We start from the raw sequence: 70,353 nt of genomic DNA on the forward strand, positions 1-70,353 counted from the left end.
TCCCTCAGAAATCCCAGACCCTGGAGGTTAATGAGAGAGTCTGGACAATAGGAGATTTCTCTTTAGTCAGGGAAGAGGTGGTCTGTGATTGCCTAGGAAACATTAATGTCCATAAATACATGGGATGGGTGCATGGGGTGCATCCACGGGTGCTGAGAGAACTGGTGGAGGTCATTGCTGAGCCCCTCTCTGTAATCTTTCAGAGGTCTTGGAGAACTGGGGAGGTGCCTGAAGACTGAAGGATGGCCAATGTCACTGCAGTCTTCAAAAAGGGCAAGAAGGAAGAGCCTGGTAATTATAGGCCAGTCAGCCTCACCTCTGTCCCAGGGAAGGTGATGGAACAGCTTGTGCTGGATGCCATCTCCAGAGAACTGGGTGATAAGGAGGTTATCAGGAGTACTCAGCATGGGTTCACCAAGGGGAGGTCGTGCTTGACCAACCTGGTGGCCTTTTATGAAGATGTCACTGGCTGGGTGGACGGGGCTAGAGTGGTAGATGTAGTCTACCTTGATTTCAGAAAGGTTTTTGATACTGTCCCCCATGACATCCTTATAACAAAGCTGAGGAAGTATGGGATAGATGAGTGGACAGTGAAGTGGGTCGTGAACTGTCTGACTGGCAGAGTGCAGAGGGTTGTCATTGGCGGTGCTGAGAGGGGATTTGATCCAGGTTTATAAATACCTGAGGTGTGGGGGCCATAGTGGCACGGCTGGTCTCTTTTCAGTAGTGCGTGGGGACAGGACTAGGGGTAATGGGCTGAAACTTGTGCATAGGAAGTTCCACATGAATGTGCACTATAACTTCTTTATGGTGAGGGTGACGGAGCACTGGAACAGGCTGCCCAGGGAGGTGGTGGAGTCTCCTTCTCTGGAGATATTCAAGACCCGCCTGAACACCTACCTGTGCAACGTGGTGTAGGGAGCCTGCATTGGCAGGGGGGTTGGACTCGATGATCTCTAGAGGTCCCTTCCAACCCCTACAATTCTGTGATTCTGTTGGAATGTGGGAATGCAAGAAAGAATATTCTGAGCAAAAGCTGTGGAGTGAGATAAATGGCATGAGAAAGCAAAGCTGATAACCAAGGAGGGCTGATAACCAATGAAGTCCAGTAGGGCATATTTAGAGACAGGTGAAGAACCCTTGAGCGCACTGAGGAGTACTAGGGTGCTCTGGAATGTCTCTTGGGCTCCCTACAGCACACATACTTGCTCTGGGGCATGTCTGGATGTCTGTAGAGCTAATTGCGGGCCCTGAGAAACCTCTGGGGCACATTAGGGGGAACTGGCTTCCATGTGAGTGTTCTCAGGTTCCCAGAAGTCAACAGGGAAGCCTTTGGAGACCCCTTGGGAAGACTCAGTGGGGCCCTAGAGTGATGTAGCAGCTTGTGTTGGTTGCATCTGCTTGGCAGGGAAGCGATTTCCCTGGTGGGAGCTGACTGACTGGGAGGTGATTTCCTTGGTTTAATTAATTTAATTACCTGGATTATAATTAAATAACACTGTTCAGCGTTCAATCTAGATTATATTTTTCCAAAGTACTTCAGTCATGCATCTGTAGCAGCTTTGCTAAAATATATCGAGTTTATTCAAAATTCCAGTGATGCTCCTAAAGCACTTGAAGTGCATTTGAGGTGGGGAGTGACAAAACAGCTCTGAGAGAATCATCATCAAATCAGAACATGGGAACGGTAACTAATAGCAGAGATTCTGAAAAGAATATTCAAATTTTCAAATTACCTTTTTCTTAAAGTTGTATTTCACCAAGTTTCATCAATGTGCACACTGAAAAGCTGACTTGCTATGTTTCTTTTTATAAAAAATCATGTGTTACAATTGAGAAAAGAAGGTATAGCATGTAACATCCTCCAAGTAAAGTGCAAAAAACATTTCTTCACAGTTCCAATTAATGTCTTATGTCTGTGAAAGGTAATGAGATGGGAGAGATTCTGGGGTCTGAGTCCTTCAACTGTCTCCTGATAAGACTGTCGTGAGAGCTAACTGATAATATGGTTAAAGTGAATAGCAACCTTCTACTTGAACCTTGAAGCACTGAGAATTTCTCTTAAAAATAAGTAAAAGGAGGAACCATTTTACACAAATGTGAGAACTACCCAAAGCACTGGGGTAGTGTTGGCAATGAGCATCTCACTACAGCTTGTTCCATTACCAGTAAATCAGGAATGATCTGTTGAGGCAACTGTGGGAGCAAATATCCTCTAAGTATAAGCTGAAGGGATGGCCTTCACATCATCTAGCTGTACAACAAATTCCTATCTAGAACATGTGCATCTGAGAGCATCATCTGAGGCTCCCAGTGTGATCAGTGGAGAGAAGGAAGAGGCAGTTTTCAGACATGGTTCATCATCCTCAATGGGGTAGATTTAAGAGAGAATTAATGGTGCCTGGAATTCTATTGTCTGTACTTTACAGATTACTGCTGGCTGTAGGATGGCGTCTGTTGCAAGTGCCTCTCTAACTTATGTCCAGCATGTAGATGCGTGTATTTTGAGAGAGGCATCCTACCCTAAGTGTATGTTACTCAAAAAGCATGTTTTCTTTCAGAAAAACCTACTGAGGTAACAAAACAGCTGGAGGATAAGACAGCAGCAGTAGGGCTGAGCTGTGAGCTGTCGAAACCTGATGTGAGCATCAGGTGGTACAAGGATGGCAAAGCAATCAGAAAAAGCCAGAAGTACGACTTGCAGCAGGAGGGAACTGGGGCCATTCTGATCATCCATGACTCTACCGCCAAGGACAGCGGGGAGTACACCTGTGAGACAGAGGACTCTGAAACAAAAGCCAGGGTCACTGTGCAAGGTGAGTTGAAAAGCACACTGGGGATGGCATGTAGAGAAGTCGAGGTAAATATCTGCAGCCTGTGGGTGATGTTTTTCTCTTCTGTTTCCTTGAGCGGGATCAATTCTTAGTTTTCAGAAAATATGGTGGATTAAAATATTTTAGTTAAAATAATCTCTAAACTGAATGATAAATGGCATGAGAAAGCAAAGCTGAGAACTAAGCTCCAGAAGAGAAAACAAAGTCAAGTATGGCATATTTAGAGACAGGTGAAGAACCCTTGAGCTCACTGAGGAGTACTAGGATACTCTGGAATGTCTCTTGGGCTCCCTACAGCACACATACTTGCTCTGGGGCATGTCTGGATGTCTGTAGAGCTAATTGCGGGGCCCTGAGAAACCTCTGGGGCACATTAGGGGGCACTGGCTTCCATGTGAGTGTTCTCAGGTTCCCAGAAGTCAACAGGGAAGCCTTTGGAGACCCCTTGGGAAGACTCAGTGGGGCCCTAGAGTGATGTAGCAGCTTGTGTTGGTTGCATCTGCTTGGCAGGGAAGCGATTTCCCTGGTGGGAGCTGACTGACTGGGAGGTGATTTCCTTGGTTTAATTAATTTAATTACCTGGATTATAATTAAATAACACTGTTCAGCATTCAATCAAGATTATATTTTTCCAAAGTACTTCAGTCATGCATCTGTAGCAGCTTTGCTAAAATATATCGAGTTCATTCAAAATTCCAGTGATGCTCCTAAAGCACTTGAAGTGCATTTGAGGGGGGGAGTGACAAAACAGCTCTGAGAGAATCATCATCAAATCAGAACATTGGAACGGTAACTAACAGCAGAGATTCTGATAAGAATATTTAAATTTTCAAATTACCTTTTTCTAAAGTTGTATTTCACCAAGTTTCATCAACACTTGGTGAAAACACTGAAAAGCTGACTTGCTATGTTTCTTTTTATAAAAAATCATGTGTTACAATTGAGAAAAGAAGGTATAGCATGTAACATCCTCCAAGTAAAGTGCAAAAAACATTTCTTCACAGTTCCAATTAATGTCTTATGTTTTGTTCAGACTCACTAAATGATGTATTTCAGGGTACATCACATGGGAATATAAGAAGACTATTCAGAACAGGAGCTGCAGAGCAAGATGAACGGCATGAGAAGGTAAGGCTGGGAACCAAGGACACAGCTTTTGTGTCACTCAGCCACCTGTGGCAGAGGTCAGGATTTCAGCAGGGATTTCTGCAGACGTTCCTTGAACACCCCCAGGGTGGGTGACTCCACCACCTCCCTGGGCAGTCCATTCCAGTGCCTGGCCACCCTTTCTGAGAAGTAATATTTCCTAATGTCCAGCCTGAACCTCCCCTGCCGCAGCTTGAAACCATTCCCTCTAGTTCTATCAGTAATGACACGAGAGAAGAGGTCGACCCCCAGCTCACTGCAACCTCCCTTCAGGAAGTTATAGAGAGCAATGAGGTCTCCCCTGAGCCATCTCTTCTCCAGGCTGGACATTCCCATCTCCTGCAGCCTCTCCTCATATGGCCACATTGTGCTCCAGACCCCTCACCAGCTTTGTTGCCCTTCTTTGAACACGTTCCAATGCCTCAGTGTCTTTTTTGCAGTGAGGGGCCACAAACTGGACAGAGAATTCGAGTTGTGGCCTCACCAGTGCTGAGTACAGGGGGACAGTCACCTCTCTGCCCCTGCTGGCGTCACTGTTTCTGATGCAAAATGTATGTAAGTGTCACATGTGTGACATCCTTTTTGATGGAGTTCTGTGACTGGAGTTCAATGGATTTGAGAGCTGTCTTGAAGCCTGTGGGCATCACCCAGGAGTTGGGGTGAGAGGATGAGGCGTAGGAACAGGAACCTCTTTGGTCGTTATTAACTCCCAACTTTTTGGTCAGGATTTGTGTGTTATTTTTATCATTTAAAGAACAGAATCATTGTGCAGCTTGTGAATGAATTGACTCACACCTGCTGATTGGTGCTGTTCTCTACAGGGAGCTGCAATGGAAATGGACACTTGTGGTCCACTGTCCAGCCCCCTCCCGTGTTGGATTTTCTGGGCTTTGAGACACATCTTCCAGATGCACTTTGTGTTATTTCTGATGTGTGACCTGTTGAGCTCCAGCCCCAAAGGAGGATTCAAGTACTACCACAGCAGTCCATTGGGACTGTAGTATTTCTTGCTAATCAGAATTCGTGTGCACCCGTGTCTTTCGTCTGCACAAAGGATCTTGCAATCATCTCTGTCTGTGTTTCTTTTAGACCCAGAGATGGAGCAGAGAGGAACACAGACTTGGGTGGATCTTCATTCATGAGCAGGGACACGTCATGCTCATCTGAGGTGTCTGGCTGACAGCAAGAGCAGAGAGGTAAGTTTCATAGGGTCGCGTGCCCATTTTATTTTATTTTTCATTCATGATGCATAGAGGCGTTCCCCAGACAAAGTGAGCATTTCTCAACTGGACTTTCTAGAAATGAGCTAGGCAGTGAAAATGGGTTTGAAGCATTCCTAAGAGCCCCGCAAGAGAATGCTGAGAGTTAATCTGGCACCCTCCTTTGGAAACGTCCGTTGTCTGTCAGCTCTTCAGCTGTGCCCTAACACCTCCCATTGCGCTGCCACACCAGGATAGAATTCCAAGCCCACACTGAGTCCTGGAATGTTGTGGTGCCGTGTTGGAATCAGATGTGACCACGTGGTCTTGGCTCCCCGCCTTGTGGGGGGTCATGGTGGACCAGGCTGTTGGCCGTTGGTGATGTCATAAGCGTCTGGAATGAGGGGAGGAGTGGTGCGTTCTGTGTTCCTTTGTGGGTGAGCTAGTGGTCGGAGTGGTTGGTTGTCTTCTTGTTCTTGTGCCTTTAGTGCTGTTAGTTAGTGCTTTTAGTTAGTGCCGTTAGTTAGTGTCATTACTTAGAGTCGTTAGTTAGTTAGTGACTTTAGTTAGTTAGTGACTTTAGTTAGTTAGTGACTTTAGTTAGTTAGTGACTTTAGTTAGTGACTTTTGTGCCTTTTTCTTCACAACGTCGTGCGCAGCAGCTTGTAGGTAAGCTGAACCAGTATGGGATGGATGGGTGGGCAGTGAGGTGTTGAGAACTGCTGGCTGTCGGAGCTCACAGCACCGTATTGCTTACTCTTGACCATCAGACGTAATTTTCCCTCAGTACACACGTTCCAAAGGGGGTATCAGTAAAGGTGGCACCTGTCCCGTGCTTCTTCCATTGTCTTCTTTGCTCAATTTTGGAAGCATCGTAAAGTTGCTGGGTGGACAGGCATCACGTAGCCTGAGACTCAGCATGTCTTGCAGCAAGTGGATGGGACGGTTGTGCTGTGTGTGTTATTCCATGGATGTCTTAGCCCTGCTCACTGACCTGCTCTTTCTCTCTCCTCTCCTCACCCTCCGCCCACTGCCTCAGTGCAGCTTTTGCTCTCATTCCATCTGAGCAAAGCGACAAGGAACTGCTGCAGATAGCTTGAAGTGATCTCATTGCCAGGTACGTGCCACGTTTTGTCCCCGCACATGGTTTTGCCGCAGGGTATGCGAGGGTAGTTCTGACGAATTGTACCCATACTGTGGTGTGTGAATACAGAAAACAGAAATGTGTTTCCGTTCTGTTCCAGCACGTCACAGCTGCTGTGATGGGCGTCGCGTGCATGGCCGGGGAGGAGAGAGGGGCTCCCCAGAACAGAAGAACTCCAGCGGAGCCCTACCATGTTACGGAGGTGATGCCTCTGCATGCTGGTGAGTGAGGTTCTAAAGCGGGGTGGGCAGGGCTGGGGCAGCGAGTGCCCCCTGCTCCACACCAGGAACCCTTGTCACGGGCAGACTGTGCCAGGGGAGCGAGCCCAGGGCCGGAGAGGGCAGAGCTCCTTCTGCTCCCGCCTGCCTTTGGCCCCTCTATAGCACTGCTCTCTCTCCTTGCTCAGATGCTGAATTGCTGCCTCTGTCTGATGTGGAACAGGAGGCAGTGGACTTCATCCAAGCCAACACCATCAGCATGGAAATGGTAAGAGCAGCCATCTCCATCGTGGCTATACCTGCATCTCCAGACGGTCCCTCTGGCTCTGCCTTCAGGCTGCAGGAGGGCTGATGGCCGGGCAGAGCTGCTGCTGTCCTGCAGCTGTCCTGTGCTGCTCCACACCCCGCAACGCCTGGTCCCCCTGGCCATGGCTGTCCCCACTCACACTCCTCGGTCTCTGTGTGCTTGCCAGGATCTGGTGCAGAAGCTGCAGTTCCTCAATTCCATTTGTATACTGTGCAGCATGGCTGGACAGACGAGCCTCACACTGAGCCATGATATCTTCTGCTTGCTGAAAAATCAGTGCAAGAAGATTGAGGTGAGGGGACATGGCACCCAGGTAGCTGCACCCTGTGAGAAGGACAGGACAGGGGGAGAGGGAGGCAGGGAAATGATGCACAGACACCCAAGTGCCCCAGATGGGACTCCAGGTGCTGCTGAGAGCTCAGCAGTGGAGGTGGACAGCAGCACCAGTGTGCCAGTGTTTGTCAAGGGCCACTGGGGCGACTCAGGCCCTAGCGGCCGGTGGCAGGTTTGCTGTTGCTGGGTGCTGGCAGCTGCCAGGTGCCATCCTGATTGTGCTTTGCAGGTTCTGTTGCGTGAGGAGCCCATGGAGCAGCTGAGCACCGGCCTGAGATACTGCTGCATGAACACCATTGCTGCCTTGAGGTACCTGCCCAGCCCCTGCTTTTGCCAGCACATCCCCCAGGCACCATCCTGGTGGCCCTGATGCAGCTCCCCACTAAGTCTTGGCCCTCGCCCCAAAGCTGGTGACATCAGGACTGTCCTCTGACCCAGAGCAGCCCCGTAGGGGAGGAGGCACCTCCTGGCAGGGCTCCCCATCCCTCTCAGGGAGCCTTGCCCAGGGGAGGACCTGTTCCAGCCCTGCCTCAGCACCCAGGCACCGCTCCTAGCATCAGTGTCTCTCTAATTGCAGCACAGTTAATGCAGTTACAGAGGAAGAAATACTCCATCTCTTCAAGGTGTGCTGCAGCATCGTCTTCTATCTTCCTCCAGCCAGGGCCTTGAACATTTCCCTCTACAACCAGGTATGTACTGGGCAGTCTACTGTTGACCCCATGCCTCTGGGCTGCCGCTTGCATTACTTGTGTCCAGAGATCTATCAAGATGTTTGTGGGACAAGGTAGCAGCCTTGCTTGCCCTCACCCTTGCCTTGGGCTTGGCAAACACCCTGTGTTGTAGCCTGCTCTGAGTGCAGCAGCCTTGCAGGGTGCCCCTGTGCACAGATCTGTGGGTATCCTTCCTTGGCAGCCAGAGGGGTTCACAGCAGTCTACTGGGTATGAAAGGGAACCCTGAAAGACTTCCACAACCCACTGTTCTCTTTACAGACCCTGGAAGCTATGGACGACATGCTGCAGATTGTGCTAGATGTCTGTCCCATTGCCAGTGTCAAGAGTCGGCTGCAGGGAATCTTGGAGGTCTGTCTATTGTGAAGTTCTGCCCCCACAGCTCCCTTCTAGTAGTTTATCCCACTCCATGGAAACGGCACTGGCAGTAGTTGGAGCCAGCAAGGGACCCTGGCGGCGGTAGCCCCATGATGGGCTTGGCTTAAGCTCAGGGGAAGCCTGGATGGATGCTGTGATTCCAGCTAGGAGCTCAGCAGACCTGCAGTGGGCATCAGCAGCTCCCAGGCTAACCAGCAGCTCCTCTCCTCACAGGTGCTGCTGCCTTTCAGCATCTCCAAGACACAGGCTGTGTGTGAGAGGGCTTTGGGGCGCATCTCGAAGCTTAGTGGCTTCATGACCAGCAGTTTCTGGCAGCAGGTAAGGAGACATGAAAATTGTGTACCTGTGAGAAAAGCTGCGGCTCAGGTGTGAACCCTCAGAATGCTTTTGACATGAAGGGAGGGTCTTTATCCTTCCTTTTGCCTGTGCTCATCCTGCTCCAGATGCTATTCTCTCATTCTGTTTAACATGCCTTCCCTCCTTTTTTCCTTCTTACTGCAGCCCCTTGGAAAAAACCTTGCCCCTTCTCAGAGGACAGACATTGCCCTTGTAACCCTGGAGAAGATCATTGGGGACTATGGTTTTGATGAGAAGAAGTGGGCTGAGACTATGCTGGATGTGCTTCGGAGAAACCCTGGCACCTGGCTGATGGATGTAAGCAGAGTGAGGCAACCCTGCCCGCCACAGCTCTTGGGAACTGAAGCCATTTGAAGGCAGCAATGAGCTGTGGGAAGGGCAGTAATAACACAGCCTGGGAGGCAAATGGCTGCAGTCCAGTGGCAGCAGCAGTCTCCCTGTGTTCTCACAACAGGTGCCAGAGATTCTGGGATTCATCCATGCCAACCTGAAGATCCAGAGCACATCAGTTCAGCAGATCCTGCTCTCAGTGCTGGATATGCTGACCGTCCAGTTTCCCAGGGATGTGCTGAGGAGTGTGTTGACCGACCTCCCACAGAATGACAGGTATCAGCCCAGACAGCCCCACACATTTGTTCCATGTGAAGAGCAGGGCTCAGAAATGGTCTGGCTGCCAGAGCCAAGGAAAGCTGCAGGACATCCCAAGGAGCAGGCCCTCCATCCCACTGTGCTTTCCAGTGCTGGTGGGCAGCTCAGGGCTGCAGCAGCCAATACCAACCATGGCAGCCCAGAGCCCCCCATCAGGCTCCTGCCTGAGCCATGGTGCTGTGGCTAAGGCAGCCCTGCTGACGCAGCATTGCTCTCTGTTTATAGCACTACCCTGGACATACTGAAGAGTGTGCTGACCCTGCTGGAAGCATCCAAGCGGATCTGGGATGAGCTCAGCAGTGTTCTACAGGACCAACAGCTGTGTGAGATATTGAGCATCAGCACAGAGGAGTTGGGCCTCCTTCGCTTGACTGTGAGTTACTGGACAATGCACCGTGCTCTCCTACAGAGCACTGGTAGCTCAGGCTGGGCTGTGTCTCCCTAGTGCCCTGCCTTGAGCTGCCAGAGCAGCCAGGAGCTGCAGGGTGCAGGATGTCCTGCTGCCTCTGCCTGCCTCTCACTGCTGTGTTGGTTTCAGGCGATGCCTCCCACTGAAGAGCTGGTGAAGGAGCTGTGTAAGCCAGCACTGCTCCAGAAGCTTCTGAATGTGGAAAGCCTGCCAGTGCTCTGGCTGGTGCTCAGACGTCTCGTGCTGCTGTCTGATAGACCTGAGACGGTGAGCAGGACCTTGTCAAACGAAGGCCTCATGTTGACAGCCTGGCGCTGGGGCAATGGGCAACACTGTGCCTTGGCATCTGTCCTCCTGATGGAAAGGAAATTGTGTGTTTTGTACAGGCAATTGAAATCCGGGCCCTGCTTCCAGGCGTCATGGAGAACCTGCTGTTTGCCAACACAGCCATTACTGTGAAGGTGCTGAATATCTTCAGGAATGCAATGCACCATCTGGGGAAGAGGCATGCCAGTCCGTTTGCTCTGGAGCTGGCTGAGAAGATCCTGCCTCTTTTTAATCACGTAAGTCTGTTGTGGGAGGCTGAGCTCTGCGGGTGGGTGCTTGACAGGAGCGTCTTCTCCTTTCTTTCCTTCTCTGGGCTCTCAGGAATGACATGTCCTGTGGGCTCTGTAGCACTGCTGGCCGTGTCCCTGCTAGTGCAGCTTGGTTGTTCTTGGTGATGTCAGGCCCCTGTGCTGGGGCTCAGCCTACACTCATGCTCACCATGGGCAGTGAGAGTGTGCTGCTGAGGTCTGAGGTCCTCCTGTTCTCCCTCAGGCATCATCTGAAGTGCGAGAAGGTTCCATCCGCCTCTTCATGGATGTGATGGATGCTGTGCTGTGGTCTCAGAAGGGAAGCATGAAGAAGATCGTGCGCAGGGCCCTGCACCCTCTGCTCTTTCACATGAGTGACGAGACCCTGAGCGTAGCGCAGGTACGAATTTCAGAGCTGAGCAGTGTGCAGGCAGTGGTGTGCTGACAGTTCAGCTGTGATGTGCAATTGAGAGCAAGTTCAGCAAGCATTCAGACACTGGGATGTGTGTCTGTGTGTGTGGTGCCATGTCCCTGCATCTGTTGTTCTGCAGGCATCTGGGGAAGCCCTTGTGTCCTGTGCAAAGTTCCTGAAGTGGAAGGAGCTCAAGCAGCAGACCCAGCAGAAGAACGCAGTGGGGATCATGAAGTGTTTGGTGAGGACAATCTCACAGCCCCCACCTTTTTGCTGGGGGAAAGGGGATGCTGGAGGAGGGGTTGCAGCAGCAGCTGTGGCTGCTCTGCAAGCCCCATGCTCTTGTTCTCTTCTTCAGCTGCAGCAGGACAGAAAGGGAGTGGAAGGGTACCTGCAGCAGAGCCTGCCATACCTGGAGGATTCTCAGGCCTCCTTGCGATGCGAGGCTGTCAGATTCATTGGTGAGCCCAACCCCTGCGTCCCTCTTTGGGCCCTGCCCTGGCAGGAAGGCACAGCCCTGAAGCCCCCAGGTACAGCCTGCCCGTGCCGGTAGCCACAGTGGGTGCCTTGCTCAGGTCCCCCCTCAGGTGCCGTCCCTGCCTGCAGCATGGAAGGGGAAGCAGCTGGGCTGGCGGGGTTGGGGTCTGAGCTTCTGGCAGCATGTTGGGGAGTGGGTGTCTGACAGAGCTCTTTCCCTAGGGCTGATTGGGAAGCACGCCAGGGAGCAGAGTGAGGAGATGCTGAATGAACTCTGCAGTGGTGAGTGAGGGCAGTGCTGTGTGTGTTGGGGCTGGGGGCAGAGCTGGGCAGCATGCAGCTGTGCTTTGCCCTGCTGCAAGGAAATGCTGCAGGGGCAGAGGAGCATTCATGGCAGTCCTGAGCAGTGTCTTCCACTGACCCGTCAGTCTCCCGTGCTCCTCCTGGCCAGGAAAAGCAAGGAGTGGGGCTGGCAAGGCCCAGAGTGGAAGCTGGTGGCTCTCTGTAGACTGGGGGTCCCATCTCTGCTCTGTTTCCTTCTGTTGCAGCCCTTCAGCCTTTGGAAGATGACCCCCATCTGACAGTCTGTTCTATGGCATCTGAGACCATTCAGAAGCTGAGACACCAAAGGCAGAAGGCGGCACCAGCACGGAGAAGGCTCCCAGCACTTTTCCGCTGGTCCTGCATAGCCTTCTGAGGGATAATTCTTGTTCATTAACGTTGCTAGGACACCTGTACAGCAACGTTGCTGGGACATGTGTTCCTGTCACGCAAGACAGACCCCCTGAACAACAGCGGGAGCCTTGGAGCACAGACATCTTGGAAGAAAGAACAGGAACCAAGCTGGTTAGAACTGGGTCTGTAGTTAGCGATTAATTAAATTGAAAAGCACAATTGAAAGCCTTTGGAAGGAAGATCTGGAGAATATGACCACTAGAGAGCAGCACGTATGCACACAGATGCAGAACTGATCATAATTACACTGACTAAATTGTAACTCCTCATATGAGTTCTTGGAACTTAAACAAGCAAGCAGAAAAGTTGTGGTTTATTCTAGCTTTTGCAAAGCCGGAATGCTGGGCAGCAAAGCTCCTGCTTGCTTATAGTGCTGTGTGCCTGGACATAAGTGTCATGTGGAAAAAGACAAAGAAACACATTTTCTTTGCCTATGTCTTGGAGAGCCAGGAATCCAGAATTCAAGATCTTTGCTTTTGAGTTTGCAATTCAAAACCGGATTAGAAAGGATTCTGCAAACTTTCTTTGATGACATTAGACTCTTCATTAACAACAATACTGTTTCTAATACTACTAATAACAGCAACACAACAACAAAATAATGGAAGATGAAGGAAGACATGGGGACAAGAGTCACTGGAGGAAATTTCTCCTTTGAACTGAATTGGTGTTAGTGTCCCCGTGCACAAGAACCAAGGAGAGAGCAAGCATGTTTTGTACTCTTCAGAATGCAGTGTGGTTCATCTTATTGTCATCCAAATGAGACCGGGATTTCACTGCATTGTTGGAAATGGGAAAACAGTGCCAAAGTTGCATGTTTTGAAGCAGAAAAATAGTAATTTTAAAAACCCACAGCAATAGAGTAGAGAAGATCACCAGCAAAGCCTGTATCACTTGACCTCAGAGTAAAAGCAACAGTCAACCAAAGAAGCGGATGCTGATCCATTTCATGCACTTTTGTAAGGATGTGAAAGCGAGCAGACTTACCTGAAGGTGGTGTAACGTTAGTGGTAAACATCACCAAGCTCCCTCCAAAAGTGGACTTGACCTTTTGTCTCTGCGACCATCTACGTACAGAGGGAGCTACTGGAGAGCTGTGCTCGGATCCTTCAGTTTTCATGTCTCTTACCATCTCTCTTCCAGGAGATCTTGCGAAGAAAGGCTTTTCCTGTGAGGATGAAACACAGATAGGAAATGTTACATCTAGTTTTGCTGTGGGAGTTTACCTCTGTGTGTGACACATTCATTCTTCTGACAGCTGCTAACACTCAGTTTATTAATAAAAATCATACCTTTATTACTTTGTGCCTTGCAGATTAATCTGAATGTAAGAAAATCGGGTTGACTTTGTTTGCTTCGCTCAACACTGGCCACATCAAGATAACAAAGGACATTGTTTTCAAGAATAATTGCAGCTATCTTCCAGTTGGCTTGTGCTTCTGTGTTTCTGAGAAACACCATCTAGCAATTTCTTTTTCTTTTTTTGCACGAGTCCTGGATGCTGGTGTGTGTTGTGCTCTGTTGTTTGCTGACCAGCAGGTGAGAGGACTGTGTTTTGTGTTGGGTGTTGAGTTTTGTCTATCTCAGGGGCCATCCAATTGGATCCATCCTCTTTTTGCAGTGTTTAGGGACAGTTAATTTGCTGTTGCCTGGAGCTATGTGTGAAGTGCAGGACTAGAAGCTGTGATCGCTGAATCTCCTTGGATGAGCCCCAGCTCAGGTTCTCTCACACCAACCAAGAACATTTTTGCCAGCCCTGTTGTATTGCTGCAGCTCAGTGACCCCGACAATCTTCCCATGGAGTGCCGAAGACGGAGGTGGGAGCCTCCTTGCTGAGATCTGCTAGCAAAGCCCTGAGCGGCTCTAAGGTCGGAGCCTGTTGGGTCGGTAACACTGTGTCATGGTTTTGTGCTGTTGCTGTCCATATTCCACATCATAACATCACATGCAGTATGAATCATTAATTGAGGGTATAAATAGTGGAATCATGTACAAAGGAAAAAGGGTTAAAGAGAAAGTAACTTTTTGTTTATAACTGAACAATACGGATTGCTAAGGGAACGTTATATGGTATTAAAGGTGTTTGAATGGGACAAACTGTTCTGATGGTATAAGAAAGTGTAACTGAGGGTATGTGGAAGTGTAATAGAGGGTATGTGGAATTGTGATCGAGGGTATGTGGAAGTGTGGAAGGAGGAAGGCTGAGGGACCTGGTCTAGGTCCTGCTATCCTGGAAAGGCAGCCTGGGGATCTGGCAGTGTGTGTGCCAAGTGGCTCTGTGTGCCTATGGGTGTGTACTGAAGGGCACCCAGAACTGCCACTTCCCCTTGGGACATAGGCTTGGAGCATCAGTTGCTATGTTACTCTCTGAGAAGAGGATTCAGGCCCCAAGTCTTGCGTCCAGCTTGGTGATTTGGATTGACTCTGGGGCAGCAGTGGATGATCTGCAGCCCTGCAGCTGAGTGCATGAGGCTGATTGTGATCTCTGCTCTGCCATGTACCTACAGCAAATCCCAAGAGCACACAAAGATTGGGTCTGTACCCTGGCCTTCATCCCTGGCTGCCCCATGTTGTTGAGTGCGTACCAAGGAGGCGTGATCAAAGTCTGGAACATGGATAACTTCGGCCCAGTTGGGGAGATCAAAGGGCAGCCCCATCAACGCCATCTGCACCAACTCCAAGCACATCTTCACTGCCTCCAGGTGAGCCTCGGGCTTGGTGCTCCCCAGATCCTGCAGGAGGTGAGAGTGCCCTGTGTTGACTTGTCATCCCTGGGCCTGGGTGGGTTTGCACTGAGTGGGGCCAGGAGCCTGGAGGGCGAAGAGGGCAGAGGGGATCTTGCAGCTTTCTGGTCCCTCAGTGCCTTCCTCTCACCTTGCTGTCTTAGTCTGTCCCCTGCCCGCTCTCTGGGATATCCCCATGCAGGGTCCCCTCTTCCCTGGCGCTGGGCATCCCCTGCTGTTCTTGGGGAGCATTTTGGCAGCAAGACTCTGAAATCCACTCTCTTTTGTTTGTGCAGCAGCCGGAGCTGCGCATCTGACCTGGCTCACCCTGAGCTTCCCTGCAGAGATCTCTGAATCCCAACTGCAACGTCTGCTGACCCTCTGCTCTTCCCTGGGTACCCACTTTGCTCTGCAGTGGGGTGGGGAAGGGCTGCAGATGGGTGAGGATGGAGATGGTTGTGCCAGGAGCGGAGTGTGGACGGGTTGGACCCTGATCCTGCACGACTCCCCCACGGCTGCACACCTGAAGGACAATCCTACAGAGAACGATGGTGCATGGCTGGAGCCCTTCAGAAGGCTGAAGGCTCAGCCCAGGAGTGTCAATGAGGACGCAGCCTCTCCAGCTGCCCTGCTCATGTTTCTCTGCTCAGGGGGCCGACGAGGCCCTGGTCTCACACTGGAGCTTTCTTCTACCTCTCCTGTGGTCCCTTGGAGCATCCCCTGCTCCATCCTGCCCTGCCCCGCGCTGGGCTCGTGGGGGAATGTGGGAATACAAGAAAAGCTGTTCAGAGCAGCAGCTGTGGAGCCAGATCAACAGCCTGAGAACCAAGGACACCTCTGGAAGGAGAAGAAGGGACTCACGGCTCTGATTGGATATGTTAGAAAAAAAAAAACTTGTGAAGGTTTATAATGGATGTGAGAACTTGTAATAAAGGATTTGGATCATTCACATCTGAGTCCGTGCTTCAAATGCTGCAGGGGAATGGCTGCGTTGAGCCCTGGGAGTGGTATTCTCTCCTTATGCGCTCTCACTTCCCTTTGGTCACTGAAGAAACGACTTTTGAACTCGGACTTAAGGATTTCTCTGCATGATCCCATTGGTGCTGAACTCGGATCTCAGAGGAGCTCCAGGATGTGCCCCATAAAGCACAGACCAATTTCTTTCTGCTTTCTGCAGCCCCGTTTGTTTCGTGTCACCAGTCCTTGTTCAAACCACTGCAGGGTGGGAATTTCTGCACACCTTGAAACAGGAGCATCTCTATTGACTTGATGGAGTCTGTCTTTTATCATTCTGGGGATGGGGGGGGGAAGAAGAAAATGCAGTTTCCATGGCCTGGTGGAGGGCACGATGGCATGCGCAGGGTCACCCTGCCATGGACAGGATGGTGGCTGCTCCTGGGTCACAGCTGAGCCCCGTGCTGTGGGGCTGGGCAGGATGGATCACAGGACCCATGGTTGCCCTGTGACGCACAGCACTTTTACAAAGTAAAAGAATCAATTTCCTTAAACATTGAGCATCCATACGTAAATTGCAGCCTAGTGGAATCTTTTCCTATCCAAACAGAATTCTTTATCTATTTCTGTTACATAAGAAAAGCAAATAATTTTTTATCGGTCGACTTTGAAATTCAGGCAAGTGTTCACTTGAAGTGTTATGAAGTGTCAGCTTTTCTAGAGTATTTACTTTTCATGCTCTTAATTTCTCATTATCTCGCCTTATTCTCTTGCCACCTCAGTGTTTTCATTCGATGGCTTCCATGTGACAAGAGCTCTTGCTGTGTGAGCGATACAAATGTAGCTTTAAAAGTGGTACAACTTGCTATTAAGGCAGCTCCCCTGGGAATTCCTTAAAGCTGCAGTGAGACAAGGGACACAAGAGAAACTTTGCTATGCACAGCAGGCTGAGCCCTCCTGCAGTCCCAGCTATGGAGTGCTCTGCAAAATCTGTCTCTTTTTGCTCCTGATGTGCAGAGGTTTGATCTGCTTTTGCACCAGCAAGAGAGAAGTGGCACCTCACACTTATATTTCTGAATATTCTTGCTGCATTCAGTGGGATGTAAGCAATAAATAAAGAAATAAAATAAAAATATTATTGCTTTGGTTCTCAAAAAAAAAAAAAAGAACTGCCCAGCTTAATTTTGCTCCAGATCCTTCACTGCTTTGTTGCCTTTCACTGGACAAGATTTAGGGCCTCAATATCTTTCTTATAGTGAGGGGTCCAAAACAGAACACTGATAAACAGACCGGTATTGTGATCAATAGAACTTGAGGAAGAAATTCATCTTTCATGAGGAGCTCCTCTTTGAACAGCACCAGGAACTAAGACAGGTGTTTGATTATTTCCTGCTATGAGGCAAAGATGGATCAGCAGATACAGCTGGAATCTATCTCTCTCCTCCCCACTTTATTCCCCACCTTCAATTCTTTTTGGAAAGGAAATGCTGCAAATCTGGACTTATTTGGGAAATCACCGTGCACACAATGAAGTGAGAAAGCACCGTGCACATGAACAAGGCAAGATCCTGGATCAAGCTTTCAGTGGAAGGGAAATGCCTGAAAGGATTGAGCAAAGTCCTGGCGAAAAATACCTGGGGTTCCTGTTGGTGGGAAGCTGAACATGAGCCAGCAGTGTGCTCTCACAGCACAGAAAGTTAACCATATCCTGGGCTGCATCAAAAGAAGCACGGCCAGCAGGGCAAAGGAGGCGATCCTGCCCCTCTACTCTGTGCTGATGAGGCCTCATCTGGAGTACTGCATCCAGATGCAGAGTCCTCAGTACAGGAGAGACATGGACCTGTTGGAGCATGTACAGGTCACTGATACATGCCATAGAACTGATTCAAGGGCTGGAACACCTCTCCTATGAGGACAGGCTGAAAGAGCTGGGGCTGTTCAGCCTGGAGTACAAAAGGCTCCACGGTGACCTGAGAGCAGCCATGAAATCCTTAACAGGGGAAAGTAGAAAGAAATACAAATAAAAGAGATTTCCATTAGGATATTTAGCAACACAGTCAGTAAGGGAAGTCAGTAAGGCACAGATGATTTGCTACATACTACCAGAAGAAGAAATAAATATTACAATTCAATGGTAAATTCAGTTGTATTCACTTTTACTTCTTCATAGACTAAGATCTGAATACATAGAAAACCAAGAGAAAATTTATTACAGGGATTATAGCTCTTTCATTAAAAATGTCTGAAACTTAATAAAGAAAGTCAGCCAGGGATGGATTTATTGACCATATCAAATATGACCCCTGACTTCAATTCTTTGTGTTGCTTTTTACAAGGAAATGTTCTCTTGGCAGTGGGGTCAGCATATTTGGTGTTGAAAGATGCTGTAGAGCAAGGACTGACTCCACTCAGACATCAGGATGCCCAGGACAAGTAGGGTTCCCAAAAGGGGAAACTACAAGCTGCCATCAACATCTCAAAGTAAAATCTCTTGGAGAAGGCAGGTTTGTGCAGAGCCAGAAAGATCATGAGGCTGCAAACACTTTCAAGGCATATTATGGTAAAAGCGAAGTTCTCCAGCACATGTAGATACCAGGAGGAGAGAGAAGGGGGTCCATGCACTGTCACTGTCTTTCCTCTGATATTCTATATAGTTCCATAGCAAATTAAATTCTTTGGCAGGTGAATTGCTGTAATAACAGAAGTAAAATAATAAAAAAAGCCATCGCCTGGGCACAATGAGGCACACTGAGAAACAGTGAAGGGACAAGAAGGAGAGACCTCAGCTTCCTCTGTTGTGGGTCTTCAAAGTGCACCTGCAGCAGTCAGCTATTTTCCCTTATTATCTGGCTCTTTTCAAGATTTTCTTTGTGATACTGTTTTTATTTTTTTATTATTTTTATTTTTCTGTTTCCTAAGAGTCTCTACATGTTGTAGGTACTTCCCTCATCCAAAATTTCCTTTCTTCTTACGATAAAAGAATACAGATTATTCCCTCAATAATGGGAAAGGACAAATAGAAGCTGCTTCACCCCATCTGAGGTCAGGCTGTTTCCACACATAGGAAAATTGCAGGTAAGTGGAGGGGATTTTATCTAAGTGTAGGAACCAGGGGTGAAAATGTTGATTTTCTCCTCTATGAGAAGGGCAGAGCCAGCCATGCACACCCACAGAGCACAGAGCTTTTCATTGCTTCTTCATTTTTAAGTAAAATCATAGGGAAACTGTCAGACAATCAATGTGCAGAAGTGGTACAATCTCTTGAAAAGCCACTTATAGATCTGCAAAACTTGCAAATAACAATTTTCTGTTTATCCAATTGTTTTCCCATCTCCAGATAAGACCCCGTGCTCTGATCCATTTTTTGTGCGTGCATCAACAGATTTACAAAAAGAAACAAGTCAGCAACTGGCAATTTATTCAAGGTGTTGAAAGTATCAGACAGTTGGTAGATTAGAAAGCAAACTGATTCCTCCAGAATTTCTTGGGGGACTCTCAGGAAATGGGATCCAGTAGGAGCTGGTCTGAAGTGGGGACTACTCCATTTCTAAGGAACTGTACATCAATGAGGAACTAGTTCAATGCTTTCTCAATCAAAGAAAAACCTGACTTCAGTACACGTCTGACCAAATGCCCAAGCTGTACAAACCTAAGTCAAGGTGTGAATGCAACTCTCTGAAAGGAAATTTTGTCATTTATTTCATTTATTTCATTAGTAAACATGGAAGTTTGGTGGCCCTTCCAGGCAGGGGGGCTGGAGCTTCATGATCCTTGGGGTCCCTTCCAACCCGGGTCATTCTGTGATTCTGTGATTCATTTCTCTGCATTGACAAGACTATCTTCCTTGTGTAAGCAGAAAGAAGAGCTGCTGGAGAGGAGCTCTGCTGAGAGGGACCTGGGCGTCCTGGTGGACGACAGATTGACCATGAGCCAGCAGTGTGCCCTTGTAGCCAAAAAAGCCAGGGGTGGGTAAAAGATCTAACACACATCTCTATGATGGGGGTGGCCCAATCACAAGCAGTGCTGCGCTCAGTTGTTCTGCTTGCCTGCTCCTCGAGGAGTTAGGAGAAATCTATGCCTGTTGCGTGTTCGAGTGCGTGTGCAATGCCATGTGGAGGGCTTATCGCAATAAAGATTGGCGGATTTGCTGCGTAGACCGGTCAGAACTCAGATCTGCGTTGTGCTTCCTGCGGCACCAAACGCCCAACAGTGGCAGTTCCGTGTATTGGCCAGCAGGTGGCAGCAGAGACCACGGAAAGAACGTCTGCGGGACAGACCCTGGGGATCTGTTCTCTTTTGATTATAGGGGAAATATATTGAAAGCTTCAGATTTCATTAATCTTTGTGGGAATCATATAATGTGCAACTCAGATCTACCTCTTCGTGCAGTGACTGCCTGTAAATTTGCTAGAGCCTGATATAATATGGCCTTGTGCTTTCCGCTAACTCACCTTCATTTCATTTTCATTAAATTTGCTTGGTAGTCAGATTTTGGTGTGTGGATATTTTAAAACAATCAAACTGACATTGGCAAAAAATTAAAAATAATAAAAAAATGCACGACAGCATCAATTGTATCAATTTTTATAGATAAGATAAAGAAGAGCAGTTTCCCTTAGTTTTCTGTGCCTCTTTACTTTCTTACCCTCTCCCCTTGTGTGAGAAACTCTCAAAGTCAAAGATTTCTAGTTAGGCAAAGATGGCAGCGATAGCAGCAGTGCTTATTCATTACTGCAATACTGCGCGCACATCCCCTGTTGGCAAGGGAGAAATTGCACACCAGTCAGTGACATTAATTCTGTTCTATGCCCTAAACCCAATGCAGGTGATGCTCTCATGGCTCTCATTGGTTGAGCATCTCAGGCTCACAGACTCCTCCAGACTGTTGCTAGGATTCATTTCCATATATGGTCAATTACCAACCTCTTGTTTTTAGGTCTGCCTTGTACTTTTCTGCGGAGAGAGAAGGGCAATGTTTCCAACAGTCAGTACATTCATTCTGTGCTGTGCTGGGCTCTACCCACCCTGCGTATTTATCTTGTGCTTGTCTCAATTCTACCCATGTCAGAATGCCCCCAGTCTGAACTTAACTCTGTTCAGCAACTTTCTTGGTGGAAAAACTACTTATACAGCTGTTTTACAAGAGGGTTATACATTCAGTTAGGGCCTACACTATGTACTGAAAATACTGGAAACTTCCACTGCAAAAACACAATCTACCTCTCCCATCTGTGCAGCCTTGCAGACCCAGAGCACGCCAGGTTATTTCTGCTTTCATAGCATTTGCATGCTGTAGGGTGAGCAAAAGGTTCTGCTGCTTGATTCTTCTGCAAGAGCTGCCTACCGGCAAATGGTTGCAGGGATGGAGGATGTGACAGAAAGCATTTGTCTCCACAAGAGCAGAGTTACATTCAGTGCAGAGTGTGAGAGTCAGGTTGGTGTGGAAAAGCACTGACACGCTGGGGATGATGCAGTGCTCACATGTCTAACACTCACAGACATTACTGTCAGAAGGATGGTGCTGTGTTGTGCTTCTACCTTTGGCAGCCCCTGGAGAAATGCTGTGGCACACAGAACATTTTTGTATTGCACTGACTGCTGCCATGCAGCATGGATTTAACACACCAAATCCAGAGGAGCGTGACTGCATCTAACTGCCCTGAGAAAAACTACTGTAGCTGAAGAGATGAGGAGGCAGCTGCTCATCTGCAGAACAAGCAGCACTGCCAGACACTGGGCCAGGTGAGCACCTCCTGCTGCAGCGTGATGATGACAGGGCTGGAGACGATCTGCAAAGCCAGCTTCAAAGTGGGAGACATGAGTCAACATGGCAGGAGGACAGAGGTGTTAGGGAGCAGCCAAGGCATCAAAGAGTATCAAAAGGCTTTGAAAGGTATCACAAAGCGACAGCCAGGAAGACTGGGATTATCATGAGCAGCAACCTGGATGCTAGAGATTATTTGCTGCCATACAAAATGGTAGAGATCTTGCTGCAGACATCCTAAAGCCAGGCAAAATGGGAACCCAGAGCTCTGCCTGCACGAACCCCACAGCCATAGCATTGCAAGCTGAGCTGCCTTGCTGTTTGTTGCATTCATCCCAATCCCTGTGAATGAAGACTCGGAATGCAGCCAAGGCGATGATTGAGCATGAGAGTGACTTTATTCAATAAAAGACAGGAGGGCTTGAGAGGTCAAGGGTGAAGATGGGACTCCTCTTGTCAAGATGAGAGTGGCTCAGAGCTGGTGCTGCTGCCTGGTGCCTGGGACTGGCAGCCTGACTCTAAGTCCCCATCTAAGATGCTCAGCTTCACCTCACTGATGCTGCCCTGCTCCTGCATGGTGGTGCTGCTGTTGGGGCACTCGGGCTGTGCTTGGGATGGGCAGCACTGCAAAGGCGCTGGGTCACAATCCAGGCAGGTGACTGTGGTGTCTGGCAGGCTCAGGTCAGGAGCTTCAGCAGAGCCAGGAGATATGAGAGCATGAACGTGGATGAGCCCCTTGTGTCCATCACTGTTACCATGTGGAAGGCTGTCATCCGAATTGCAGCGATTTGTGCTTAATAAGAACTCTCCATTGATGGAAACACACTGCACATCACTACTTGGTTTGGATCGTTGGGGTTGACAAGGGCTCGAATTATCTAGGAAGGCACAGAAACACAAGGGTTAGTGTCAAACGTTTGCAAGTTGAATCATGCAAGAGGTTGCTGATACTTGGTAATAGAGTGGCGGCAGGACGAAGCAAATAAGCTTGAAGCAACAGAGCCACTGTCTTGAAAGTGATCCTCGTGCAGGTCCATAAGTTTTGACTCTGTCTGGACTTCATATGGGGCAGTATGACATCACAAAGGGGTGATATGATGTCACAAAGGGGCATTATGACGTCACAAATAAGCATTATGACGTCACAAAGGGGCATTATGACTTTAAAAAGGGGCATTATGACGTCACAAGGGGGCATTATGATATCAGAAAAGGACATTATGACGTCACAAAGGGGCATTATGATGTAACAAAGAAGCATTATGACATCACAAAGGGGCATTATAACATCACAAAAGAACATTATGATGTCACAAAGGGGCATTATGACATCACAAAGGAGCTTTATGACATCACAAAGGAGCTTTATGACGTCACAAAGAGCATTATGACGTCACAAAGAGCATTATGACGTCACAAAGGGGCATTATTATATCAGAAAAGGACATTATGATGTCACAAAGGGGCATTATGACGTCACAAAGGGGCATTATTATATCAGAAAAGGACATTATGATGTCACAAAGGGGCTTTACGACGTCACAAAGGAGCTTTATGACGTCACAAAGGAGCACTGCGACGTCACAAAGGGGTATTATGACATCACAAAGGGGCATTATGACATCCGAAACTGACATTATGACGTCACAAAGGGGCATTATGATGTCATAAATGAGCTTCATGATGTCACAAAGGGCATCATGACGTCAAAAGGCGCATTATGACGTCACAGAGGGCATTATGACGTCACAAAGGGACAGTATGACGTCACAGAGAAGCATTATGACATCACAAAGTAGCATTATGACATCACAAAGGAGCTTCATGACATCACAAAAGGACATTATGATGTCACAAAAGGGCATTATGACGTCACAAAGGAGCTTTATGACATCACAAAGGAGCTATATGATGTCACAAAGGGGCATTACGACGTCACAAAGGAGCTTTATGACGTCACAATGGAGCATTATGACATCACAAAGCGGCATTATGACATCACAAAGCGGCATTATGACATCAGAAAAGGACATTATGACGTCACAAAGGGGCATTATGACGTCACAAAGGGACATTATGACGTCACAAAGGGGGCATTATGATGTCACAAAGGGGCATTATGATGTAACAAAGAAGCATTATGACATCACAAAGGGGCATTATGACGTCACAAAGGGGTGTTAACATCACCCTGTGCCCAACTCCTCTCTACCTCCTATTGGCTCCCTCTCCCACCAATCCCCGCTCTCCCCTCCCCTTAGCCCCGCCCCCCACCCCCGTTAGGCCCCGCCCTGCCCCTCACACCCCACTCCCTGCCGCCATCTTGCCCCGCTCCGCTCACCCACCTGCCCGGTGTCGCCCGGCCCGAACCGGGAACAGCTGAAGGGACGGGGAGGGCAGCAGAGATGGGGACGGGGTCTAGGGCGGCCATTCTGAGAGACAGCCCTTCTGAGGGCTGAGCTGCAGGGCAGTGGAGAAACCCACCCGTGACCAGGGTCACATCAAAGCTGCATGAGGCTGTGTTACTAAACACAGTGCCACACGGCCTGCAAAACCATGCGGGGGGGACAAAACATGGCACGTACCTGGCAGTGAGATCACCTCAAGCTATCTGCAGCAGTTCCTTGTCGCTTTGCTCGGATGAAATGAGAGCAAAAGCTGCACCGAGGCAGTGGGTGGAGGGCGAGGAGAGGAGAGAGAAAGAGCAGGTCAGTGAGCAGGGCTAAGACAGTCATGGAATAACACACACAGCACAACCGTCCCATCCACTTGCTGCAAGACATGCTGAGTCTCAGGCTACGTGATGCCTGTCCGCCCAGCAACTTTACGATGCTTCCACAACTGAGCAAAGAAGAGCTGCACCAAGCCCTTGGATGATGGATTCCCTGCTCCTGCTGGCTTCAGCCTTCTGCATTCCAATTCCAATCTAAACCATTCCTGCGGTGGTAGTACTTGAATCCTCATTTGGGGCTGGACCTCAACAGGTCAACACATCAGAAATAACACAACGTGCATCTGGAAGACGTGTCTCAAAGCCCAGAAAATCCAACTCTCTGACCTTGGCACAATTCACCAACCAAGAGCCAGGCCTTGACAACTTGGCTGATCTGGGCATGCGGGAGGGGGGCAGACAGTGGACCACAAGTGTCCATTTCCACTGCAGCTCCCTGTAGAGAACAGCACCAATCAGCAGGCGTGAATCAATTCATTCACAAGCTGCACAATGACTCTGTTCTTTACATGATAAAAAAACACACAGAGATTCCTGACCAAAAAGTTGGGAGTTAATAACGACCAAAGAGGTTCCTGTTTCTACGCCTCATCCTCTCACCCCAACTCCTGGGTGATGCCCACAGGCTTCAAGTCAGCTCTCAAATCCACTGAACTCCCGTCACGGAACTCCATCAAAAAGGATGTCACACATGTGACACTTACATACATGAGAACGTATGTATCAGAAACACTGATGCCAGCAGGAGCAGAGAGGCGATTGTCCCCCTGTACTCAGCACTGGTGATGCCACAACTCGAATTCTGTTTCCAGTTTGTGGCCCCTCACTGCAAAAAAGACACTGAGGCATTGGAACGTGTTCAAAGAAGGGCAACAAAGCTGGTGAGGGGTCTGGAGCACAATGGAGCCATATGAGAAGAGGCTGCGGGAGCTGGGAATGTCCAGCCTGGAGAAGAGGTGGCTCAGGGGAGACCTCATTTCTCTCTAAAACTTCCTGAAGGGAGGTTGCAGTGAGCTGGGGGTCGGCCTCTTCTCTCGTGTCATTACTGATAGAACTAGAGGGAATGGTTTCAAGCTGCGGCAGGAGAGGTTCAGGCTGGACATTAGGAAATATTACTTCTCAGAAAGGGTGGCCAGGCACTGGAATGGACTGCCCAGGGAGGTGGTGGAGCCATCCCACCTGGGGGTGTTCAAGGAATGACTGGATGTTGTGTTGAAGGACGTGGTTTATTGGGAGCTATTGGTAATAAGAGAACGGTTGGACTGTTCTTTTAGGTCTTTCCCAACCCTGGTGATTCTATGATTCTGTGATTCATACACTAAGAAGCAAGGAGAGGCTCTTTTATTAAATCTTTCAATAGAGAGAAGAGTTGATATCTGCTTCTCCCAACAACAGAAACACGGAAACAACTTTCCAAGCCCACCTGCCATACAGTAGGCAGAAAACGCACATTGTAAAGGAGCACGCACATCCCCTCTGGCATAAGTCGAGCCCAAAACCCACCTTCAGATCTCTGTGCATTTCCCTTGTTTTACACCAATGCAGCCTCGCTGCAGCTCCGTGGGTGTCACACAAGGCCTGCATGTCCTCTTTCTCCGCAAACCCCACCCTCAGGCCTTGCTCTGTGAGGATTGACACCTGAGCAAAAACAAGCACTAAGAACGAGAGTAAAGCACACTGGATTCGCCCTGGCCTGGCCCAAGCCACAGTCCTACCAGACAGACCCTGGAATGAAAACTGCTCCACAAACCACAGATGGACACCAGCACACAAGAAGTTGATCGGATACAATCCCATGCAAGCACCAAGCCTCCTAAGGAAGCTCTTTGCCATCAGCTCCTTCATCGCCTTTCCTTCTCACCTCAATCTTAAAGTGGCTTCAACATCTGCCAGCACGTCTTACCACGCACCTGCTCATCACACAGTGCTTCAACAGCAACAAATTTGCTTCCGGGGCCCTCCTTCAACTCACTGTGCTAACACTCATGATTCAAATTACACAGAAATCCTAGCAGAAGTTCTCAGTGAGAACTGCACCTAACATTCCTCCTTCTACAAGCAACAGCCACAACAAGTGGTCATGAAAATGCTTTCATCAAAAAGAAGCAGAGACGGCACGGCAGGACAGATGTACTCTGTGTGCACGTCTGAAGCCTTTTGAGAACCTCGTCGTTCTTCCTGCAGGACCCCTGTCTTCTGTTAAAAGCTGAACGGTCCCCAGAGCACCTGTTTCCATCAGCTGCCACCATCCAAAGCAGCCAGTCTTCTTACAGTCACCTGGCCCAAACATCCCTTTTGCTCTACACTTGATTCACAGAATCACAGAATTGTAGGGCTTGGAAGTGATGGGAGCTCGGCATGCACACCATCCTTCCAACAGCACATCCCAGCAGCAAGGGATCACAGCGCTGGCACAGCTGAAACAAAAAGGGTGTGCGAGTTTCCTGTTAGCACTCAGTGTAAACAAATCTACCACTGAGCAACACCGTGAGCCCCCACTCACCTCAGCACAGGTCAACCTGTAACCCCAGCCTTCCCCTATCCATGTGCACATGCACACCCGTGTGCCACCCTGCCTGCTTTGCACACCTCCATGCACACACCGCATCGTGTGCCCTCCTTTGTATTCACAGACGTGTGCAAACCACCCCTGGGAACACGTACGTGCCTACACCTTCCACAAACACCCCTTTGTGTACACCTGTGTGCAACCCAACTCCTCAGCACACGCACACGTTTGTGCCACCCTGTCCACGCACTCACCACGTGCCCTCCAGCATCACTGCTGCCTCCTCTGGTACCAGACCCGCAGATGCTCCAGAGCTCATTAGCATGGACTTCCTTCCTCCCCTCAGCAGCTGCTCCTGCACTCACCTTCATTCCTACTCAGATACCGGCTGCTTCCAGCACCAGCTGACCTGCAAGACACAGAAAGGAAAGGTGGGAGTCATGCAAATCCCCAAGAAGCCCAAGGCTGCATCACCACCACGTATGGCAGCCTCAGGAAGTCAGCTGCAACTACAGACTTTGTCAGAATGGAAACAGGAATCGTCAGTTAATTGTGACCTCTGAACTCATTGCCACCATCAGAAACAGGCACTGAAATCGCTCACTTCACTGCAGCTGGTTACCTCCTGATTTTGGGAAAATGCAGACACGGAATTGAAGGACACCAGCAAAGTGACATCTACTTCATTGTAGGTGGTTAAGCTTGGAAGCAGGACTTGAGCAAGAAAAGCTTCTCAGCTCCTTGTAAGGCACTAAGTGATGGGATGATTTCCCATCCCTGCAGAAATCCTGACCTCTGCCACAGGTGGCTGAGTGACACAAAAGCTGTGTCCTTGGTTCCCAGCCTTACCTTCTCATGTCGTTCATCTTGCTCTGCAGCTCCTGCTCTGAATAGTCTTCTTATATTCCCACATGATGTACCCTGAAATACATCATTTAGTGAGTCTGAACAAAACATAAGACATTAATTGGAACTATGAAGAAATGTCTTTTGCACTTTACTTGGAGAATGTTCCATCCTATAACTTCTGCTCTCAATTGTAACACATGATTTTTTATAAAAAGAAAGATAACAAGTCAGCTCTTCAGTGTGCACATTGATGAACCTTGGTGAAATACAACTTTAAGAAAAGGTAATTTGAAAACTTCAATATTCTTATCAGAATCTCTGCTATTAGTTACCGTTCCAATGTTCTGATCTGATGATGTGTCTCTCAGAGCTGTTTTGTCACTCCCCCCCTCAAATGCACTTCAAGTGCTTTAGGAGCATCACTGGAATTTTGAATAAACTCGATATATCTTAGCAAAGCTGCTACAGCTGCACAACTGAAGTACTTTGGAAAAAAAAGAAATCTTTAATGAACGCTGAACAGTGTTATTTAATTATAATCCAGGTAATTAAATTAATTAAACCAAGGAAATCACCTTCCAGTCACTCAGCTCTCACCAGGGAAATCGCTTCCCTGCCAAGCAGATGCAACCAACACAAGCTGCTACATCACTCTAGGGCCCCACTGAGTCTTCCCAAGGGGTCTCCAAAGGCTTCCCTGTTGACTTCTGGGAACCTGGGAACACTCACATGGAAGCCAGTGCCCCCTAATGTGCCCCAGACGTTTCTCAGGGCCCCACAATTAGCTCTACAGACATCCAGACATGCCCCAGAGCAAGTATGTGTGCTGTAGGGAGCCCAAGAGACATTCCAGAGCACCCTAGTACTCCTCAGTGCACTCATGGATGCTTCACCTGTCTCTAAATATGCCCTACTGGACTTTGTTTTCTCTTCTGGAGCTTTCCTTAGTTCTCAGCTTTGCTTTCTCATGCCATTTATCTCGCTCCACAGCTTTTGCTCGCAATATTCTCTCTTGCATTCCCACCTTCCAACAGAATCACAGAATTGTAGGGGTTGGAAGGGACCTCTAGTGATCATTGAGCCCAACCCCCCTGCCATGGCAGGTTCCCTACACCACGTTGCACAGGTAGGTGTTCAGGCGGGTCTTGAATATCTCCAGAGAAGGAGACCCAACCACCTCCCTGGGCAGCCTGTTCCAGTGCTCCGTCAGCCTCACCGTAAAGAGGTTCTTGCACACATTTGTGCGGAACTTCCTATGCAGAAGTTTCAGCCCATTACCCCTAGTCCTGTCCCCACGCACTACTGAAAAGAGACCAGCCGTGCCACTATGGCCCCCACACCTCAGGTATTTATAAACATGGATCAAATCCCCTCTCAGCACCGCCAACGACAACCCTCTGCACTCTGCCAGTCAGACAGTTCACGACCCACTTCACTGTCCACTCATCTATCCCATACTTCCTCAGCTTTGTTATAAGGATGTCATGGGGGACAGTATCAAAAACCTTTCTGAAATCAAGGTAGACTACATCTGCCACTCTAGCCCCGTCCACCCAGCTAGTGACATCTTCATAAAAGGCCACCAGGTTGGTCAAGCACGACCTCCCCTTGGTGAACCCATGCTGAGTACTCCTGATAACCTCCTTATCACCCAGTTCTCTGGAGATGGCATCCAGCACAAGCTGTTCCATCACCTTCCCTGGGACAGAGGTGAGGCTGACTGGCCTATAATTACCTGGCTCTTCCTTCTTGCCCTTTTTGAAGACTGCAGTGACATTGGTCATCCTCCAGTCTTCAGGCACCTCCCCAGTTCTCCAAGACCTCTGAAAGATTACAGAGAGCAGCTCAGCAATGACCTCCACCAGTTCTCTCAGCACCCGTGGATGCACCCCATGCACCCATCCCATGTATTTATGGACATTAATGTTTCCTAGGCAATCACAGACCACCTCTTCCCTGACTAAAGAGAAATCTCCTATTGTCCAGACTCTCTCATTAGCCTCCAGGGTCTGGGATTTCTGAGGGAGAGCCTTTTCACTAAAGACAGAAGCAAAGAAGTCATTCAGTGTTTCTGCCTTCTCAGCATCCTCTGTTATCAGAACGCCTTCCTCCCCCCCTTGTTTTTTGTTTATTAGCAAACTATTAATATACTACAAAATAATAGCACTAATTACTAAGTAACATCACCATGCCAGCATCCCGACCACCTGCTTTAGAGATTTCTCCTTCATTTTGTGCAACACTTCAAAAACTGCAAAGGAAAAAAGCAAGTACAGAACCAGGACACCACTTCCCTCAGGATTATACAGTCTCATTCATGTCTGACAGATGGAGGCCCTGACAACAAGAGCTGTGTCTGTCCATAACAAGGACTCACCTCTGCAGGTGCAGGGGCAGCTCTCAGAGAAGCCTTCTTCATTTCTGCTTTCTTCTCTTTTTGTCTTTTGACTGGGAGGTGGTGTTGATCTGCCTGAGGGAAGGGAGGCCCCTTCAGAGGGATCTAGATAAGCTGGATCAACCTCACTGGGCTGAGGTGAATGGGATGTGGTACACCCAGGCCAAGTGCCAGGTCCTGCACTTTGGCCACAATAACCCCATGCAGCGCTATAGGCTTGGGGCTGAGTGGCTGCAGGACTGTGCAGAGGAAATGGACCTGGGGCTGTTGGTCGATGCTCAGCTGAACATGAGCCAACAGTGTGCCCAGGTGGCCAAGAAGGCCCACGGCATCCTGGCCTGTCTAAGAAATAGTGTGGCCAGCAGGAGCAGAGAGGTAATCATCCCCTTGGACTCAACACTGGGGAGGCTGCGCCTCAAGTCTTATGTTCAGTTTGGGGTTCCTCGCTACAAGAAAGTCATTGAGGCACTGGAACTTGTACATGGAAGTCTGTCCCTCGAGCAGCTCCCATTCATCATCAGCTCCCATTCTGAACCCCACTGTGCAAAACAGCAAAACTTCTACTGCAAATGGCTGCAGTCACCAAAGCTCAGCCCACGATCCAGGTATCAGCCTTCTCCCTTCTGTTTTCCATCTTAGCTCATAGTTTTGCTTCCAGAAATGGAACTCCTCTTTAACAGCCAAAACACAAACTAATACATCACTTTCACTGCTCCTTCCCGCACCCCCATAGGAATGGTTACCTGACATCCCCTACAGCACAGCACCTGCTCACAAGTATCATTCAAACTCTATTCTTTCATACTTCTTGAGAGAGGACGGTAAAAACTCCCTTCTGCATGGCGGTAAGGACAGTCTGTCCCCATCACATCACTCTGTGTGCTGAAAGCTGCCATTGGATCTCTTGCAGCCTGCTGGCTGCTGCTCACAAACACTGGGAACTGCACCACACTGATTCTAAAGAGAGAAAGGAAGAAACGCTGGTGGGAATGAGCACCCAAGGTTTGCAGAGATGCTCCAGATTGTGCCAGAGATGGAATATCACAGTGCTGGGACATGATTGATCACTAAGGAAAACACTTGGAAGCACATTCAATCTGCAGAAGCTGTAATTACTGGGCACAGTCAGCTTTCCTATGGCTCATCTGGAGGAGGCGGGTGGTCTCACACATCTGCTCAGGGGCTTCAGCTGAGACACTTGCACAATGCTGGGATCATTCTGATGGAAACTATGTCTTCAGATACCATGGTTAAATCCATCCAAAATGATCAAGCGGAGCCTTAGCTCTTGAGCAGCACTTCTTCCCCACCCTTCACTACTCCAAGCAGCTCCAACAAACTTCTCAGAAGAAATCCAGGCCAGCACAGACCTGGAAGACCAGAACCAAGTGCAGCTGGTGGGACGGCAGTGCCCACTCCTTGCTTCCACCCTGCTCCAGCAGGTTAAGGAGTCTCAGCCTCACTGGCCTTTGACAGCTCAAGACTTTCAGCACCTCATGCCAACATTTCTCACTAAGATACACCTCAGGCATTGAATTCTCTTCTCACTACCTCCTCCCAGTCCTCCCCTAGGAACAGAAACCATTCAGATTCTACAGCAAACTACAGCATCTGCACTGCAAGAGCACACTGAACCACCTGCAACAGTGAAACATGGTTTTGGAGAGTGGGTTTGAAAACACACCTTTAGACAGCTGTCTCCCTGTAGCCAAAAGGAAACCAAGCAGCAAAAGAAGAGTCCAGCCTGAAACATGCCCATCCTACTAGCCCAGGTTTTTCACAGTGAATGCAGAATCCATCCTGTTCTTGAGGTAACAAATGACAAGTGGGTCTCCCCTTGCTCCACCCCTTCTCCTTCAAAGCCAGAAAAAGAAAGAAAAAACAAGCAGAAGAAACCCAGACGTACCTTTCCACACACAGAGCAGAAAGTGGAACAGCAGTTGTCTCCTTCCTGAGACATGGTGGGGAGCATGCCAGAGGAAGCCCAAGTTCTTTGCTTCTCTCCACAGGGACTTCAAGCACTCTTGGCAAGAGCTGCTTTGGTTCTTTCTTCAACTGCTTCCATCACCAGAATCTCCTTTGGAAAAGGAACCCGAAAGAAAGAATCAGCAAATGAAAAAGAATGAGCAATAACCACTTTCCCAGCTTTCTTCTGACATGCAATTTAGACTCTCGACTGGGGCAAGGTCTTAAAATCAGCTGGTTACAAGAACTGTCCCCAAATATATCCAGCTTCTGTACAGCTGCCGTTATTTCTGACAGCGAGTGTAATCACAGAATCATAGAATGGCCCGGGTTGGAAGGGACCTCAAGGATCATGAAGATCAATCACCTCCCTGTCCCTGCTGGCCATCCCCTCTTCTGATGGAGCCCAGGGGACCATTTGCTCTCTGAGCTGCAAGAGCACGCTGATGGCTCACGTTCTGTTTTTCATCCACCAGGACCCCCAGGTCCTTCTCTGGGGGGTCTTCTCTTAAGGACTGCTCCTCCCAGGCTGTAGAAATGCCTGGGATTCCTCCAGCCCAAGTGCAAAACTTGCACTTTGCTGTGTTGAACCTCATTAGATTCACCTAGGCCAACCTCTCGGTTCAGCTCCCTCTAAATGGCATCCCTTCCTTCCACTGCATCAGCTGCACCACTCAGCAAACAGCAGAGGGTGCACTCCATTGCATCATTGGTGTCACTGATAACCATGTAAAAAAGCACTGGTCCCAAGAATTGGTCCTGAACACCTCCAGGGATCCCACCACCTCCCCGGGTAGCCTGTGCCAGTTAATTCTGTGGGTAGAACTGCCAGTATGAAATATTATGCTATCGTGAAAAAGAAAGAGAAGAAAAGCAATATTAAGACTAGCTGACAAGCCTTGGCAGGGTGTTTTGCTCTCCTTAAATTTATACCCATTATTCAATTCTCTTTGGAGATGTCTCCATGCCTCTCTGGAGTTTGTTCTTTGAGAAGAAGCAATTAAGTAAGCTCTCCAATGCCGAAGTGCATACACTACTCTAGGGCTTTCTCGTCTCTCCATGGATCAACAAGGGTGACAAGCCAGCAGAATATGATGAAGAGCCTCATGCATACTCAGTGTAAAAAAAAAAAAGGCAATTGTTGCTGGGAAGAAGGTGCATTTGCATTTGTGTCATCTGCAGAGGGTACTGCAGAAATGGAAAGTCTTCCACTGGAGCAAACAAAGGGTTCTCATTTATTGCAATCAAGGCCCAGCGTGTGGATCTCAGAGATCAGACCTACACCCTGCAGCAAAGCAGAGATCTTTTCTACATCTTTGCTCTTATTGGTAAATCTCACTGCAGCACCTGTCAGGAGCAAAGGCCTCGTTATTTCAATTGATATCAGGCTAATGTGGTCAATGTTTGCTGCAAGATCTCTGAAAAAGTATCACCTTCTGTTCCTGCACTCATCATTGTGTCAGTGCTGAGCAATTCAAGATATTTCATTTGGTCTTCTTGCCGGATTTACTAAGTAAAAAACAACCAAACATCTCCTGCTACTGATTAAGAATGCTCTAAACATGCTTCTGCAGAGGTTTCTACCCAGTGACAAACAGCTCCTCCCATAATGAATGTTTATTTGTTCTATTTGGTCATGCAAAGCTGATTGATAGAGATACTATTGGAATGATTGCTCCCCTACTTCTAAACTATTCCAGTGCAATCAGAAAGGCTGTCTGAACCTGGAGCTGAAAGTTCTGCTCTATGGTGATGCAGTGGTAAACCTGCTGACTGAATGCACTGGCCAATAGCTGTGAACTGCAGACATTCATCAGCTGGCATGAAGCAATCTGGTTCAGATACCAAGCAGCTGGGTAGACTGGCTTACCCTACACTCAGTGCTATCATGTTTAGGTCATTACCAGGACTCACGTCAGTCCATGGGATGCAATTTCAGGTATTTGGTAAAGTCAGTGAATGCCTGCAGCCCCAGTTCTAATCATCAGATCACAGCAACTATGCCTTGACTGGAAGAGGAAAGGAGAAGGATCAAAGCAAATACCTCTCACTCTCATCTTGGTGCTGACATCAACATTTTAGGCAACAAATTTCACTTCTGCTCCATCATCGTTCTTGGTGACGTTCTTTATCATTAGGCTGTGAGTAGTTTGGGTTCTCTTGATGATGCAGGTCTCGCTTTCCTGTAAGACTTTACCACTGAGGTACCAAGTGCCACAACATTTTGTAAGGTCAATAGTAAACATGGCATCCCCTCCAGGTACAGCTTCACCAGTTGTTAGGGGGGATTTCACAGCCAGGACTGGTTCTGAGGAAGAACAACATGGATGTCTTAATGCTCTTTAGATGCAAGTCTGGTATCTCATTTAGAGATGGAAGATTAAATCATAGGCACATTTCTACTTCTCCCTTTGCATGAGTGCTGGAAGAAGCACTTCTATGCTTCAGATCTGTTACAGAAAGTTCTGCTTCTTGCACATGTGAGATATCAAAAGATAAGGATATTCATGTCTCTGTCACAGAAACAGAACTTGTATCACTTTAGTGGTAGGTGGACGTTGATAGGAGATAGGAGAACTAGGAATAAAGGAAAGCCTTTGGTGTGTTAATGCACTACTATCCTTCAAGTCAAAGGAAACAACTTTAGGGAACCAACACAGCTGCTCAGCACACACTGACCCATTTCCATTGGGGTTTTTGTGCTTACCAAGGTGCACGCTCCCTGGGAATTCCAGAGACGGGCTCTGTCCATGCGCATTGACTGCAGACACTCGGAACTGATCATCAGCCTCTTCAGACAGATTGCTCACCGTGAACTCTGGGACGGGGACATGAGACTCGTGGCACCTCACCCAGGTGAAGCCAGTTAGTTTATTGCCTTCCACAATGTAGCCATCGATTGGAATGGGGCGTTGCATCTTCGGAGGGGACCATGCCAGCATCACTGAGGTTTCTGTTTTATTTTTCACCACGGGGTCAGCTGGGGGCTGGGTGGGAGGTTTTCTGGGAGCTGAACAGAAAGAAATACAGAAATATTAGCATAAGGTCATTTAAGCTGGAAAAGACCTTCAAGATCAGCAGACTCAACTTTCAGCATGACCTACTGAGTCCCACCATTAACTACTGTGCTACCTGAGGACATACATGACAAGCTTATTCCTGCAGGTATTTGCATAGGGAATATATTCACCCTCTGGTTGCTTCTGAACATTTTAGAGGTTAAAATCCCATCAGACCTTTTCACTGTTTGCAGCCACTGATACAGGCAGGAGGCTGGGAATTACCTGATGGGCTCTAGTTACAGACTACTGACACAGTAAAGGATTGATTTCATTTCATTTTGGCCATCAGAAAGTTTGGTGTCTGGTTTAAGTCACCCAATTATAATTTAAGACTCCAATTACAATCATATAGAGAACAGCGCATTTAGGAGAACTCATCTCATCTTAATAAACCTGAATGAAATCACAGAATCATAGGATCACGGGAGGGCTTGGGTTGGAAGAAACCATCAAGGTCATTAAGTTCTAAACACCCTGCCATGGGCTGGCTGCACACTAACAAGCTCAGGCTGCCCATCACCCATCCAACCTCGCCTTCAACACCAAGGACAGGCATCCACAGCTTCTCTGGGCAGCCTGAAATGGAAGCAATGAGCCACACGTTGAAGACACGGAAATATTCATGACTGTAGAGAGAGCCAAATACTCCATACATATTGCCTGCCTGGTCAATGGTATTAAAATGCCAACAACAGACTCATCCAGCTCATGGAAAATGGTGTGAACATGGCGTACAGGATTATTCCAGCAGCTAGTTAGATCTGAAAAGAGTAAAAATAGGAATTCTCAATGCGATACAGTTTTCCCTCATAACATAAATAGACGCATAACTGTTTTGGGGTGCACTGTTACCAGCCTGTCAGTTGCTGTTGGTCAGTGCTAGATGCCAAAGGTCCCACTAACACAGCATGAAGCCGAAAGCTAGACGCTGGAATCAGATCTCCTGACCTTACCATCAGAAATTGAGATGTCATATTTTGCTCAGAGGTGCCTGCTTGGAGGAGGGACAGTTTCTGAGCTTTTTCTACTCCAGGATCCAGCTCAAGATTCAGAATTTAAACAGCAGTCAGAAATTAAACTGAGCTTTGTCACCTCCATCAAATAGAAGGAGTGGTTGGGTGGTACAGCTTTCCAAATAACTTAGAAACTGGCACAACAATCAGATGCCTACCTTTTCTTTTTGAACTTGTTAATACATAGAGCTTAATAGCATCAGAATGCCCCAAGCACTTCAGATAACACGACAGCTGTAAACCCTTCTTTAAGGATTCCTTTGTTTAACCACTGAGTAACTGTAATTCAGTGGTGCTGGTGGGAGAAGGGAAGTCCTAATCTTCCCAGATGGTGAATAGAGTTGATGTTCACATGCAGACTGGTGCTGCAGCACAGCCAGAAACCACTCATTTGGGAAACACAGCACCAAGAAAATAACAGGAATAGCTTCATAAAATCAGGCAGCTTCACCCAAATTTCCGTCTGATCATCACAGTGGCCCTCCTTTGGACCCACCCCAACAGCTCCACATCCTTCCCAGGCCTGGACACAGTGCTGCAAATAGGGCCTCACAAGAGCTGAGCAGGAGGGGACAATCACCTCCCTCTCCTGCTGGCCACCCCTTTTTCAGTGCAGCCCAGAACACACATGGATCTATCTTTTTCATATGGATATTCCCATAGATGTACATATATATACCACACCTACACCCCCTTAATCTGCTACAACTCCATTCTCCTGCTCCTGGGATAACGCAGAAGGGCTGAGACCTTCCAGCTGCTTCCACCCAGGGTCACACAGCAAAGCCGACCCTGCAGGAGTCTGCATCATTCTTTGCATGGCATTGCTAAGAGGAAGATCCCCCCCCTACCCTTGGCTCTACACTCCAGGTGCTGTCTGCCATCTGTAAAGCCACCACAGCTCTCCTACTGGAGTTCCCATCTGCACAGTGACAGCTTGGTTTCTTCTTACTGTCCAAACAGCCACAGCCTCAGTGCTTCTCAAATCTCCCCTTTTCAGCTGATTTCCTCTTTCTAGTGGCTGGGCAATTCCTCCCTCTCACAGTCATCCCTCTGCCCCACTCTGTGCCCACAGACCCACAGAGGGCACACAGAGCCAGCCCTGTCCCAGCTGCTGCTGCTTCACATCTGACAGTCTCAGGAGCTGAGATCAAGGCCGAGACAGCACTGCCCAGACATGGTTTGTAGGACGTTTGTGAGAGGAAATAGAGACTCCCTAGAGACCCCCACAGCCCCTGCACAGCTCTATAGAACAGTCTGATAGAACTACCTCTAGTAGAAGCAATCTCCACACCGAGATCCTTTCCCAGTGGCACTCAGCCCTTCAGTGGGGTCTAAGAGAGCTGCAGCCAGACTCAAACACAACTGCTCACACAGCTCAGCTGCCTTCACCTGTGCTCCTGACGCTGACACATTGCAGCCCCACATCCCCCTCTGCCCCCCCACAGCCCCACACCCCCCTGTCCTCCCCGCACTCCCCATCAGCCCATCCCACCTCAGTGCTGCCTCTGTCTCTTCTCTCCTCTCCCCGTCCCAGCGCCGGCCTCCCCCGGCCTCCCATTGGGCAGCGGCAGCTCTGCCGGCTCCGATTGGCTGAGCCGCAGTGCACGGGAGTGGCCGTTGTGGGGGGGGCAGAGGGGGATGTGGGGCTGCAATGTGTCAGCGTCAGGAGCACAGGTGAAGGCAGCTGAGCTGTGTGAGCAGTTGTGTTTGAGTCTGGCTGCAGCTCTCTTAGACCCCACTGAAGGGCTGAGTGCCACTGGGAAAGGATCTCGGTGTGGAGATTGCTTCTACTAGAGGTAGTTCTATCAGACTGTTCTATAGAGCTGTGCAGGGGCTGTAAAAGGAGCTGAGGGGGACTGTAGGGGGGATATGGGGCTGTGGTGGGCCATAGGAGGACTAGGGGCTCTAGGGGGCTGTGAGGGTGTGTAGGGGTTGTGGGGAGCTATTGGAGGATATGGGCAGGTATGGGGCTTTAAGGGGTGGTGTATGGAGAGATAGAGGGTTGTGGGGGCCTTAGGGTGATATGGGGCTACTGGGGGCTGTCGGGGGCAAATATGGGGAGGAATATGAAGTTGTAGCAGATTGTGGGGGTGTAGGTGTGGTATATATATGTACATCTATGGGAATATACATATGAAAAAGATAGATCCATGTGTATTCTGGGCTGCACTGAAAAAGGGGTGGCCAGCAGGAGAGGGAGGTGATTGTCCCCTCCTGCTCAGCTCTTGTGAGGCCCTATTTGCAGCACTGTGTCCAGGCCTGGGAAGGATGTGGAGCTGTTGGGGTGGGTCCAAAGGAGGGCCACTGTGATGATCAGAGGGAAATTTGGGTGAAGCTGCCTGATTTTATGAAGCTATTCCTGTTATTTTCTTGGTGCTGTGTTTCCCAAATGAGTGGTTTCTGGCTGTGCTGCAGCACCAGTCTGCATGTGAACATCAACTCTATTCACCATCTGGGAAGATCAGGACTTCCCTTCTCCCACCAGCACCACTGAATTACAGTTACTCTAAGGAATCCTTAAAGAAGGGTTTATAGCTGTCATGTTATCTGAAGTGCTTGGGGCATTCTGATGCTATTAAGCTCTATGTATTAACAAGTTCAAAAAGAAAAGGTAGGCATCTGATTGTTGTGCCAGTTTCTAAGTTATTTGGAAAGCTGTACCACCCAACCACTCCTTCTATTTGATGGAGGTGACAAAGCTCAGTTTAATTTCTGACTGCTGTTTAAATTCTGGAGCTCAAGCTGGTTCCTGGAGCAGAAAAAGCTCGGTAGCTGTCCCTCCTAAAAGCAGGCACCTCTGAGCAAAATATGACATCTCAATTTCTGATGGTAAGGTCAGGAGATCTGATTCCAGCGTCTAGCTTTTGGCTTCATGCTATGTTAGTGGGACCTTTGGCATCCAGCACTGACTAACAGCAACTGACAGGCTGGTAACAGTGCACATCAAAGCAGTTATGTGTCAGGATGGGTCAGGAAAATTGTATGGCATTGAGATTTCCTGTCTTTGCTCTTTGCAGATCTAACTAGCTGCTGGAAGAATACTGTACGCCATGTTCACACCATTTTCAATGAGCTGGATGAGTCTGTTGTTGGCATTTTAATGCAATTGACCAGGCAGGCAATATGTATGGAGTATTTGGCTCTCTCTACAGTAATGAATATTTCCGTGTCTTCAACGTGTGGCTCATTGCTTCCATTTCAGGCTGCCCAGAGAAGCTGTGGGTGCCTGTCCTTGGTGTTGAAGGCGAGGTTGGATGGGTGATGGGCAGCCTGAGCTGGTTAGTGGGCAGCCAGCCCATGGCAGGGTGTTTAGAACTGGATGATCTTGAAGGTTTCTTCCAACCCAAGCCCTTCCGTGATCCTATGATTCTGTGATTTCATTCAGGTTTATTGAGATGAGATGAGTTCTCCTAAATGCGCTGTTCTCCATATGATTATAATTGGAGTCTTAAATTATAATTGGGTGACTTAAAGCAGACACCATACCTTCTGATGGCCAAAATGAAATGAAATCAATCCTTTACTGTGTCAGTAGTCTGTAACTAGAGCCCATCAGGTAATTCCCAGCCTCCTGCCTGTATCAGTGGCTGCACACAGTGAAAACGTCTGCTGGGAATTTAACTTCTAAAATGTTCAGAAGCAACCAGAGGGTGAATATATTCACTATGCAAATACCTGCAGGAATAAGCTTGTCATGTATGTCCTCAGGTACCACAGTAGTTAATGGTGGGACTCAGTAGGTCATGCTGAAAGTTGAGTCTGCTGATCTTGAAGGTCTTTTCCAGCCTACATGACCTTATGCTAATATTTCTGTATTTCTTTCTGTTCAGCTCCCAGAAAACCTCCCACCCAGCCCCCAGCTGACCCCGTGGTGAAAAATAAAACAGAAACCTCAGTGACGCTGGCATGGTCCCCTCCGAAGATGCAACCCCCATTCCAATCGATGGCTACATTGTGGAACCCAATAAACTAACTGGCTTCACCTGGGTGAGGTGCCACGAGTCTCATGTCCCCGTCCCAGAGTTCATGGTGAGCAATCTTTCTGAAGAGGCTGATGATCAGTTCCGAGTGTCTGCAGTCAATGCGCATGGACAGAGCCCGTCTCTGGAATTCCCAGGGAGCGTGCACCTTGGTAAGCACAAAAGCCCCAATGGAAATGGGTCAGTGTGTGCTGAGCAGCTGTGTTGGTTCCCTAAAGTTGTTTTCTTTGACTTGAAGGATAGTAGTGCATTAACACACCAAAGGCTTTCCTTTATTCCTAGTTCTCCTATCTCCTATCAACCTCCAGCTACCACTAAAGTGATACAAGTTCTGTTTCTGTGACAGAGACATGAATATTATTATCTTTTGATATCTCACATGTGCAAGAGGCAGAACTTTCTGTAACAGATTTGAAGCATAGAAGTGCTTCTTCCAGCACTCATGCAAAGGGTGAAGTAGAAATGTACCTATGATTTAATCTTCCATCTCTAAATGAGATACCAGACTTGCATCTAAAGAGCATGAAGACATCCATGTTGTTCTTCCTCAGAACCAGTCCTGGCTGTGAAATCCCCACGAACAACTGGTGAAGCTGTACCTGGAAGGAATGCCATGTTTACTATTGACCTTACAACAACGTGTTGCGGCACTTGGTACATCAATGGTAAAGTCTTACAGGAAAGCGAGACCTGCATCATCAAGAGAACCCAAACTACTCACAGCCTAATGATAAAGAACGTCACCAAGAACGATGATGGAGCAGAAGTGAAATTTGTTGCCAAAAATGTTGATGTCAGCACCAAGATGAGAGTGAGAGGTATTTGCTTTGATCCTTCTCCTTTCCTCTTCCAGTCAAGGCATAGTTGCTGTGATCTGATGATTAGAACTGGGGCTGCAGGCATTCACTGACTGTACCAAATACATGAAATTGCATCCCATGGACTGACGTGAGTCCTGGTTTTGCCCTAAACATGATAGCACTGAGTGTAGGGTAAGCCAGTCTACCCAGCTGCTTGGTATCTGAACCAGATTGCTTCATGCCAGCTGATGAATGTCTGCAGTTCACAGCTATTGGCCAGTGCATTCAGTCAGCAGGTTTACCACTGCATCACCATAGAGCAGTACTTTCAGCTCCAGGTTCAGACAGCCTTTTTGATTGCACTGGAATAGTTTAGAAGTAGGGAAGCAATCATTCCAATAATATCTCTATCAATCAGCTTTGCATGACCAAATATAACAAATAAACATTCGTGATGGGAGGAGCTGTTTGTCACTGGGTGGAAACCTCTGCAGAAGCATGTTTAGAGCATTCTTAATCAGTAGAAGGAGATGTTTGGTTGATTTTTACTTAGTAAATCTGGCAAGAAGACCAAATTAAATATCTTGAATTGCTCAGCGACATGTAGAAGAGACCTGTGACGAGTCACAGGGATGTTTACTTAGCTGTCATTCCATGGTGGGCTTTTTCTTACACAGATGTAGGGAGAAACTGAACTTTCCCACGCAGGTCTCTGTTTTGCTGCAGGGTTTAGGTCTGATCTCTGAGATCCACACGCTGGGCCTTGATTGCAATAAATGAGAGCCCTTTGTTTGCTCCAGTGGAAGACTTTCCATTTCTGCAGTACCCTCTGCAGAAGACACAAATGCAAATGCACCTTCTTACCAGCAACAATTGCCTTTTTCTTTTTTACACTGAGTATGCATGAGGCTCTTCATCATATTCTTCTGGCTTGTCACCCTTGTTGATCCATGGAGAAACAACAAAGCCCTAGAGTAGTGTATGCACTTTGGCATTGGAGAGCTTACTTAATTGCTTCTTCTCAATGAACAAACTCCAGAGAGGCATGGAGACAGCTCCAAACAGAATTGAATAACGGGACTAAACTTATGGAGAGCAGAACTTCCTGCCAAGGCTTGTCAGCTAGTCTTAATTTTGCTTTTCTTCTCCCTCTTTGTCACGTTAGCATAATATTTCATACTGGCAGGTCTGCCCTCAGAATTAACTGGCACAGGCTACCCAGGGAGGTGGTGGGATCCCTGGAGGTGTTCAGGAACTGTGGAGATGTGGCCCTGATGGATGTTATCAGGGGGCATGGTGGGGTGGGTTGGGGTTGAAATCAAAGGAGGACCCCCATGTATTTCAGCAGGAAGCACTACTGGTAATAAGACTTTTGGAGCAAATCCTGGTAGGGCCACGCTCAGCTGGTTCAGTCCGGAGGCTGTTCCTCCTTCCTGCAGTATCTGCAGTGAAAACCAGCAGCTGCTTTTGTGTGGCTGGGCTCACATCCAGCAGTGGTGAGGTGACTACAATTATTCCACTGTGTGTTAATAGAGGCCAGTTTCATCATCTAACTTTTGCGCTCCAATTAACTTCCATAAAGGAATTCTGTTTTTCTTTTCAGTCCTAAGTGTTGTCTCCATCTTTTAGGCTCGATTTGTTTTCCAGGGGGTTACAATGCAGTAATAGAACACCCTCCATTTATTTCCTTCTAGTTTGCTTGTTCCAATTCTTTCCTCAGTTTTCCGAGTTTAGACATTTTCTTTAAGCCCTGGGCTTCTTCCTTTGGCTCTGTCCCCTGTACAGTGTATGTCTTTCAACTTGTGGAGATAAGGTAATCTGGTACGTGGTTTATAAAAGCTGCCAATTTGCCAGCTTCTGAATTAGAATCTAGCAATTAGAACTAGGATTAAACGTGTATGTTTGGCCTTATGATAAATGAATGCCTCATGGTCAGCAATGTCCCTGCAGTTCTTTACCATTGTACATATTTTGTGTGCCCATATTTTGTTTCAGCACTGGCAAACTTCATAAACAAAGAGACAACTGGAGTCACGACTTGAGCCCTGACATCTGGGCTTCATTCTTCTAGTTCATGAATTGCCTCAGCACTTACATCATCTTTAAACCTATGACTGAAACGGTCCTAAGTTCTTAGCATGGGAATCCAGTCTCCTCTTTTGACAAATTAAACTCCACATTTGGAGAGTTGAGTGTCTCCTGCTGTACCCGAAGGACGTTGTGATCTCTGAGGTGTCTCCCTGAGGTGCTGTAAGCACAGCCATTAGCTCATAGTGCAAGTAAAGCACTGTCAGGTCAAGCCTGGAGGAGTAATGCTTGTCACTGACATGTTCCTGTTCAGGGTGGAGCTGGAGGATAAAATAACACAAGAAATTGTCATTGAAAGTCAATATCTGTGAAATTCAACTGGCTGCATTCACAGAACCTGGCGTTAAGATCTGGTTTCTGGTTTCTATCTTGAACCTCTTTTCCATAACCCAGTCCTCATTTATGAACTGAAGCTCTACTGAAAACCTTTCGCTGTGTATGCTCATGCTGCAGTGCAGCGCTTGTGACCTTTAACAGCACATTCACATTCCTCTGATCACAGGCTCCTTAAGGTTGATTAATACCCTCTAGTCCAACTGCTCACCCATCACCACCATTATGCTCACCATCAGCAGGCTAAAAACTCAGCAGAGATGATAGATCAAGCACAACACTGGATTTGGGATGGCTAGAGATTCCTAAGATATTGAAGGGTTGCTTGCAGGTGGTGTTGGCTCAGGTATTCACCCTGCATCCCACATCCCATTCTGTTTGGTTGAGAATCATGCATTCTGCAATTTCACTTTGTAATTCAAAGCCCCTTTCTTTATCTGTTGAAAAACTGATCTAAAACAAGCCAAGAAGACTCCGTTGGAACTGGTGGATGCAGAACAAAGGCATCCCCAAAGGACAAGTTGCACTGTTTGATGAACATTATTGGATGAGAGTTAAGCTAAGATTTAAAAAGTTCTGGGGCTGTCTCTGAGCATCAAATCCAGAGGAAGCCTGCATGATTCCCTGAGAATGGATACCTCCTACTTTGGTGTAGGGTGAAGGGAACACTAGCAGTAACTCCTATCACAAAATGTCACGTGGCTCAGACAAAAATGCCATCAAGAGGGGGCTTAATTAGGAGCAACAAATGGTCACAAGATGGTCTTAGGGCAGGGAAGTAATCTACCTATGTGATACTGATTGATGCTATTAGTTCTAAACAGCTTGACTCTAGAGGGGCTGTTCTTCTTTGGTGACCTAGTTTTAAAAGAATAGATGGCTCCTGTCTATTACAATTTTTAATGCATTATTTGTTCACTGATGCCATAAATGTGCCTGGCATAGCAATTGGCCTTGGTATATTCAGTGACTGAAAGCAACAGTTGTTGCTCTAAGAAATGCAATGCTAAGCTAGGTCTGCCTGTAGCTGACAGCCGTCAGGTTGCTCCTCAGGCAGGTTCTGTCTGGATGGAATGAAGGGCATGAAATACTGATGTGCTCATCAAACGCTGCTTGTTAGCTTAGAGACAAGGTGTTGAATAGGTTTGTTCATGCATTGAAAACACGTTACTTAGCTGCCTTCATTTTAGCTTCAGAAGAACGTGTGCAGAATACAGAATTGATTAAAAGAAATAAGAACTGTCTGCATAGAACTTACTCTTTTTTTACACAGGAGAATCAAGCACACGTTTGTATGTGAGTATCTCCAGAGGTGAAACTCGATCACCCACATGTAATGAGCAGAGACATTACAATCAGTTCTAACTGTATCTTCATGCTGTGCTGAATAAGCCTGAGTCAGGATGTAAACCACTTTCTCTTTTTTTCTTCAGATGAAGCCATTAATGTTGTCAACAAGCCCAAAATGACTCCAGAAATATCAGTCAGTCCTTCTGAAGACCTGGAGCTGGTGTGTGAGGTGTCAGCTGCAAGCGGAGCTGTCGTATGGAAGAAAGATCAAACAGAGTTGAAGCAGGACCAGAAGACAACCATCATCTCCAAGGGGACGCACCGCAAGCTCATGGTCAAAAATGTGACCCTGAAAGACCAAGGGAGCTACAGCTGTGAAACAAAAGATGACAAAGCAACATTCCAAGTGAAAGTCAGAGGTGAGAAAATGCTTGGAATCCCAGAGATAAAGGAACGCTTCATTTGGTGTGTCTTGCATTTGGAGGATCAACTGACAGCCTCTCTGGTGCAAAACATTTTGGCTCTAGGACTTTCTTTGTCATCTAGTCTCATAGCAACACTTTTCTACATGTGCTTTTCCATCCAGGAATGAATTACTGCAACAAACCATAGGCAAGGAGGGTAACTTGTGCAGCTCTTGTAGTCAGCTGGTGTCTGCAGGGTTACAGTGCAAGAGCACACCAGGCATGCAAGGAGTGAGAAAAGGGGAGGTGTTTGAAGAGATCTGGTTACAAAATTTGAATGACACAATGAGGTGGAAAATGCCACTAATCAGACTCATAAATGGCCTGGGTTGCAAAGGCCCACAGTGCTCATCCAGTTCCAACCCCCTTCTTTCTATGTGCAGGGTTGCCAACCAGCAGCCCAGGCTACCCAGAACCACATCCAGCCTGGCCTTGAATGCCTGCAGGGATGGAGCATCCACAGTCTCCTTGGGCAACCTGTTCTAGAGGGCCGTTCCCTTCTGATTTACTGGAAATGTAGAGAGACATCAGAAGAAAAAAAGATAAGATAGGAGGTTCAGCAGTGCATGCAGGTGTTCTAAATCTCATGTCCAAATCTGCTATCAGACTGCAAAATGTTTAGCTTTGTGATATGATGTGATATGATATGATATGACATGAAATGATATGTCTATCATTTCCCAAGGCAAAATAGAGGGGAAAGTATTTTCCTATCTTAGTGAGGCATCACGATGCTCCCTGTGAAGTGCAAGTATAATGAAAACGGGCAACTGGAGTAAGCTCTGCAGCAGACTACAGCAAAACTGTGTGACTCTTGTGATGTCCCTGCAGAGAAAGAAGACGTGTTTACAGAGAAGGACAAGATACAAAAGGAGATGAAGGCTGCACCAACAGAAAATGCCACGCTGAGCTGCGAGGTGGCCCAGGAGAAGATGGAGGTGAAGTGGTACAAGGAGGGGAAACTGATCACCTGGAGCAAGAAGTTCAAGGTGGAGTCAGAGGGCAAACAGCGTCGGCTGGTGGTGAGCCAGGTGGAGAAGAAAGATGCAGGGGAGTACAGCTGCGAGGCTGCTGGCCAGAAACTCACCTTCAAGATTCATGTCACAGGTGAGACAGGTGTTGTCTGAAATACAGCAGAGAACAGTAAAGTAAAATCTAGTTTCTATTATACAGTGATCCAGTTGCAGTAGTCTGTGCTGAGGTTTTTTCCCTAGACTTGATTGCCTGGGTTTGTAGAAAGTATTTGGTTTTAGTATGGCACAAAGACCTGTTTCAGTCTGTCTGTAGAATAATAATTACTGATATATGTACAATGGAAGCAATATTCAAGATATTATTCAAATCTCTCCTGTGCCTGAGATCCCAAACTGTAATTCTTGTTCACCGAAACATTTGACTAAGATAAGTATGTGCAGTGAGGCTGGAGTGCATGTTCTACGTGCAGCCTTTTGTGGCAGGAGAAGCAGGAACTTCTCCTAGTAGTACACTGCCTTTTTCCTATGCCTTTATGTTGGAGGCTGCATCTGGATAGGTGAGTCTGCTACTCACAGTAAGAGACCTGGTAGAGCTGACTATTCCCAGAGCTCAAAGTAAAATAGATATCTGCAAATCACACACAAAGAACAAAGGACTGCATTGGTGAGCATATTTCCTTTGTGTCTTTGACAGTCACAGTTGTGGCAATGGTAGATGCCATGAGGAGTCTGTTCAGGAAGCCAGGAGTACTGTTCTGGGTCATGAAAAGGCAGCCAGTGGTTTGACTATCACACGTTTATGTGTTTTGATGTTTCACAGTGGGTCTGAAGTAAAAGGAACTCAGGTTTTGGTTGCCTGCAGGACAGATGTTCTTTTGGGTTCAATATGTTTGCATAGTGACTTGCAACCATGGGACTGGTGTTCAAGGACCCTCTTGGTTCCTTCAGTTCCTAGGTTCTTTCTTGCCTAGATTTGACACTTAGTTTCAACAGAAGAGCTGATATTCTCTAGTGAAGGCTATTAGTTTGGGCACAAGTGGTAACCTAAACCTGTTCCAAGCTGTACATACAAACCTGCAAGATGGTCTCATTTCAGTCCCTCAGTCAATACTTTTTCTTTTCTTCCCTCAGAGCCAAAACCTGTGTTTATAAACCAGGAGAAGGTGCAGAAAGAGCTGAGTGCTGCCCTGGCAGCATGTGCCTCCCTCAGCTGTGAAGTAGCACAGGATCCAATCTAAGTAAAATGATCCAAGGATGGAAGACTGCTTGCCTCCTCCAGAAAGTTCAGAATGGAATCTGTGGGCAAAACACGGCGTCTGGTTGTGGAGCAGCTGGAGAAGAAAGATGCTGGAGAATACATCTGCGAGGCTGCTGGCCAGAAGATGACCTTCAAGTTGGAAACAACTGGTGAGCATTTGCTTTGGGAACACTAAGCAGCTTTGGTGGGATGTGGATGTGGGGGAATGGCTGGTTTCATTGACATGAGAGAACAGGCAGTGATGCTGTGAAACCAGATGGATGATGCTCAGCCTGGCCATGTGCCTCAGAGCTGTTTGCTCAAGGAAGCCAAGTGTAGTTGTGGGTTTGCTCTCAAGAGCACAGTTTGGTAGGGATGAGTTGGCGGTTGGACTAGATGACCTTAGTGGTCTTTTCCAGCCTTAGTGACTCTGTGGTTCTCTGCTTCAGGAAAGACCTACTCGCTGACTTACACACGTGTCCAAGTCAAGGATGCCGCAGAAATAAAATCTGTAGCAGAAAAGGCAGAATCTCGTGCCCATCTTACAGTGAAAGGTAATTATGCTTCTGATGATGATTTTGCTTAAATTATCTTATGTTATAAACCAGCTAACATCCTTTGCTTTAATGTCAAGGAAGTTAAACACCACCATGACCTTTCACAGAAATAAAAGCTCCAACCTACCTGCCTTTCTGCCCACAAAATATCCAGCTTGTCTTTTGGGATTTACTTTGCTAAGTAAAACAGGCGATTTTCTTAGGAAGTTGATTTTCTACCTTTAGACTTCAGATTTGTGTTTGAACGTTGAGGGATAAAAACATAGCTTGAATTTTTCTTCTTCTTCTCTGTATGTTTGAAATGAGCACAGGTTGTGTTTTTTTTTTAATATATACAATGTTAGGGTATATATATGATGTTAAGTGTGGTAAAGAAAAGGGAGACATTTGAGTTAGCACAGTACTCAAGAGTTCAGTCCCCAGCTTTGCCACTGTTACAATTATAAGGGCAAGAACATCCTGGAAAATGAATTTCTCCTAAGTAGAGTCATTACATTTGAGCTACAGAGACCTTTACTAGGAGAAAACTTGTTGTTCAGAGCTACGTTGCTGTATTTAACCAAAGTAATTATCAATGTCTGTGTTTCACTGATCCTCTATTCCATTTCGTAATGCGAGGAGTTTGATATCGAGATGGGAAGGTCATGATTTGATTTGGATGTTGGACTGGGAATCAGAAGATCTGGGCTCTCTTCAGGTTGTCAGTCTTATTGTCTGACTTCTTAACAACTTTCCTTTCTTTCTACTACTTTTTTAATGATGTTTTAAGGCATTTTGAGCTGATAGGTGTAGTGTTCATGTGCAGTAATGCTGACATGAGTAAGTAGGGTGATAATGTATGGGTTTTTTATATTCCTTCTAAATCTCTGCTTTCTCTTGTTCCATCCTTCTTAAAGAGCAATCCATTAATCTAGTAAAGGAGCTGTGTGATGAGGATGTGACTGAGCCTGAAGAAGCCAAATTTGAATGCGAGATATCCATTCCTTCTATGAAACCTCGCAGGTGGTATCTACGTGGGAAGTCTTACAGGCTGGCAGAAAATTGATTATGCAGCAAGAAGGCACCATCCACCGGCTGACCATACTGAAAACCACCACTGATATGACAGGCACCATTCAGTTCTCAATTGTCAAATCCAAATCCACAGCCAATCTGCTTGTTAGAGGTAACATATCCTGGCTTGGTTTACATCATGAAGATGAAGAATTAATTAACGTACAGTCTTCCTTCACTGGGGTCTTTGAAATATTGTGTGTTTTCTGGAGGGTCTGCTCCATTTCCTTTTAAAAGTCGTTGGACACTAAATAAGACAGCTGCATCTCAGTAAAAGATCTCTTTGAATAGTTGTGATGTGCTTACTATTCAGACCTACAGAGCTGAGGTTTTGTCCTTGGCTATACCAAAGAAGTCATATCAGGTGGAATTAATTGTATTTCTGAACTAGACAAGTTTAAGTTTGGTAGCACCTAAATTTGATGCAGTTTGTCGTTGATTTCATCTGAAGGAAACTTCCAGGCTTCTTATCTGCTGTTGTCCCCAGCGTAAGAGTCTCCATTCACATCCTAAAGTACTTGTTATATTTTCAACTCACTCTTATTTGAAAAAAAGCCTCAACTGGGAGCAATTTAATAAGCACAGAACAAGAGCTGGACCTTGCATTTAGTAGATAATATACAGTATTACTTTATAGAAATGTAGTCAATGGCATTCCCTATAGGCAATCGTTTGTTTTATCTTTAGAGTGGTTCAAAGAACAATTGTGAACATGGAATTAATTGGAATGGAATACACGCAAGAGACTTTCCTCTTCTTCCAATTGTCCTCATCCTTTCTTCTCTTCCACCCCTGCTTTTCAGATTACCATTTACAAATCACCAGGAAGTTGGAGGACAAGACAGCTTTGGAACGTCATTCTGTCATCCTGTCCTGTGACTTCAGGCCTTCTCCAAAGGTTGTGAAATGGTTCAAGGGCCACCCACCCATCGAGCCCTCTGAGAAGTACAAGATCAAGAGGGATAAGCATTCAGCAGAGCTCCAGATTCTGAAGCTGAAGCCCGATGATGCTGGTGTGTACAAGTGCAAGGCAGAAATTGCAGAGACTTAGGCCACGCTGACAGCTGAAGGTATGAGCATGGAGGGTGGCCTCTTCCATGTCCTATTTCACCTCAGATTTCTCTTCTTAAGGTTCTTATTTTTGTAACAGTTCACCTTGTTTCCCCACAGCTCGCAATGTAGAAGTGACGAAGCACCTGCATGATGTGGAAACTGAAGAAGAGAGCTCTGCTGTCTTCTCCTGCGAGCTGTCCCATGATGACGAGGACGTGGAATGGTTCCTGAATGGCAACCTCCTTTACACCAACAATTACAATGACATCAAGAACGTTGGCAGTTGCTGCACACTGACAATGAGTCAGGTTAAGCCTGAAGATGCTGGCACAGTGACAGTGAAGTCAGACAAGGTGTCAGAAAGCGCGCGCCTGAAGGTGATAGGTGGGTCTGGTCACAACCCTCCTGGATGTAAGAGATGCTAAGGAGCTCCAGTTCATTCTATTGTGAAGCAATCCTGCTTCTAAAGCTCACCTCTCTGGGGTGACAAGTTATCAGGGGCTTTCTTCCAGTGGAAGGTTCCATTGCAGCAGATATCAACGAAGGAGGATGGTTTTGGTGTCCTGCCAAAGCATTCCATTGCTTTTTATCATCATTTTACTTAACACAAGAAGAGTTACAGGAGCAATTTTTTTACTGCTTCAGTGCCATGCAGTGTCAATGCTGTTGTCTCCAAGGATTTATGACTGCAGGGAGAGATCAGCTTATCCTCTTAATCCTGTGGCCTGCTGTATGAGCTCTGCTCCATGTGAGGGCAATGCCAGCTCTCCAGCTTTAGAAGAGCTGCATCCCAATAACTTCATATGATATCAGTCCCACCCACAGCAATGCAGGCTGTCCCTCCTGTTCCCTGTATTCTCCTACTGATTAGTTCAGAATTCCTTAAAGCGCATTCTGTCAAGAGACATGAAACCGCTTTAGGTTCTATATTGGTGTTGTCAGTACTGGTAAAGATTTATTGATCTCTCCTTAAAAAGCTGAAAGCAACTGGAAATGTCTCAACTTCTGTATCACGTTGTTCTGTTTTGCCTGTTTAATTGCAGAGAAGCCTGCTGTCTTCATGAAGTCCTTGGATGATGTTTTTGGTGAGGAGCGGGGTGTGATTAAATTGGAATGTGAAGTCTCTAAAGAGAAGGTCAAACCAGTGAGGAAAATGGACGGTGATGTGCTCACTTCTGGCAACAAGTATGAGCTGGTACAGTCTGGGAAGACCCTATGTCTCCTTCTCCATGACCTCGAGAAGCCAGATGCAGGTTTCTATACCTGTGATATTGGCACTGATGTTGCCAAGTCAAATGTCGGCGTTCAGGGTAAGTACTGTGGAAAGTGAAGGAGTGCTAAAAGCACATTCAGTGTGGTCACTATGTCTTACACCTATTCCCCCACGAGCCTTAATAGTTTCTACAATAGAACAGTATTTCTGCAATTTAGCGCAGTGATGTCTGGAAAATTCCCATTGCTTTTGAAGTAAATGTATCTCCTTTTGCCATGAAAATCACAAAAAACGTCAAGAATGTCCTGGAAATGTTTCCTTTCTAAACATCCCTAAAATGGAGAAATGGTTTGAACACCAGTAGGGGTAGGATGGTAACAAATTAGCTAATAGAAACATTTAATGTCTTGTCGTAGGCAAAACCCTTTTTCTCACGCAGCATCCTAGAGTTGTCCTCTCTGTTAGGTTTTTCCCTCTGTAGCTCATTGAATCTTCATTGTGCTCCATGGACTGAGCTGCTCTCCTTGTAGTTCTTCCAGAGCAAAGCCAAGAGATTCACGTCTCTTTTTTTTTATAGCTTTCTGGTAATTCTGAGAGGAGAATGTCTTAGAGAATACATCAGTGAGGAACGCAGCCATGATCTGCAAATCCTGAGTTCAAACACCAGTACTGCTACTCACATTGGTCACGAATGCCTTTTCTCCATCTAAACCTCATACTAACCTATCTCTTATCTTCCAGAGCTGAATATTGGCATTAGCAAACGGCTGAAAAACACTGAAATCCAGGAGGTAGAAGATTGTACTTTTGAATGCATTCTGTCCCATGAAAGCATTGATGAGTTCAAGTGGACACTGAATGGAAGCAGAGTGGAAAGTGGTGGGCGATTTAAAGCTTCTAACGTGGGTTGGTAAGAGACTCTCCTTATCAAAAGTGTGACTCCTACTGACTCTGGGGAAGTCGTTTTTATTGCCCGTGGTCTAACCTCCAAAGCCTCTCTGTCTGTGAAAGGTAATGAGATGGGAGAGATTCTGGGGTCTGATTCCTTCAACTGTCTTCTGATAAGATTGTCATGAGAGCTAACTCATAATATGGTTAAAGTGAATAGCAACCTTCTACTTGAACCTTGAAGCACTGAGAATTTCTCTTAAAAATATGTAAAAGGAGGAACCATTTGACACAAATGTGAGAACTACCCAAAGCACTGGGGTAGTGTTGGCAATGAGCATCTCACTACAGCTTGTTCCATTACCAGTAAATCAGGAATGATCTGTTGAGGGAACTGTGGGAGCAAATATCCTCTAAGTATAAGCTGAAGGGATGGCCTTCACATCATCTAGCTGTACAACAAATTCCTATCTAGAACATGTGCATCTGAGAGCATCATCTGAGGCTCCCAGTGTGATCAGTGGAGAGAAGGAAGAGGCAGTTTTCAGACATGGTTCATCATCCTCAATGGGGTAGATTTAAGAGAGAATTAATGGTGCCTGGAATTCTATTGTCTGTACTTTACAGATTACTGCTGGCTGTAGGATGGCGTCTGTTGCAAGTGCCTCTCTAACTTATGTCCAGCATGTAGATGCGTGTATTTTGAGAGAGGCATCCTACCCTAAGTGTATGTTACTCAAAAAGCATGTTTTCTTTCAGAAAAACCTACGGAGGTAACAAAACAGCTGGAGGATAAGACAGCAGCAGCAGGGCAGGACATCAGCCTGAGCCGTGAGCTGTCGAAACCAGATGTGAACATCAGGTGGTACAAGGATGGCAAAGCAATCAGAAAAAGCCAGAAGTACGACTTGCAGCAGGAGGGAACTGGGGCCATTCTGATCATCCATGACTCTACCGCCAAGGACAGCGGGGAGTACACCTGTGAGACAGAGGACTCTGAAACAAAAGCCAGGGTCACTGTGCAAGGTGAGTTGAAAAGCACACTGGGGATGGCAAGTAGAGAAGTCGAGGTAAATATCTGCAGCCTGTGGGTGATGTTTTTCTCTTCTGTTTCCTTGAGCGGGATCAATTCTTAGTTTTCAGAAAATATGGTGGATTAAAATATTTTAGTTAAAATAATCTCTAAACTGAATGATAAATGGCATGAGAAAGCAAAGCTGAGAACTAAGCTCCAGAAGAGAAAACAAAGTCCAGTATGGCATATTTAGAGACAGGTGAAGAACCCTTGAGCGCACTGAGGAGTACTAGCATACTCTGGAATGTCTCTTGGGCTCCCTACAGCACACATACTTGCTCTGGGGCATGTCTGGATGTCTGTAGAGCTAATTGCAGGGCCCTGAGAAACCTCTGGGGCACATTAGGGGGCACTGGTTTCCATGTGAGTGTTTCCAGGTTCCCAGAAGTCAACAGGGAAGCCTTTGGAGACCCCTTGGGAAGACTCAGTGGGGCCCTAGAGTGATGTAGCAGCTTGTGTTGGTTGCATCTGCTTGGCAGGGAAGCGAGTTCCCTGGTGGGAGCTGACTGACTGGGAGGTGATTCCCTTGGTTTAATTAATTTAATTACCTGGATTATAATTAAATAACACTGTTCAGCGTTCAATCAAGATTATATTTTTCCAAAGTACTGCAGTCGTGCATCTGTAGCAGCTTTCCTAAAATATATCGAGTTTATTCAAAATTCCAGTGATGCTCCTAAAGCACTTGAAGTGCATTTGAGGTGGCGAGTGACAAAACAGCTCTGAGAGAATCATCATCAAATCAGAACATTGGAACGGTAACTAATAGCAGAGATTCTGATAAGAATATTTAAATTTTCAAATTGCCTTTTTCTATAGTTGTATTTCACCAAGTTTCATCAATATGCACACTGAAGAGCTGACTTGCTATGTTTCTTTTTATAAAAAATCATGTGTTACAATTGAGAAAAGAAGGTATAGCATGTAACATCCTCCAAGTAAAGTGCAAAAAACATTTCTTCACAGTTCCAATTAATGTCTTAAGTTTTGTTCAGACTCACTAAATGATGTATTTCAGGGTACATCACATGGGAATATAAGAAGATTATTCAGAACAGGAGCTGCAGAGCAAGATGAACAGCATGTGAAGGTAAGGCCAGGAACCAAGGACACAGCTTTTGTGTCACTCAGCCACCTGTGGCAGAGGTCAGGATTTCAGCAGGGATTTCTGCAGACGTTCCTTGAACACCCCCAGGGTGGGTGACTCCACCACCTCCCTGGGCAGTCCATTCCAGTGCCTGGCCACCCTTTCTGAGAAGTAATATTTCCTAATGTCCAGCCTGAACCTCTCCTGCCGCAGCTTGAAAACATTCCCTCTAGTTCTATCAGTAATGACACGAGAGAAGAGGCCGACCCCCAGCTCACTGCAACCTCCCTTCAGGAAGTTATAGAGAGCAATGAGGTTTCCCCTGAGCCACCTCTTCTCCAGGCTGGACATTCCCATCTCCTGCAGCCTCTCCTCATATGGCCCCATTGTGCTTCAGACCCCTCACCAGCTTTGTTGCCCTTCTTTGAACACGTTCCAATGCCTCAATGTCTTTTTCTCAGTGAGGGGCCACAAACTGGACACAGAATTCGAGTTGTGGCCTCACCAGTGCTGAGTACAGGGGGACAGTCACCTCTCTGCTCCTGCTGGCGTCACTGTTTCTGATGCAAAATGTATGTAAGTGTCACATGTGTGACATCCTTCTTGATGGAGTTCTGTGACTGGAGTTCAATGGATTTGAGAGCTGACTTGAAGCCTGTGGGCATCACCCAGGAGTTGGGGTGAGAGGATGAGGCGTAGGAACAGGAACCTCTTTGGTCGTTATTAACTCCCAACTTTTTGGTCAGGAATCTCTGTGTGTTTCTTTATCATGTAAAGAACAGAGTCATTGTGCAGCTTGTGAATGAATTGATTCATGCCTGCTGATTGGTGCTGTTCTCTACAGGGAGCTGTAATGGAAATGGACACTTGTGGTCCACTGTCCAGCCCCCTCCCGTGTTGGATTTTCTGGGCTTTGAGACACGTCTTCCAGATGCACTTTGTGTTATTTCTGATGTGTTGACCTGTTGAGCTCCAGCCCCAAATGAGGATTCAAGTACTACCATTGGGAATGTAGTATTTCTTGCTAAACAGAATTCGTGTGCACCCTTGTCTTTCGTCTGCACAAAGGATCTTGTAATCATCTCTGTCTGTGTTTCTTTTAGACCCAGAGATGGAGCAGAGAGGAACACAGACTTGGGTGAATCTTCATTCAGGAGCAGGGACACGTCATGCTCATCTGAGGTGTCTGGCTGACAGCAAGAGCAGAGAGGTAAGTTTCATAGGGTCGTGTGCCCATTTTATTTTATTTTTCATTCATGATGCATAGAGGCGTTCCCCAGACAAAGTGAGCATTTCTCAACTGGACTTTCTAGAAATGAGCTAGGCAGTGAAAATGGGTTTGAAGCATTCCTAAGAGCCCCGCAAGAGAATGCTGAGAGTTAATCTGGCACCCTCCTTTGGAAACGTCCGTTGTCTGTCAGCTCTTCAGCTGTGCCCTAACACCTCCCATTGCGCTGCCACACCAGGATAGAATTCCAAGCCCACACTGAGTCCTGGAATGTTGTGGTGCCGTGTTGGAATCAGATGTGACCACGTGGTCTTGGCTCCCCGCCTTGTGGGGGGTCATGGTGGACCAGGCTGTTGGCCGTTGGTGATGTCATAAGCGGCTGGAATGAGGGGAGGAGCGGTGCGTTCTGTGTTCCTTTGTGGGTGAGCTAGTGGTCGGAGTGGTTGGTTGTCTTGTTGTTCTTGTGCCTTTTGTGCCGTTAGTTAGTTAGTTTTGTTAGTTAGTTAGTGTTGTTAGTTAGCGTTGTTAGTTAGTTAGCGTTGTTAGTTAGTTACTGTTGTTAGTTAGTGCCGTTAGTTAGTTAGTTCCGTTAGTTAGTTAGTGCCTTTAGTTAGTTAGTGCCGTTAGTTAGTTAGTGCCTTTAGTTAGTGGCTTTAGTTAGTATCTTTAGTGTTTTTTCTTCTCACCGTCGTGTGCAGCAGCTTGTAGGTAAGCTGAGCTGACGTGGGATGGATGGGTGGGCAGTGAGGTGTTGAGAACTGCTGGCTGTTTGAGCTCACAGCACCGTATTGCTTACTCTTGACCATCAGACGTAATTTTCCCAGGTACACACGTTCCAAAGGGGGTATCAGTAAAGTTGGCACCTGTCCCGTGCTTCTTCCATTGTCTTTGCTCAGTAGTGGAAGCATTGTAAAGTTGCTGGGCGGACAGGCATCACGTAGCCTGAGACTCAGCATGTCTTGCAGCAAGTGGGTGGGACAGTTGTGCTGTGTGTGTTATTCCATGACTGTCTTAGCCCTGCTCACTGACCTGCTCTTTCTCTCTCCTCTCCTCACCCTCCGCCCACTGCCTCGGTGCAGCTTTTGCTCTCATTTCATCCGAGCAAAGCGACAAGGAACTGCTGCAGATAGCTTGAGGTGATCTCACTGCCAGGTACGTGCCATGTTTTGTCCCCCCGCATGGTTTTGCCGCAGTGTATGCGCGGGTAGCTCTGAAGAAGTCTGTCCATACTGTGCTGTGTGAATAGAGAAAACAGAAGTGTGTTTCTGCTCTGTTCCAGCTGTTCACACTTGCTGTGATGGGTGCTGCGTGCAGTGGGATCAGCCGTGAGCCTGAGTTGGCGGCGACGGAGGTACAGTATGAAGCTCTGGCCGGTCTTTTTTCCCTGTGATGAGCCATTAGAAGGAGCTGCAGGTGTACTCTCCTGCAGGAAAGAATGGGCCAAAAAGGGCCTGGCCACTTGTCTGTGCCAGTGCCATTGCTGATTAGTCTGGGTAGAGAGAGATGCATCTTTGCATGGCCTGGCAATGCACGCCAGAAAGGGAAATAACTGTGATGAGACGTGCAGCTCCTTCTGAAGTGCTCCTGATAAGGACGGAGCGCATTTGCTGCAGCTTTCTTTGCAGATGTGCTCCTCACCTTGAAATCCTCCTGGTTTGTCCTCATCTCCTGACCACGGCCTGTGCTCTGTTTTGCAGGCTGATAACATGCGGGAGCCGCAGCTGGTGCGTGCTATGTCATCTTTAAACGTACCAGCAATTGCGGCAGCCCATGTTATTAGGAGCCACGTCACCCAGGGGCCGAATGAGCTCTCTCTGGAGGTAATCAGTTCCAGGCGTTCCTTGTTGTTGTGCACAGAATTAGTATAGAGTGTGAACGCCTCGGGAATACTCTCATATTTTGTGTCATAGAAGAAGGCTTTTGTTTTAGCTGTGCTGAAGCTGGGATTGATGTTTCAATCTTTTGCAGGTTGGAGACATCGTGTGCATTGTTGATATGCCACCAAAGGAGATGAGCCCCTTTTGGAGAGGCAAGCGTGGCTTTGAGGTAGGCACACATTTTTGACTAGAGAGCACAGCTTCAGTAGAGTCGGGAATCTCCGGTTGGAGCTGCTCTGCCTGCACAGGATGGCTTCTGGATGCAAACAGTTGCCCTGTGTCGGTGTCAGAGGACCTTCCCTTTGGCTCTGGGCTTGGGCTAATGCCCACCTGTCTTTTTGTTCTTATTACAGGTTGGTTTTTTCCCTGGTGAGTGCGTGGAACTCATCAGGGGAAAACTGCCCGAGTCCATCTTACATTCATTGCCAAAGCCAGGTGCGTATTTTACATTTGACAATGCGGGTTAGTAAAATGGGGTCTGAACGTGGCTTTCAGGGGGTTCATTAATGCCCGAGTTGAGCAAGCTTAGAAAGAGAACTGCATTAAGCTCCTTGGGCACCTCCAGGGATGGGGAAAATCCGTTCTTGCGTGTCTTTGTTGGGAACATGCTTTCTGTTGTTACGTGTTCTGTTGAATGTGTTGCACTCGGCCTCGTCCAACCGAGCCAGGGCTGAAATGAACTTGTTTTTTTGTTTTGTTGCGCAGAGCCAAAGAAACGGGGCAAGTTCATCTCCTGCCTTCGTTCCCTGTTGAAGGCCTGCCCCAGGAGAGCGAAGCAGCCTGAGCCTCCAACATTCTCGGGATCCATGTCCCTGCTTGACATCGTTGAGAGGTATTTAGCCAACAGGACTTGAGGGCTGAGCTGTAGGAATGGAAGCATCCTCTGCTGTTTGAAACAGAGCGCTTTTCTAAGCTGTGTTTCAGCAGAAACCAGGCATTGCCCGGAACAGGCAACTATTGGCAAGGGTTCGGTGCAGCTCTTCCCTCACCCTGCACCACGACTGACAGCATGCTCTGTTTTCTCTGCAGAATGAGTTCTCCCAGTAAGAGGGCAGAGTCAGCAGCTTGCAGTTGGCGTTCCTGCTTCTGCCTGGGCAAACCATCCCCTGTGGCCAAACGCCAACTGCAGAGCAGTGCCAGGGAGCCCTCTGAAGCTGAAGTCTTGGTCCTGGCAGGTAAGCATGCAAATCCAGCTTTCAAATCACTGCGTGTCAGCAACACAGGTAGAATTCATGCTTTCAGTGGGCTTGTACATCCTTCTGGCATTCAAGCCTGTGCCTGACATCTTCAGTTGACCCCTGTCTTTCCCAAATGAGTCTCTTGTCAACACAAGAGCTGGACCTGCACGAGGATCACTTTCAAGACAGTGACACTGTTGCTAGAAGCCTATTTGCTTCTGCCCACCATCACTGCATAGCCAAATGTCAAGAACCTGTTTCATGATTCATCTTGTGAAACTTTGACACTAACTGCTGTGCGTCTACTCCTTCCTAGGTGACCCGAGCCCTTGTATATCTCCAAGACGCCAGGCATGTTACGATGCAGCATCCTGTGATTCCATCAATGAAGAACTGTTACTAAGCACAGGATGCTGCAGTTCAGATGAAAGCCTTCCGTATAACATCAGTTATAAAGAGAAGAATGCCATCATCGTTGAAGCTCTCGTTCATCCCATACCTGTTGAAGCTGCTGACCTGAGCCTGCCAGACTCCTCAGGCACCAGCCTGAACCGAGTGCCTTTCGAGGACAGCCCAGCCCAAGCACAGCACGAGTGCCCCGACAGCAGCACAACCATGCAGGCTCAGGTCAGCATTACAGAGGAGAAGCCAAACATCTTGGAGGGGGAGGTAGAATCAGGCCAAGAGTCCCAGGCTCCGGGCAACAGCACGACTTCTGAGACACTCTCGTCAGACAACAGAGAATGAGTCCCATCTTTCCTCCAGACCTCACACCCCCTCCTTTTTCCTATTGAATAAAGGCACGCTCGTGCTCAATCAATGCCTTGACTGAATTCTGAGTTTTCATTCGCAGAGATTGGGATGAGTACAAGAAACAGCAAGACAGCTCAGCTTGCAACGCTCTGGCTGTGGGGTGCGTGCAGGGACACTGTAACCATACAGGGAAAGGCTTCCACTGCTTCCTCAAGCTGTAGTCCAGCCCTGCTACTGCTCTGTGGCACAAAGCCCTGAGGGATGTTCCATATTGTTAACCTAAGTGAAGCCAGCTTCATGCACTGTGTTTTGTTGTTGCTGGGTGAGAGGGGGATGCACGTTGGTGAGAAGATGAGCATTGCTGGATCTGCCACGAGTGTCCCTTCTGCCTCTAAGAATATGTCCTAAGTAGGATGTGAACACTGCTGGCCCTTCCTCATTGCACGTGCTTGGAGGATCTTCAGTTCTTGCACATTTCAGGATGTCTGTCAGTGACTACAAGGAAATTCTCAAGTACTAGGAATTCCATGAAACAGTTGGAACGGGTAAGTGTCATCTTTGTACAGAAACAGCACGCCTAACAGTCTGTCTCACCACTCTAGAATTAATCTGAGAATAGATTAACAGCTCTTGTCAGTTCTCTAAGTCAGGTTTCATTTGTATAAATTTGAAATTCGTTTTTTAAACCAGTTGGAAATTGTAATGTTATATTAGAGAAGAATTCACACTCAACTTTAAGCATCTGTGTTTTGATTTGTAGGTGGTTTTGCCAAGGTAAAACTCGGGCGGCATCTTCTGTCTGGTGAAAAAGTTGCACTAAAAATCATGGAGAAAGTTACTGTAGGGGTAAGCCAAAAGGCATTTAAATATGATAATATCTTCTGTTGGAGTTGTGGAGTATTGTTACATTATTACAGCAACTTTACCAAAATGCCAATGAAAATGCTGAATGTTTTACTTTTCATTTTTCACAGCTCTGTTTCAGAATTTCTATGGGAGTGATGTCAGTCATTGCTGAGTTGATGTTGAATTGTGTACTGTCCCATATGTGCTTGTTCTGTTCCACAGCAGTCAGATGTGGTACCTGGTATGTCACAGTAGTTAGCGATTTCATCGCTTGCTTTTATGGTCTCTTAAGGATGACTTGCCTCATGCTAAAACAGAAATTGATGCCATGAAGAACTGAAGTCATCAACATGTTTGCCCATTGGATCACGTAAGAGAGACATCAAAGAAATATTTATAGTCATAGAGGTAAGAAATAGTTTCTGCTTTCTGTGCTGTCTTTCTTACTTATCTTTCTCTGATACTCTCTAAATGCATTTTCAGATAACCTTATCTTACAGGGAAGCTGTTTGATTGCATTGTTTCTAAGGACCGCCTTTTGGAAGAGGAAGCTCCAGTCTTTTTTTGACAGACTGTTTCAGCAATTGCTTCTGTTCACAGTCAGGGTTATGCCCAGAGACCTCAAACCAGTGAGCCTGAACTGCAGTCAGTCTTCCATAAATAATAATGAATGTGTTTTTATTTTTCTGTTGGCAGAGAGAGTTACAGTAGTCCACTCCATTCCAGTGGATTGCAGGAGAGAACTGAAGGGGGGAGAAGTAACACAAAGTAGAACTCATGGGTTGAGATAGAATTATGTACTGAGATAGAGAAAAGGATAATAGTTATGATGAATGCAAAAGCAATTGCTCACCACCTACCAATCAGTGTCCAGTTAGCCTCCTAGTAGTGGAAGAGATTTACATGAAGTTCTACCCCCTTCAAAACTCCTTCCACAATATGTCATATAGTATGGAATATCCTTTGGCCAGTTTAAGTCAGCTGTCCTAGTTCTGTTCCTTCTCACTTCCTTGGGCTCTCAGCTGAGATTGACTGTGGCTCTGTACAACGCTGCCTGGCAGCAACTGTAAGCATCACTGCGCTATCTCCATTGTTTCTCTAGAATGAAAACGTAGTATTATATCAGACACTGAAGAAGATAATTCAGTCCCAGCTGAAACTCAGACAATAACTTGTGCTTAGGATTCTTTCCCTACAGGAAATGTGAGATATTTATTGCTATGTGGTACTGTGTTCTGTAGCTGAGCTGGATTTTGTTATCCTTGAAGAAGTATCTTCCTCTGAAAGGGGAGTAAAACATGATGCTCCTAATGAGCGGAGCAGAGACACAGATCTGATCTGAGTGTTGGTTTCACATTTTTGTGATGCTCTTTGCTGCAGTTTGTATCTCGAGAGAAGCCCTTGTGGTGTCAGTCTGTTGTGTAACCTGCTCTAGTTTTGTGCCTCAAGGAAGAGTGATCCTTTAAACAAATGGTGGCAATACAGAGGGTATGGGGTGAGATGCATTCCTCTGGCCCCATCCAATGGATTTTCTGTCACTGAAGTCTTGAAGCACAGGTTAGGTACTGGAAGGCTTGAATATTTCCTCACCAATAGGTTAGAGCTTGGCATTTTGTAAGCTGCTGGTATCACTCAGTAAAGCAAATCATTACAGCACGAGCATTTTCCTAGGCATCTTATGAAATCCCTCTATCTAAGGAACCTTTCCCCTCTGAAAAATGAATCATTGTCTGTATGTTTTAGAAGCAACTGGCTTCCAGCTGAGAAGCTGATGGATTTATGGGCTTGGACAGGAACTGGGTGTGGAGGTGACTTGTAGAGATTTGTGCCTGAACCTGCTGCTCTGGGAATCGTGAGACCAAGTTTCTCAAGAGCTTTTCCCACTCTCATCATCACTTTCTGCGAGGGATGAGGCTGCATGTTCTCTCTGGGTAATATGTTCAGTGCTTGGAAAGCTATTTCCTTCTATCTAGTCTGCTGTTTAGGTGTATGACTGTTTCCTGTCACAATCCCATCGTGACCTGCTGGCCAGAGCCTCAGTCAATCTTCATACGCACCCCCTCTCCCCACCCCGTAGGCATTGAGAAGCTGCCATGAGGTTCCTCTGCACCCTGAACAAACATCTTTCTCCCCAGCTTCTCTTCTCTGAGTGGGAGCTTCAGCCCCCTGCACAGGCTGGAGGTCATCCACAGAGTTTGTTTCAGGTTGTTATCCTTCCTGGCCAAAAACCAGATACAGTATTGTAGATGTGGTCCAGTGAGTGTTGAAGCAGGAATGACTTGTCCTGGTCTGGTTGTGCTGCTTTTTAATGCAGCTGATGATCTTGTTGTACTTCTTTTCTCTCAGAGCACACTGCTGGCTTGCATTCAGCCTGTGGTCTCTCACCACTTGTCCTCCTAGTCCCCAGGTCCTTTCCAACAGATACAAGCTAGTATTTCCCACCTGGGATATTGGAAGATGGGAACTTGCCAGCAGTCAGTGAAGACCTCTGAGACAGCGAGAGCGAGCGAGTTTTGAGTAGACTGGGAACCACTGTCCACAGCAGGAAAGAAGAGAAGAGAAAAGATGTTTCCTTGGGCATTTGGGTGGAAATCATTCCTGACTGCTTTCTCATCCACCGGGAAAATCTGCTGATTGACAATTTGAAGCTGATAGACTTTGGACTCTGTGCAAAGCCAGAGGTAAGAGGATGTGTTAAATCAAATACAATGTGCCCCCAAGTAATGCATGTTTGACCACCGTATGCAACAGGGGCTTGTCCAAACAAACTCCTTAAAATCAAGCTGTTTCTGTGGCTGACATGTCATTGCATCTTGTTTGGATTGGCCTGAACTGTATGAGAGTGGTTAACAGATTGCTCAGAAGCACAGGTAGATAATTTTCTCTAGCTAGACTCCCTGTTTTCATAGTCTAAGCTGTAGATAATCTTGTAGGTATATCACCTGTCTTATGCAAGGGTCTGTAATAGGAGCATGGGGTTGGTGTGCCTAAGGAACCCTCTAAGGAACTGCATGTAGGATGAGATTGTGGATAGAATAAAATGACTTTTGCAGGTGACGTACAAATCCTGTGATTGCATATGCTTGAACTGAATTGTTTCTTGATCTTCAAACTGATTTCCAGAATCCTTTATTAACATGTAAGATGGGTGCTGGTAAGAAAGAATGGGAAGACTGCCTTACTGATTCCAAGAGAATTACTTGTCCTCAAATGATTTTTCCTGGCCAAAGTTAGAGCCTCTCACAGGTAATCGAGACCAACAGGCTGTTGTTGCACAATCAACAGGCACAATCTAGATGATCAGCTGAGGAAAATAAAGCATCATGCCAAGGGTACTAGATAAGTGAGCAGCTTGAGATCTGCACATTTATGTGATACTCATGGTCTTAGACAATATTTGTTTAGTGAGGTCACATTGAATGAAAACAAAATCTAAGATTAATGAAAATATACAAAGGAGAAGAAGCCTCTGAGGCTTCTGAAGTGTTATGACCAGAAGACATAAACTCTGTTTTTGAAAGAGCAATTTGCTCTGTTAATTATCCATCATTTTTGTGCAGTCTGTTTTGTCAGACTTGTCTTTAGCTTCCAAGTTGTATGTGAAGACTTGTTTGCACTGTAATGCACAATGTACGAAAAATTGAGAGATGAAAATGTGAAGAGTTTTTCTATCTTTGATTTCATGTCTGGAATTTTGGAACCCACTACTTGCAGTTGTTAATCTGTCCAAACTGGTCTGGTTTGCAATGCCCTCATCCTTCTTGAAAAGCTCTGCTGTTAAAGGCAGAACAATTCCTACAAGTGCCATGGCCCCACTGTTGTTCTAATTCTTGTTTCTTTGTTTTCCACACGCTGCTTTTCAAGCCTCCTTTTTCTTTACAGTCCAAGTGAGAATTGCACTGTGAGGTGTCTGAACCTTGTTGTGCCTCTACATAAAGAGAACAGCAGCAAAGCCTGACAGGTGACTGTGCTGACAGCTCTCGTAGCCAGTAACACGTAACTGTGCTAAATCCCTTGTGATGGCTTTGATTTAATTTTTGCCAGTGAAATCCTGCAGCAGTGTGATGAGCTAAGGTGAAGATGCTGGTTTTAGTAGTGCTCTAAGCTGAGTGGAAGGGCAATTGAATGAGGGTTATATGCTTTCTGTGGACAATAAGGTTGTGGTGCTGTTGGGGTGGGTCCAGAGGAGGGGCCACTGTGATGATCAGAGGGTTGGAGCAGCTCTCCTATGAGGAAAGGCTGGATTGTGGCTCTGGGCAGCCTGGTCTGGTGGTTGGCGACCCTGCACATAGCAGGGGGTTGGAACTGGATGATCTTTGAGATCCTTTTCAACCCAGGCCATTCTATGGCTGTACAGTTCCATACTGGAACAAATATAAAATGCTAACTATGTAAAACATGGAGTCAAACCTGTGTGATTTGTCCACACCAGGAGGTGATTAGAAAACAATTTTTTAAGCTACAAAGCTGCTTGCATGAAAGGAAGAGAAAATAAAACTACAAGAAAAAGGGAAAACCTTTCTTCCTGAAAATAGGAAGAATAATGGACCTGACATGAAATTTGGGTGAAGCTGCCTGATTTTATGAAGCTATTCCCATTATTTTCTTGGTGCTGTGTTTCCCAAATGAGTGGTTTCTGGCTGTGCTGCAGCACCAGTCTGCATGTGAACATCAGCTCTATTCACCATCTGGGAAGATTAGGACTTCCCTTCTCCCACCAGCACCACTGAATTACAGTTACTCAGTGGTTAAACAAAGGAATCCTTAAAGAAGGGTTTACAGCTGTCGTGTTATCTGAAGTGCTTGGGGCATTCTGATGCTATTAAGCTCTATGTATTAACAAGTTCAAAAAGAAAAGGTAGGCATCTGATTGTTGTGCCAGTTTCTAAGTGATTTGGAAAGCTGTACCACCCAACCACTCCTTCTGTTTGATGGAGGTGACAAAGCTCAGTTTAATTTCTGACTGCTGTTTAAATCCTGAAGCTGGAGCTGGTTCCTGGAGCAGAAAAAGCTCGGAAGCTGTCCCTCCTACAAGCAGGCACCTCTGAGCAAAATATGACATCTCGATTTCTGATGGTAAGGTCAGGAGATCTGATTCCAGCGTCTAGCTTTCGGCTTCATGCTATGTTAGTGGGACCTTTGGCATCTAGCACTGACCAACAGCAACTGACAGGCTGGTAACAGTGCACCCCAAAACAGTTATGTGTCTATTTATGTTATGAGGGAAAATTGCATTGCATTGAGATTTCCTATTTTTACACTTTGCAGATCTAACTCGCTGCTGGAAGAATCCTGTACGCCTTGTTCACACCATTTTCAATGAGCTGGATGAGTCTGTTGTTGGCATTTTAATACCATTGACCAGGCATGCAATATGTATGGAGTATTTGGCTCTCTCTACAGTCATGAATGTTTGAGTATCTTCAACATGTGGCTCATTGCTTCCATTTCAGGCTGCCCAGAGAAGCTGTGGGTGCCTGTCCTTGGTGTTGAAGGCGAGGTTGGATGGGTGATGGGCAGCCTGAGCTGGTTAGTGGGCAGCCAGCCCATGGCAGGGTGTTTAGAACTTAATGATCTTGAAGGTTTCTTCCAACCCAAGCCCTCCCGTGATCCTATGATTCTGTGATTTCATTCAGGTTTATTAAGATGAGATGAGTTCTCCTAAATGCGCTGTTCTCCATATGATTATAATTGGAGTCTAGATGGATGACTTAAACCAGACTCCAAACTTTTTGATGGCCAAAATGAAATGAAATCAATCCTTTACTGTGTCAGTAGTCTGTAACTAGAGCCCATCAGGTAACTCCCAGCCTCCTGCCTGTATCAGTGGCTGCACACGGTGAAAAAGTCTGATGGGATTTTAACCTCTAAAATGTTCCGAAGCAACCAGAGGGTGAATATATTCACTATGCAAATACCTGCAGGAATAAGCTTGTCATGTATGTCCTCAGGTACCACAGTAGTTAATGGTGGGAGTCAGTAGGTCATGCTGAAAGTTGAGTCTGCTGATCTTGAAGGTCTTTTCCAGCCTACATGACCTTATGCTAATATTTCTGTATTTATTTCTGTTCAGCTCCCAGAAAACCTCCCACCCAGCCCCCAACTGACCCCGTGGTGAAAAATAAAACAGAAACCTCAGTGACGCTGGCATGGTCCCCTCCGAAGATGCAACGCCCCATTCCAATCGATGGCTACATTGTGGTACCCAATAAACTAACTGGCTTCACGTGGGTGAGGTGCCACGAGTCTCATGTCCCCGTCCCAGAGTTCACGGTGAGCAATCTGTCTGAAGAGGCTGATGATCAGTTCCGAGTGTCTGCAGTCAATGCGCATGGACAGAGCCCGTCTCTGGAATTCCCAGGGAGCGTGCACCTTGGTAAGCACAAAAACCCCAATGGAAATGGGTCAGTGTGTGCTGAGCAGCTGTGTTAGTTCCCTAAAGATGTTTCCTTTGACTTTAAGGATAGTAGTGCATTAACACACCAAAGGCTTTCCTTTATTACTAGTTCTCCTGTCAACCTCCAGCTACCACTAAAGTGATACAAGTTCTGTTTCTGTGACAGAGACATGAATATCCTTATCTTTTGATATCACACATGTGCAAGAGGCAAAACTTTCTGTAACAGATCTTAAGCATAGAAGTGCTTCTTCCAGCACTCATGCAAAGGGAGAAGTAGAAATGTACCTATGATTTAATCTTCCATCTCTAAATGAGATACCAGACTTGCATCTAAAGAGCATTAAGACATCCATGTTGTTCTTCCTCAGAACCAGTCCTGGCTGTGAAATCCCCCCTAACAGCTGGTGAAGCTGTACCTGGAGGGGATGCCATGTTTACTACTGATCTTACAACAATGTGTTGCAGCACTTGGTACCTCAGTGGTAAAGTCTTACAGGAAAGCGAGACCTGCATCATCAAGAGAACCCAAACTACTCACAGCCTAATCATAAAGAACATCACCAAGAATGATGGTGGAGCAGAAGTGAAATTTGTTGCCGAAAATGTTGATGTCAGCACCAAGATGAGAGTGAGAGGTATTTGCTTTGATCCTTCTCCTTTCCTCTTACAGTCAAGGCATAGTTGCTGTGATCTGATGATTAGAACTGGGGCTGCAGGCATTCACTGCCTGTACCAAATACCTGAAATTGCATCCCATGGACTGATGTGAGTCCTGGTAATGACCTAAACATGATAGCACTGAGTGTAGGGTGAGCCAGTCTACCCAGCTGCTTGGTATCTGAACCAGATTGCTTCATGCCAGCTGATGAATGTCTGCACTTCACAGCTCTTGGCCAGTGCATTCAGTCACCAGGTTTACCACTGCATCACCATAGAGCAGTACTTTCATCTCCAGGTTCAGACAGCCTTTCTGATTGCACTGGAATAGTTTAGAAGTAGGGGAGCAATCATTCCAATAATATCTCTGTCAATCAGCTTTGCATGACAAAATAGAACAAAGATTCATGATGGGAGGACCTGTTTGTCATTGGGTGGAAACCTCTGCAGAAGCATGTTTAGAGCATTCTTAATCAGTAAAAGGAGATGTTTGGTTGATTTTTATTTAGTAAATCTGGCAAGAAGACCAAATGAAATATCTTGAATTGCTCAGCAGTGACACAATGATGAGTGCAGGAACAGAAGGTGATACTTTTTCAGAGATGTTGCAGCAAACATTGACCACGTTAGCCTGATATCAATTGAAATAACGAGGCCTTTGCTCCTGACAGGTGCTGCAGTGAGATTTACCAATAAGAGCAAAGATGTAGAAAAGATCTCCGCTCGGCTGCGTGAGGAAGCCAAACTGCAGGCTGAGCTTTCAGACACAGGCGCTACTGTGGAGTGGATGAAGGATGGGAAGGAGCTGAAGGCCAGTGAAAAATATGAACTGCACATTGTGGGGAAGAAACACACCCTGAAAATTCACAACGTCTCAATGGATGATGCTGTAAGTTGTCAGTGCATCTGTGAGGGGGATAAAATGCATGAGTTTGCATGATGAGGCTCTTCATCATCTTCTGCTGGCTTGTCACCCTTGTTGATCCATGGAGAAACAAGAAAGGCCTAGAGTAGTGTATGCACTTTGGCATTGGAGAGCTTACTTAATTGCTTCTTCTCAAAGAACAAACTCCAGAGAGTCATGGAGACATCTCCAAACAGAATTGAATAATGGGACTAAATTGATGGAGAGCAGAACTTCCTGCCACGGCTTGTCAGCTAGTCTTAATTTTGCTTTTCTTCTCTCTGTCATGTTAGCATAATATTTCATACTGGCAGGTCTGCCCAAAGAATTAAATGAATTAGCTGATGGACGTTTCCATGTGCTTTGCACTGTAATGTGACTATCAAATGAGTAATCAATGCTGTTATTTTAAAATCTGTGCTGGCAAGCTGTAAGACAAACAGCTGCTGTTGGTAGCTTGGTTACCGCAGAATCAGCTTTCGTGTATCTCATAGATAGGGAAGAGACCCTTAAGGGTCAGCTAGTTGGACTCCCCCCGCAATGAACAGGGGCACCGCAGCTCCATCAGGTGCTCTGAGCCCTGTCCATCCTGACTTTGAACATCCTCAGGCTCACAAATCTTATACCTATGCCACACACTCGCAGTATTTCACCATTCAGCATCACCACTTGTATCTTCTCTTGCTGTAAATCAGAGCGAGCTGGTAAATCATCTGCTGTGCGGGTCAGCTGTGTCTCTCCCATGGGCATCACGTGGCTGCTGGGAGGCTCTGAAGAGCTGCAGCCAGAGGTGTGTCACCCGCTGGGCCTCGTGCCCAAAGGAGCCCACAGGAAAGTGTTGTTGCAGTTTGTCATGCACTGCACTGCCATGAGACTTGACGTGCCAGACATCCTCTGACACGTGAGCTCCTGCATCCAGGCAGGACATCTGAGACGTCTCCTTCAGCCTGACGTGGCTGCAGTTTCACACTGGTTTTACTAAGGAAGGAGAAGGCACGTGGATGAAACTCTTTTCCTGCTCTTCCTGGCATTAGCTCATAGTACAAGTAAAGCACTGTCAGGTCAAGCCTGGAGGAGTAATGCTTGTCACTGACCTGTTCCTGTTCAGGGTGGAGCTGGAGGGTAAAATAACACAAGAAATTGTCATTGAAATTCAATATCTGTGAAATTCAGCTGGCTGCATTCACAGAACCTGGCGTTAAGATCTGTTTTCTGGTTTCTATCTTGAGCCTATTTTCCATAACCCAGTCCTCATTTATGAACTGAAGCTCTACTGAAAACCTTTTGCTGTGTATGCTCATGCTGCAGTGCAGCTCTTGTGACCTTTAACAGCACATTCAAGTTCCTCTGATCACAGGATCCTTAAGGTTGATTAAGACCCTCTAGTCCGACTGCTCACCCATCTCCACCAAGATGCTCACCATCAGCTAGCTAAAAACTCAGCAGAGATGATAGATCAAGCCCAACACTGGATTTGGGATGGCTAGAGATTCCTAAGATATTGAAGGATTGCTTGCAGGTGGTGTTGGCTCAGGTATTCACCCTGCATCCCACCTCCCGTTCTGTTTGGTTGAGAATCATGCATTCTGCAATTTCACTTTGTAATTCAAAGCCCCTTTCTTTATCTGTTAAAAAACTGATCTAAAACAAGCCGAGAAGACTCCGTTGGAACTGGTTGATGCAGAACAAAGGCATCCCCAAAGGACAAGTTGCACTGTTTGATGAACATTATTGGATGAGAGCTAATCTAAGATTTAAAAAGTTCTGGGGCTGTCTCTGAGCATCAAATACAGAGGAAGCCTGCATGATTCCCTGAGAATGGATACCTCCTACTTTGGTGTAGGGTGAAGGGAACACTAGCAGTAACTCCTATCACAAAATGTCACATGGCTCAGACAAAAAAGCCATCAAGAGGGCTTAATTAGGAGCACCAAATGGTCACAAGATGGTCTTAGGGCAGGGAAGTAATCTATCTACGTGACATTGATTGATGCTATTAGTTCTAAACAGCTTGACTCTAGAGGGACTGTTCTTCTTTGGTCACCTAGTTTTACAAGAATAGATGACTCCTGTCTATTACAATTTTTAACTCATTATTTGTTCACTGATGCCATAAATGTGCCTGGCATAGCAATTGGCCTTGGTATATTCAGTGACTGAAAGCAACAGTTGTTGCTCTAAGAAATGCAATGCTAAGCTAGGTCTGCCTGTAGCTGACAGCCATCAGCTTGCTCCTCAGGCAGGTTCTGTCTGGATGGAATGAAGGGCATGAAATACTGATGTGCTCTTCAAACGCTGCTTGTTAGCTTAGAGACAAAGTGTTGAATAGGTTTGTTCATGCATTGCAAACACGTTACTTATCTGCCTTCATTTTAGCTTCAGAAGAACGTGTGCAGAATACAGAATTGATTAAAAGAAATAAGAACTGTCTGCATAGAACTTACTCTTTCCTTACACAGGAGAATCAAGCACACGTTTGTATGTGAGTACCTCCAGAGGTGAAACTCAATCACCCAAATGTAATGAGCAGAGACATTACAATCAGTTCT

At 46.8% G+C, this 70,353-nt stretch overlaps 2 protein-coding genes and 2 long non-coding RNA genes across 4 annotated transcripts; 3 read left to right on the forward strand and 1 right to left on the reverse strand.

Annotated features, from left to right (window-relative positions):
- Positions 1-6,216: 6,216 nt before the first annotated feature.
- LOC146755544 (uncharacterized) lies at positions 6,217-13,198 on the forward strand. Its single transcript, XM_085525486.1, has 18 exons — positions 6,217-6,296; positions 6,424-6,544; positions 6,730-6,809; positions 7,015-7,140; positions 7,411-7,490; positions 7,759-7,870; positions 8,172-8,261; positions 8,502-8,606; positions 8,790-8,942; positions 9,100-9,251; positions 9,519-9,666; positions 9,832-9,969; positions 10,089-10,265; positions 10,522-10,677; positions 10,829-10,930; positions 11,048-11,150; positions 11,389-11,448; positions 11,715-13,198. The coding sequence occupies exons 2-18, from the start codon at positions 6,442-6,444 to the stop codon at positions 11,861-11,863; spliced, it is 2,034 nt and encodes a 677-aa protein (XP_085381612.1). The 5' UTR covers positions 6,217-6,296; positions 6,424-6,441; the 3' UTR covers positions 11,864-13,198.
- An 8,545-nt stretch (positions 13,199-21,743) lies between these two features.
- Positions 21,744-29,725, reverse strand: LOC146755545 (uncharacterized). The gene is made up of 5 exons (XR_014938028.1): positions 29,167-29,725; positions 27,432-27,503; positions 26,837-26,991; positions 23,928-24,000; positions 21,744-22,220 (listed from the first exon to the last, which is right to left on the reverse strand). It is a non-coding gene; the product is annotated as an uncharacterized LOC146755545 (long non-coding RNA).
- Positions 29,726-47,484: 17,759 nt separating this feature from the next.
- On the forward strand, positions 47,485-50,968 carry LOC146755546 (obscurin-like). Its single transcript, XM_085525487.1, has 5 exons — positions 47,485-47,589; positions 48,489-48,757; positions 49,449-49,715; positions 49,816-50,082; positions 50,742-50,968. Exons 2-3 carry the CDS (start codon positions 48,559-48,561, stop codon positions 49,694-49,696), a joined length of 447 nt encoding a protein of 148 aa, XP_085381613.1. The 5' UTR covers positions 47,485-47,589; positions 48,489-48,558; the 3' UTR covers positions 49,697-49,715; positions 49,816-50,082; positions 50,742-50,968.
- Positions 50,969-60,166: 9,198 nt separating this feature from the next.
- On the forward strand, positions 60,167-61,882 carry LOC146755547 (uncharacterized). The gene is made up of 2 exons (XR_014938029.1): positions 60,167-60,251; positions 61,587-61,882. It is a non-coding gene; the product is annotated as an uncharacterized LOC146755547 (long non-coding RNA).
- Positions 61,883-70,353: the final 8,471 nt, after the last annotated feature.

The sequence above is a fragment of the Coturnix japonica genome, chromosome 32 (assembly GCF_054131305.1).
Source record: "Coturnix japonica strain WE chromosome 32, WE-NBRP24, whole genome shotgun sequence".
Taxonomy (NCBI): Eukaryota; Metazoa; Chordata; class Aves; order Galliformes; family Phasianidae; genus Coturnix; species Coturnix japonica.

Excerpts from the sequence above, each read along its gene's own strand:
- LOC146755546 (XM_085525487.1), top strand. The coding sequence starts at position 48,559 with ATGCGAGATATCCATTCCTTCTATGAAACCTCGCAGGTGGTATCTACG. Across the intron at positions 48,758-49,448 it reads AGCCAATCTGCTTGTTAGAG|ATTACCATTTACAAATCACC; the intron begins GTAACATATCCT and ends CCTGCTTTTCAG.
- LOC146755544 (XM_085525486.1), top strand. The coding sequence starts at position 6,442 with ATGGGCGTCGCGTGCATGGCCGGGGAGGAGAGAGGGGCTCCCCAGAAC. Across the intron at positions 6,545-6,729 it reads GGTGATGCCTCTGCATGCTG|ATGCTGAATTGCTGCCTCTG; the intron begins GTGAGTGAGGTT and ends CTCCTTGCTCAG. Across the intron at positions 7,141-7,410 it reads ATCAGTGCAAGAAGATTGAG|GTTCTGTTGCGTGAGGAGCC; the intron begins GTGAGGGGACAT and ends TGTGCTTTGCAG.